Source organism: Mercurialis annua, linkage group LG1-X, assembly GCF_937616625.2.
Source record: "Mercurialis annua linkage group LG1-X, ddMerAnnu1.2, whole genome shotgun sequence".
In the NCBI taxonomy this organism is placed as follows: domain Eukaryota; kingdom Viridiplantae; phylum Streptophyta; class Magnoliopsida; order Malpighiales; family Euphorbiaceae; genus Mercurialis; species Mercurialis annua.
In genome coordinates this window covers 71,145,549-71,217,075 of record NC_065570.1, presented here as the reverse complement: position 1 = coordinate 71,217,075, position 71,527 = coordinate 71,145,549, and the positions used below count along the sequence as shown (strand labels likewise).

Genomic DNA, 71,527 nt, shown 5'->3' with positions numbered 1-71,527 from the left:
TAATCAGATTCAGATGATTTGATGAATTTAATCAATTCAATAAAAGTGTTTACAATTGAAATAAAATTAATAAATTTTAGTAATGATTTTTGAAAAACACCAAATATTTTGGTTTTCTTAGTTAATAAGCTTTATTTTTACTATAATTTTTTTTAAAATGTATTTTAATTGTATTCTACTTTCTATGTCATAACAAAAAGATACGATACATATGATGAATACTGTTTGTTTCCTCTCCGAAATATAAATGATAGAACTATTATATTTTTAATACACGGCGTACATCTAAATATACAACTATTTATAACTATTTATAAATTGAACACACGACGTACATCTAGCGACTGATTGGACTTTCAAGGTAATCTCTTATAAGATTTGAAGGGCTATCAATCTATCTTCTTAGAATTTCATTGACAGAGATAATCGGAAAAACAAACTTTCAAAGAATTAAGGGGGTCGGGTGTGGCCGGTTTATCGGAGTAAAGGGCAATATTTAAGTCCCGCTTCAACGAAAGTCTAACTTCTCGTTCGGTCAAATTATATTCGGAATCTATGACTAGATTTGCCGCTGTTCGATTTACTTATCTTGTATTATAGGTCTGTTAGTATTTTTTAGATCTACAAATTAAAAGATTATATTTTAACCTTGTGATATGATTTTTCTTATGTAAGTTAATCACGTAATTAAAAACCCTTTTGAAAAAAAAAAGTACTTCACTTAATTACTAAATATATTATTTTAGATAATTTTAAACCTCTTTCCATAAAAGATGTACCTCCAAAATTCTACTCCAAAGATCAATTAACAAATGAATGTACTTCAATTATATGTATAAAGAAAAGAAATTATCAAAAAGAAAAGGCTAAACCCCTCTAGAGGTCTTTATACTATATCATTTTTGTTCAAAAAGCCCCTGTATTATTTTTTCGTTCTTCAAGTACCCATACTTACATAATTTTTGATTTTTAGGTCCTTTTTTAGTTTTTTCCAGTCCCATTATTTACAATTTTTTTGTTCCTCCAGTCCTTCAAAAGGACCTAAAAATCGGAATTTTGTCAAGTACAAGGACCTGAAGAACAAAAAAATAGTATAAGGGCTTTTTGAACAAAAATGATATAGTACAAAGACCTCTAGATGGGGTTTAGCAAAAAAAAAAAAAAAAAGGAACAAATGAATGTACTTCTGTCTTTTTTTTTTTTTTTTTTTGCGGTGTTAGATTACAGAACCAAAGCTACGTAATCATTACATTTAGACCGTTAAGTTGCCTGAAATTCGCCTTCTCTCTTTGGACTAATTTGTGAGCTTCAAAGTTCCTGTCTCGCTTAATCCATCGGACGCAAAAGTGGTCGAAGGAGTTTAAAGTCAGCCATATGTCTTGACAGAGTCCCCAACCAGCCGCCAACTGGCAAACACCCGAGTTGATGGAGTTTGAGACCTGAATGGCATCCCCTTCGAACACCACCTTGCGCCACTGCTGTTGTTTTGCCCACATAGTTGCTTCACGCAGAGCAAGGAATTCAACTGTTCCTGGATCCCAAATACCCCTAAAAGAGCGAGCAAAAGATCCCAACACGTCTCCCTTCTCATTCTTTGCTAATCCGGCAACTGACCCCGCCTTCAATAAGGAGTTGACACCTCCATCATAGGAGACGATGATATGGTTTGCTAGAGAGGTTCGCTGGGCATTATTTGCCTTTACCGATGTGTTTTGACCCTCTTTCCTCAGGCCTGAATCAGACTTCCCCGCCTCCTGGGCATTAACAAATTCCTGCAAGGAGGAGCTGGCATGCTGACTTGTTTCTTCGATGGACCAAGGTATCGCATTGTAGATTTTTGAGTTTCTCGCTTTCCAAATCGACCAAATAACAAAAGAAAACAGAGTCAGAAACCTCATTATTCCCTCCTGCTCCAAACCGCTGTTAAGCATGTTTTTCCAGATTTCATCCATTGGCTCGTCCGGGAAAGCAGAGGAGTTGAGATGAAGGTCAGACACAAACCACACTCTCTGAGCAAAATCACATTTAAAAAACAAGTGGTGTATCGTTTCTTTCTCCTGGCAGTGTGGGCAGGAGAGCTCTGCATATGTTTACGTTATCTTTTATTGGGAGAATGAGTATCATATTCCTATGTTGGCACAGTCAGTGGTGGTAGTGCTACTTCTATATTCCTACTTCAATTCAATCTCCTAACTTAATTCTTAAATTGATCAATAAGAGAGCCCCACCAAAGTGGAATACTTAAATAGTTATGATTTAACATCTCCATTCATTTCAAACAAATATGATAAAATCAACCCATTTTTCTCTAACAATTAAAATATTCATCCTGTTTGGGAGTAGTTGGATTAATGAAAAAACAATAGAATTATCATAATTGTGAAAACAACAGTCATAACTCAATAGTGTAATAATTACAAGAAAAATTAAAGATGTAATTACTCAAAAATGTTCAATATTTTTTATTTATATGGTCTAATCATTCAACAATATTAATTTTTGTTCAATTTTAATTAGTACATTTCAACTATAGTTAATCATTCAACGTTTTTCCAGAAAAGGCCTAATCTTTTCTTCTTTATTTTTCATTTATGACCAAACTATTTAATTGTAATTGCAGTTTAATTTTGATAAATACCATTTGATCGGTTACAAATAAAGAAATTCAATTTTTTTACTTTTGGCTACAATTAAAATGTGCTAATTGAAATTAAATTATGTCGTTTTAAAAAGTTGACCATAAATAAAAAAATATTGAATGATTCTAATGACTTTAACAATTAAAAATGATACTAAGGAGATATAGTTCAAACAAACGATATGTATACTAAATAGAATTTTGCCAATTAGGGTCGTGGAATCAAAACCTACCACAGATGAACGAAAAATTCTTCACCAGATTACAGTAGATAAATATGATGACTTGAAAAAGATGCAATTTATGGCAAATGACAAAAAGGATTTGGTAAAGGAAAAGAATTAATCATAGAAAAGGAGCAAAAATAAACACAGATGGATTATAATCAACTGAAAAAACAAAATGTATTTTATGCATAATTACTATTAGTATTAATTATGATTATGATTAGCAGGCAGAACATATATGTAAATAGGAGCTGAGTCGCACCCAGTTGCAGACAAGATCATGAACGAAACGAATGATTGTTTTTGAAGTTTGTCTCAATCAGTCAAAGAGGATAATGCATCTCTCTCCAAACTAACTAAAACAAACAAATATTGACATCTCATCAGCTTCAGACATATTTGGCAAATGTTTTGTATTATTATTTCAATATTTAGTATAGAAGGAGATGAACAGATTGATTTGTATTATAGCAATTGGGGCGAAGCTTAGTCATCTCATCATGCACATACCTTTTGATGCATTTCCCTTTGGCATAATGTGTATTTGAATCCCTATACTTGTCGTGTTTTTGACGTTGATCCATGCAATTTTATTTGTCAAAATTGAGTTTGTATATTTTTAATTTTGTAAACATTAGTCTCTCTGTCATATAAAGTGTTACTGTGTCAATTCTACCGAAAAAATTCAATTTAAAAATTTAATGTCAACAAATTTAAATAAAATGCAGCGAGTACTCTGCAATAAATTAAAGTATGAAAAAAAAAATAAACAGTCGCACTAACAGCCCGTGAAGTACGCACATTTTATTTTCGCAATGGAATGACCTAATATAAATAAAATAAAAAATATAATACCGAAAAATAGACAAATGCATGGATCTGTATATCGGTATATGTATTTTGCTTTTCTTTTTGTATCTAAAGAAAAAAAAATGTTTTGTTTAAACTAAAAAAAAGGTAGTACTAAAATCTCAAATAGATTCAATCCATTGTTTAAACTTAAAAAAAAAATCTCAAATAGATATATTTTTCTCTATGTCTTGAATAATTTAATTCCATATAGCATCACAATGTAGTACTAGAATATGATGCTAACGTCATAAGTAATGCTTTAAAAATCAAACTGGTAGTCGAACCGGTGGTTTAAACAGTTGAGTAAAATAATAAAAAAAGTAGAGAATCAACGATGAATTTTGGTATTTACTGACGAATTTGCGTGTCCCTAGTCCCCTATGTTCGGTTTAACTGGTTAAACCACTACTTTGATCCTATTTTTCTAATTTACTCTGTCTCAATCCAGATGAAGCGATTTTTTTTTATAAGTGGAAAAGGGTTCAAATTTACTTTTTATATTGCTTCATATTGTTACAATTTGCTTTTTCTCCGTAAGAGTTACATACATGAAAGGCATGTTTGAACTTCTTTCACTCCAATTTAGACAAACGGTTACAATTGAAATTGAAAATTAAAAAATGAGCTATAATTGATGATTTTAAAAGTTCGAACCACAAATAAAAAAATAAAAATAGAGCATTTTTAAATAATTTGACCAACAAAATATAGTCTACTCTAATAAAGGAAAAAACTTAAAGCGTATTTTAAGATACTTTGATTTTAAATTTTCATTTTTGTTACTCTTTTATTCTATTGTGTGTATTCTCAAACTTTATAAAAATACAATGTTTAACTTTGTGCGTAGAAAGTTTCTAGAACTATTTAAAACTTTTTCTAATTTTGTTTTTAATAATTGTTTTTAGCAACGGTTGGAAACTGTATTTGAGAAACTATTTGAATTTTGCAAAAAAATTATTTTTTAGAAACAGTTGAAAAATGTAATTTAAAAAAAAAAATTAGTTGTAACCGCTCAAAAATAAAATTAAAAATAAACTGTAATGAAATTTGGAGCAAGAAATCGAATCACAAGAGTAAATAATAAATTCTGACCCTTGATGAAATTGTATTTTCAAATTATAGTTTTGGAGATAGTGCTGCAAAACTTTTAATTTTCTAAGTATTTTTATAAACATCTCTTAATTAAAAATTTATATTGACAATTAATGTAATTTTCTCATTTTCTATTCTATTTGGGTATTTTTACATAAGGGCTTATTAGGTGTTTACCTAAAATAAGAAAATAATAGGAAATATTACTTCAGTGTGGAAAAGATATTAAAAATACCTCATGATTTTTGTCTAATTATTTTTATACTCTCCGTGTCAAAATATTCAGAATTTTACTCTCATATAACTGACAGCCTTTCTCCTCTCTCCTCTCTCCCTTCTCTTTCTCTCTCTGGTTCTTTTTTCTCCATTTTTGTTCTCTCCTTCTTCATTATTTCTCCGCCATCACCTCCGTCATCGCTCCGACATCGCTCCGACATCGCTCCGACATCGCCTCCATCATCGCTCCGCCATCGCCTCCGCCGTCGTTCCGCCATCGCCTCCGCCGCCGTTCCACTATTATTTGAGATTTAAATTATCGATTCTGTAATTTTTATGGTTTATTTTAACTTACAGACCTAAAAATATCGATCTTGCAATTTTTCAGTTTTCAGATCTAAAAATCTGTAGAAAAAAACGATTTTCATTTGAAAAAAATAATTTTCTGCAAAAAAAACGATTTTCTGTGAAAAAACAGTGTCTGATTATCATATCATTATCACTACATTATCATGTTGTTATCATAATACTGCAGAAAATTAAAAAAATTCCATGAAAATAATGTTTGATTATCATATTGCTATCATAACATTATCATGACATACTTTGTCATAACAGTATATTATCATAACATTATCATGACATTTTATCATAACAATATATTATCATAACATTATCATGACCTACTTTATCATAATAATATATTATTATAACATTATCATAACATTATCATAACGTATTTTATCATAACATTTTATTATACCTTATCATATTATTACCAAACGGTATCATATTATTATTATCAAATTTATCATACTATTATCATAACATTATTTATCTTTTATCATAACTATATCATACTATTATCATAATATTATCATGACGTACTTTTATCATAACTGTATCATAATTTTTTATCATAAACTTATCATAACATTATCACAATATACTTTATCATAACAGTATCAAAAAATATTATCATAACATTATCATGACGTATTTTATCATAACTATATCATAACTTTATCATACTATTATCATAATCTTATCATATTATTATCATAATCGTATAATATTATGATATTGATATGATAACGTTAATGGTATAGATATGCTAACGTTAGTGATACCGAAATGATAATCAAGCACTTTTCTTAATAAAAAATCGTTTTCGCTGCAGTGTTATGATAATGATATGATAACGTCATAGTGATAACGATATGATAATCAGACGCTGTTTTCTGCAAAAAAATCGTTATTTCTGCAAAATATTATTTTTTTCATCATAAAATTGTTATTTATGCAGATTTTTTAGATCTAAAACGGAAAAAATTGAAGAGCAATTTTTTCAGATCTGAGCGTTAAAATAACTCGTAATAATCACCACGAGTTAAGAAAAAAATTGCTAAAATTTGATATAGAAGAGCGGCGGATTTGCGGCGAAACGACTGCAGATCGGTGAAGGATTGACGAGCGACGAAAAATAAAGATAGAGAAGAAAAAGAAAAAAAAAAGAAGAAGAAGAAGAAGAAGAAGAAGAAGAAGAAGAAGAAGAAGAAGAAGAAGAAGAGGAGCAGTAACTGCTCTGAGAGTATAAAAATAAATTATAAAAGAGAGGGAGTAAAAACTTAAATTAGTTATATTAAAAAAAGCCACGTCAGAGTAAAAACAGAAATAAAAAAAACGGAAAGTATTTTCTATATTTTTTTTTTGGTGAGGTAATCTTTACAATTATTTTAAAAAATGGAGTGTTTTTCCTAATTTTCTCTTTACATAAACATCTCTAAATTAAAAGGCCCAATTGTGAAATCAAATGGTTGATAGCCCAATTTTGAAGAACCGTATTGCTGTAACCCCTCTCTCTCTCTGTGTTTCTTATCCAAAAATATACTCCATTCATCGTTGAAATGATAGAACACGAAATAGGCAAATCTCAAATGCCGAGCAAAATCTCATCGCACCAATGCCTCCACTTCTCACCAACCCTTCTCCTCCTCTCCTAAAACCCCAACTTCTCCTCCACAACCCTACGCTGCACTTTACCCAATATCAATCCAACAAACTAACCCTCACTTCCAAACCTAATCGATGTCCACTCATCACCGCCAGCCACGCCGCGTCTTCTGCGGCGACGTCCGAAATCGACATGGCGAAAAACAGACAAGGAGTCTACACTTCCAAGAAGAGCAAAGTCGTAGTTTTATGGGACCTCGACAACAAGCCGCCACGTGGACCTCCTTATCCAGCAGCCATTGCTCTCAAAGAGTTGGCTCAGAAGTTCGGCGAGATTATTGAAATGTCTGCTTATGCAAATCGCCACGCTTTTATTCACCTCCCCAACTGGGTTATGGAAGAACGGCGGGAGAGAAAGCAGTTAGATATTCTTGAAAGAAAAGGACTCGTGAACCAACCAGAAGCATACGTTTGCGGAGTATGCGGGCGTAAGTGCAAGACTAATTTGGATCTAAAGAAACATTTTAAGCAGTTACATGAGCGTGAGAGGCAAAAGAAACTGAATAGAATGAGATCGTTAAAGGGGAAGAAACGACAGCGTTTTAAAGAGAGGTTTGTTTCCGGGAACCATAAGTATAACGAAGAAGCGAGAAAATTGTTGACACCTAAAGTTGGGTATGGATTGGCGCAAGAATTGAGGCGAGCTGGGGTTTATGTTAAGACTGTGGAAGATAAGCCGCAAGCTGCTGATTGGGCTCTGAAGCGGCAAATTGAGCATTCAATGAGTAGAGGAATTGATTGGCTGTTTTTGATATCTGATGATTCTGATTTTGCTGAGACTCTGAGGAGGGCTAGAGAGGCTGATTTGCGGACTGTGGTTGTTGGGGATAGAGATAGGGCATTGGGGAGACATGCTGATTTGTGGGTGCCTTGGATTGGTGTTGAGAATGGGGAGGTTACTGAGAATGATTTGGTTCCCAAGAGTAGGGTTGAGAGTGATGATTTTGAGGATAACAATGGTTTCTTTTCGGTTTCGCATTTTGATGAGGAGATTTGTGGTCGAATGGAAGAGAGTGATGTGGATGGTGTTATTGATGAACTTGCTGGAGTGAATTTTGGGTGGAACAATTTGAGGATCTCAGTTTTTTCTGAAGGGGAAGACGAAGATGAAGAAGGGGACTATTTGTTATCTGATAGTGAGGATGAGGGATTTGAAGATGAAGATGGAGGCTTTTTCTTCTATTAAATTTAAAATACGGTTTGTGGGATTGGTTCGATTTGGTGTAAAACAATTGCATTTGAGAATGATGAGGGAATAAATTGACCTTGTATAGTATCAGTAGAAGTAGTATGGCTGTTCAAGGAAGTCATCAAATGGGTGATTAACATTTTAAGCTTGGCTTCATCATTTTTTCATTGAAGGTGGCGACTATTGCTTCCAATTTTGCATAATGGTACGTTTCTCTTCCAAATTGCTTCTGACTTGTGAGTGTATGGATTTTATGCACTTTATATATAAATTATGAGATTGATACACATGATGAATGAATCCTCTATTAATAGTTATAACATTAACATAGATAATGCATCCCTAGTTTGTAGTTTATTGAGCAACATGTTAATCTCTGCAACTTCTCTGATAGATTCTATCTTTAACATTAGTTTCTGGTTTACATGTTAGCATATATAACTACTTCTTCATAACTGCTCAAAGACTAAATCTGAGATTTTCACAAATGGCTTTGTGGTTAAAAGTGTGATGGAAACATATAAACGACTATAATATTCTTACACTAATGTCGAGCTGGTTTTTCCTGAAGCCTGAAAGAAATGAAAGATGTTAGACTCGTTTTCCTTTATTTCGCATTGGATGGGTAGAGAATGGACAGGTTAAATGGCACAATGGTTTTTGGATGAAGTTTTCTACTTTATATATATAAATCATATCTTTAGAACATGGCCGCCTGCAGAATAGAAAACGAAAGATCTTATCTACTAGAGTGTCCTGCAGCCATAGTAGGTATAGTGAGAACCAATGATTTTGTCTGAAAAATTGAACTGGCTAAACTCGGAGCTGAAGTTTGAGCATAACAAAAAGATTGTGGAATTTGATTCGGACCGAGCACATGTATGACCTAATATCGCTTGCCAACAAATTGAATTTATGATTGAATGCTTACCTTGCTCTCGTTTGAAGATTATCTTGAACTTTTTTCATTTATGGATGAAAATTTACCAGTCTGTGTTGGTGTTATATGCAAGCATGATTAACTTGTTACTTGTTTTCAATTACACCAGATAAGAGTACTCTAACTATAAATTACTGAGTTTATGTGTTGAGCTGATCATATTTGTTCCCTCTTATGCTACCAAATTTATGCAAAACTTTTCAACGGAGATAAAATTGCAAATGCAGCTGATAACTCATCCTTGGTTATATCAAATTCAGGCCCTGGAAAAAGAATAGTGCCGGTGTCATGAAAACACAGGTCCTCATAACTTCTCGCTGTGTTATGTTTAACTTTCATGCTATTTTCCATCTTGATATTGTGAAACTGCCTGTGATCTTTTTGTATGCAGTTCGTATTAATCTCAGTGGCATCTCCAACCTAGGGCGTGACCCTGCATCAACTTATACGAGTTTTACCATTCACTAGAAATTCGTTTATAATTTTCAACTTAAAGAATTACTTGTTGGATTAACCCATTTTAAGGTCCTTAACTTCACGTTTTTTTATTTATTTGATCAATGAACTTTCATTTGGTTCTTTAACTTTATGTTTTTTTTATCTGGTCCTTAACTTTATATTTTTTTGTTTATCTGGTCCCTTAACTTTATATTTTTTGTTTATCTAATCTCTTAACTTTACGTTTTTTATTTATCTGGTTCGTGAACTTTTATTTGGTTTTATCTAGTCTTTGAACTTTGATTTTTTGCTTCCTTATGTCCTCAAAATAATAAAAAAAATCAAAATTTAAGGACCGAATAAGATCGAAAATCAAAGTTTCGGAACCAGATTAGACCGAATAGAAGTTTAGGGACTAGATAAACAAAAATTGTAAAGTTAAGAGATCATATAAGACCAAATGAAAGGTAAGCATCTTCAATGCAATGCTAAAATGGAGTGCTAATGCCATAATTTAGCATTAAATCTTAAAATGCAACTCCAATGCAATACTATAATTTGTGCTAAATTTAGCATATGCTATATCATGTGCTAAATTACAATAACAATTCACTATTAATTACAATTTTACCACGGTTATATTTTGCATTTATTATTTCAATATTTTTTTTATTTTTTTATTTTCTTCATTTTAAATTTTGTGCTTCTTTCTAATTTTATAATTTCGATTTGATTTTTGATAATAGACCATACATCAATATAATATAAAATTAAATAATTTATTTTTATATAGTTCATTGATTCTCTTAATTTGTTTTTGAAAAGCTCATTATTATATCAAAAAACTATTAAATTAATCTTTATTTAGACTATCTAATTAAATAAATTATTAAATAATTAAAAATTAAAAAATTAAGAGATAATTATATTAATAAATAATTATAACACTTATTTTTAACTTTGTGCATTGGAGAAAAAATTAGAATGCTATGCTATTTATAAGCACAAAAAATAGCACTCCATTGGAGATGCTCTAAAAGACCAAATAAATAAAAAATAAAAAATTTAGGAATATTAAAATAGGTTAAATCCCTACTTGTTTACCCCTTAATGTTATTAAAAATGCATTTATTACTATTTGTTTTTTCAGTGACAATGGACATATAATTTGTTTGAGATGAGTAAATAAAGGATAAAAAGAGAAAACTAATATACACACACATAAAGGTAAATCTTCAAAAAAAAATTGGAAATTGAATGTAAATTAAAGTACATTAGCTTAGGGGTGAGCATGGTTCGGTTCGGTTCGGTTTGGTTTAGTAAACTCCAAAACCAAACCATATTTTAAGGAAAAATATAAAAACCAAACCACGCCAAATATTTACGTAAAATTTCGGTTCGGTTAACCAAATTTTAGCATCGGTTTCGGTTCGGTTTGGTTCGGTTTGGTTAATATGTATTTAGATAAATATTATATATAATTATACATAAAAATTAAAATTATACGTAATAATTTTTACTTATATGTGTGTATTAGTTTATATATTTTATTTTCATATATGTATCTATACACACATATTATATTTATATATAAATATTTCAATAAATAAATTTTATATTTATTTATACATATATAAATATTAATAAAAATAATATTATTGTAAACTTCGGTTTTTCGGTCGGTTCGGTTAACCACTAGTTGAAACCAAACCAAAACCAAAAATCATACTTTTTTATAATTTGAAACCAAACCAATCCATTTTAACCATTTTAACCAAACCAAAATTAATTTCGGGTTGGTTTGGATCGGATTAATGGTTTGGTTCGGTTTTTGCTCACCCCTACATTAGCTTATGAAAAGTTAGATTGGAAATTTGAATCGTACTGTTAGTATATAGATCTTTATCATAAATAACCATGTAGACCTTTCTAGTTGCATATTTAATTGCATTTGATTTCCATTGAGATTAATTTCTTGATAACAAAAGCGATTGACAATCAATAGGTTTTGACAGGGGTGAACTGCAGTCGGTTCTATTAAAATCGAACTGAAATCTCTGAAACTAATTAATTGATCGACCAATGTTTAAAATTTAACCAACCGAATATAAAATTCTAACCAAAATTAAACCGACCTACAATAAAAAAAATAAAAGGAAAAAGTCTAAAAACTGAATGGAGTGAATTTATACTTTTCACAGATCTGAATTCGGTTCGACTTGATAATTGTCGCACCCTTAGTTTTGATGGTTCAACTCAAAAGTGGATTCAAGAAGTAGAGTTTTATAAATGTTAAGACAGCAGCAACTTTGGAAAAGGGATGTTTATGACTTATAGTTACGTGGCTGACTTGTAGGTTGATGTAGAAGAGATTGGTGATGTTAAGAAGCATCTCCGACTACAATTAAGGTTGATTCTGTAGCTGCCGACTCAAGTTGGCCCAATTTGGCAACCTCCCACTTCTCACTTATCCTAATTCTATCATTTCCAATCTCTCTCTTGTTTTCTTTTACTTTTAGCCTGACAAGCCTCACATTTTCGCTTCCCACATTTGGCGGTTGTTTGTTGAACTGACAAAAAATCATATGACGGTATTAAAACAAGACAAAACACAAAATTCCCTCGTGAAGTTCAACATGAACCCTTTGTTTGGCTACGAAGTGACGCTAATTAAATTGGAAAACAATTTATGTTATTGTAGAAAATAAGCCTTAAATCAGGTCGTAAATTGTGCCCATCCTATACAAAAGTTTAGAAGAAGTTCAAATGGCATAAAAGAGGTGAGGGTGTTCCACATATGATGCTACTAGTATTTTTTATGCTAAAAAAACAGTAAAATGTTATAGCGTTCTATTTTTATGTTCAATATAAAATATTAAAAACAAACGTTATAGATATTTACTATGATAGCTTTTTATTAATTTTTTTAAAATCTTTTTATTTGACATAATAATAAGCCCTTCAAAAAAATATTGTCAATAGAATTAGTGGACTATATAACTATAAATTCTTTTGTATATTATTGTGTTGATGTGTGGCCGACTATTAAATATATAAAGGAGTATAAAAGTTAAAATGAAGAAAAATAATAAAAATTATGTTAAATAAATTCAAAAAAATCAATAGTGAGAAAATTATAATTAATAATGAATTGTTATTGAATATTAAAATTTAGTACTCCCTCCGTCCTATTAAGATAAGTCACCTTTCTATTTTGGGCGTCCAATTTATAGATCACCTTCTATTTTTGGTTAATAATTTTAAAACTAAAAGTCTTATTTATCCTAATAAATATGCATTGTTATCTTTAATTTAATTAATTGCCTTATGTTCCAATATGTAATAAATGTCAATTTTTAATACCAATGCAAAATACACTAATACAAAGATTAGTCATCAATATTTTGTTTATTTATTTAAAAAATTAATAAAGGCTAAAAATAAAAAAATATATAAATAAATAAATTTTAACTAATCTAACTATTTTTTTCTTAATTCCCGTGTTTGACCAAACGGTATATCTTTGTGTGACGGACGAAGTATATGTTATAGTTAGTATAAAATTTAACTCATTATATACCGTATGTGAAATTTAGTATAGATTATAACAGTGAATTGGATTTTGAAATTCAATGCTAAATTATAGTATTAGCATATCTTTGTAACGTTGTTTTCGGGCTGGTATTGGTGTATGAGATAAAATTTTATAATATCTGCTTTATAATGCTTTGTTTTTTTAAGGGTTAATGTCATAAAAATTCACTAACTTTACACGTTTTTTCATTTTAATCACGCAGTTTAAATTTTCTCATTTTCATGCATGAACTACCACTTTTTCCCAAATTCATGCACGGTGTCGAGGTGTTACGGGTCCATTGGTGTAATTCGCTGAGGTTGAGGTCAATTTACACCAATGAATGAGTGCCACCTCAGCACCGTGCACGAATTTGAGAAAAAGTGGTAGTTCGTGCATAAAAATGAGAAAATTTAAAGTGCGTAATTAAAATAAAAAAACGTATAAATTTTGTGGTTTTTTTGACATTAACCCTTTTTTTAATGGTGTTAAAATGTTATTTTTTTTAATTTAGAAATTATTTATGTTTGATAAAATATTATAATTTTATTATTTAATTTAATCTTCTATCTCATTACAATATTTATTTATCTTTTTTATTCATTTTCATCACTAAAATTTAAAAATAAATGAAGGTTTTGTAAAGGTGCACTGGTTGTTATAAAGAAAAGGTTTATATTTTGCAGTATGTTTTTAATTTTTTTGATTAGAAGTAGTATAAAGAATTTACTAGAAATAAGAATAATTAAATTAATTGAAATTTTTTAAGTAAACTTGCAACAAAACTATTAAATTGTAATAGATTGTATGCATCGTAAGAGGTTGAAATAAATTTATTAAAAAAATCACCCTATTAAGCCAAAAAATTGCGTGAGGAAAAAAAAAATTTAAAATTTGTAGGGCTGATATCAGTCTCGGTATTTTGTCAACTGAGACGGTGAGTTTTAAAGCTGGTTCTTATTTAGTATTCATATTTTAATACAACTGCTATCTTCACTTATTATAATCAAAGTAATTTGATGTTTAATTGTTTTATCGCCTAACCATTATTATCCACCACACATATTATTAAAACAAAAAAAGATTAAATGTCACTAGCTGGTATTATTTTTTAAAGGGTAAAAAAATGAAAAAATATCTACAGTATTCAAATATTGTAGGAAAAACAAAACGAAAGATATCGTCGTTATCAACTGAATAAAAAACATAATTTCTCCTGTTAAGGGAAGGAAATCAAACACCCAATGCAAGCATGCCACGTCGTTCTTTCTTTCCGCTTGCGTGCCAGAGGCGTAACCATCCACGTCGGCACTTCCTTTGCCCACAATCCGCTACGTGGCCTTTTCTTGCTTTTCTGTATTTGTTTCCCCATTCCACTAGTTTTTCATCATATAATTAGAATTTAGAATGATGGTTTATTGACCCAATTTAGATAAAATTCAGAAGTGTGTCAGCTTATGGTCAGTATTATGCTCACACTGTTTTTAGATAGGTGTAATCTATTGGAAAATTAAGCTGAAATTAAAAATAATGAATTTTTATGTGAACCCGTTAATTTATAATTAAAATTTCAAGATAATTTGTAATAATAAATAATCAGTTTTTCTGTTAATTAATTTTAAAAAACTAAATGGATCTGTTATTAAACCGATGGCGTAAATATATGATACAGATGAATTATTTAACATATTAACTTTTTAGATATTTCAATTAAAACTATTTTAGAAAAATATTATCGTAAAATGAGTAATATGGAAAAAAGAAAAAACAGAATAAGGCTATTACTTTAGATGAAAAAAAACCTTTATTCGTTCAAAAAGGAAAACGTGCTGTACTTTAAACAAAATTAAATTGAATGGCTATATAAAATTATTTAAGGTATTAGCGTGAGATTGAGATCTGAACTGAAGTTTAAGGTGATTAGCATCTGATTTTGTTTGGAAAAAATAAAGCGGATATGATTGAGAAAACTAAGAAGATAAAGACGAAAATAGTTTAATAAATTAATTGCCACATAGATGAAGGTGATGGAGTATGTCGGCCAAAATTGGAATTATCTTAAAGGAAGATCAATGTGGCGGCCTTACCCAGACGACAGGTTAGCAGCCAACTAGGAAATAAACTCCTCTTTTCATTTCTTATTATATAAACTAATCCATTCCTTTTTAACCCAACCGATTCATATTTTCCAAGATTGAAGCAACACCCAACTTAATCTTGATGAACTCATCAAGCTGTAGTATTCTCCAAGAAATCATGGAGCAATCATCGTCTTCACTTGAGTGTTGCTCAAGTAATTCAACTTCAACTTCAACTTCAACTTCTCCGACCACTCCTGAAAAACGAAAGCACCGGCAAGAGAAGCCGTATCGAGGGATAAGGATGAGAAAATGGGGGAAATGGGTGGCGGAAATTAGAGAACCGAACAAACGTTCCAGAATATGGCTCGGTTCTTACTCTACGCCGGTGGCTGCTGCTCGTGCTTATGATACCGCCGTGTTTTACCTCCGAGGACCGTCTGCTAGGCTTAATTTTCCTGATTTGATCTACCGAGACGATCAGCTCCATGATATGTCTGCTGCTTCTATACGGAAGAAAGCTACTGAAGTTGGTGCTCAGGTTGATGCTCTTCAACAGACTTCGTCTGCTATTCATCACCGCTCATCAGAAAAGAAGTTAGTTTGTGATGAGAAACCTGACCTGAATCAGTATCCAATTCCTGAGAATTCCGATGATGAGTAGTGAAAGATTGTCTCTCCTGATTAATTAATTAGTTATAACTCTTTGTAATCATTAATTTCTTTCTTTCTTTTTTTGGTTTCTTTTTAATCTCCTATAATTAAGGTTTGAGCTATATATATATAGAGAGCGAGACATCCCTGTGTTTGTGACTCTGATAAAAGCTAATCAGACACAGAACAAAAGAGGATGGTATAAGAAATAGATTAATGAGAAGCATTATGTATAATTAAAAGTAGCTAATCAAGTAGTTCGGTTTTTGAATTTAGTAACATATGGTGTTCTGTTCTTGATTTTCTTCAAGTAGTATTTACTGTATGAAGAAGATTAAAATGAGTATTGGTTCCTCGGCGCACGATTCCATGAATAGTTTTATTCGACATCGTGATGGAGCACTGTGCAAGTCCAAAAGAGCGGACCTGCGTCCACGAAAAGTAAATTCAGAATCCACTCCGATACTTGAAGTATGTACGTACCATTTTAGGAATTAATTAGAAAGCCAAGTGAAAATGAATTAGTAGATGCAATAAAATAAAAGAGGGTAGATAAGAAGATAAGGAAGAGATCAGCTGGGGCTGAGTGGCGACTACCAAAGGAAAGAAATGGGAAGCAGCGTGACGTACGAGCGCTGTGGACACCACAAACAGACGAACGCAGATGCTGCGAGAGATGGCATAAAGTGGTCCTCATAACTCAGGGATCATGACATACGATGTGCCGTTTGGTGGAATTTGATGGGGTGTATATGAAAGGTGGGCGGTGACTAGGTTTTGTTTTGTCAGCTCAAATTGTAACCCAAAAATTGATTTTGATCAGGATTATATTTATATCCCAATAACATGAATTTAATGTATACAATCCAGACACAAATAATTCTTATTGTCTAATTTTAATTGAAGTAGGTTCAATTAAATTCAATTTAGATTCGAACTGTTGTAAAAGTATTTAAATGCCTATATACCTTCGCCATTAAAATGATGAAGGCTAAATTCATGAGGTACCTGTAGTTGCAACTTTTTATTTTTGTTTTTTCTTTTAAATTTGTCTTTATCTAATCCCGTTATCAATTTATGTTTTGAGACGGAAAAGAAAAGTATGCATTATATCTAGTGTGAAATGCGCGCGAGTGCAATTCTTTTAATAAAAATTAACTTAAAAGTACAGACTTTTTGTTATTTTAACGTGAAAATTTTAAATTGAGTAAAATATGCGTGATAAATAATTTTACTATTCAACAGCGGCTGAACAACATGCTTATATTTTTTTGTTTATTAAAACATTCGTTAATTAAGTAGAAGATGATTTAATAAAGTATTTATAAAATTTATGCGTTAAGCCAATACTGGACGACGGACCATTTAATGCAACTTCTAATCTAGAGAGTTCTTTCAATTAGTGGTTTATATTTGGACGGTTTGCTTGTAAGTTTGTGACTTCGTATTGTAAAAGAAAAATCTTTGGCCACTCACTGAACTATCCTCCCAATAATATTGATTTTTCTATCAAAAAAAATTGATTTTCTTTGCAGAAACTTAGGGCTGGTTCAGTAATGATCTCATACATGTATCATGTTATTAGTTAGCAGTATAACTTTAATAGAATAATGAAAACTAATGTTTTTTTTTTCATTATTTATTATCATTGTTAGTCCATTCATTTTGAAAAAAACATTACCCATCTCCAGCACACTTTTGAAAATAGTTAACTTTTCTCATATTATATACAAGAAAAGGCATAGATTAAATTAATGGTAAATAATAAATAAATAATAATAATAATAATAATAACAATTACGATTCTAAAAATTTAAATATAATTATATATTTATACATAGATCTTTTAAATTTTTTATGAAATTTAATTGGAAAAATACACAATTAACCTTATCTGATCATGGGAAGTATTGTTTAAGCAAATTAAGCCCATAATTAATCATACAAAGTAATTTGTGGTAAGATGATCCAAACATTTCTAGTTCAACATATGTAGCCACTTACTTGTCTAAGGTGAATTGCAATGCCATGTGTAGGCCACTACTCACATATAAAATTATTATCATCTATTTTCAATACCTCTATTATCTAATTTGTTACGTATAAATCACATAAAATTGAGATTAAGACTTTTTTTTTTTTTTGAGGAATTGAGATTAAGACTTTCAACTTCAATAACAATCATCTATAAATTAATATCAGCTGTTTCTTAGGTCACACACTGACACTACTACTTATCATGAGATAGCACCGCCATTTATTTCTTTTTCTTAACGAACAAATAAATTATTCTACGAGAATAAATACAATAGATTAATACTTCCAAGTAAGAATCAACCAAAACTAAGGCTTTCCTCTTCTCTCTCTCTAAAAAATGCTTTTTTTTTCTATCTTTATCTTTTTGAGGGTGGAAAAGGATGATTTTGTTATTATAATCGGAAAATTCTTTTCTCTCCGCCCGTGTTATTACGATTAGAATCCTCAATTTGATTTCAATAGAGCTCTTTTATAATATAATGTTTATTTTAAGTTGGTCTGTTTTTTTAAATCTAATAAATTTTATAAGATTTTGCTCCTTTTTTATTTAGATTTTTAAATCTACTAAGAATTCTTAGTATTTGTTCGTTCTTCATATTCAAATTATTTTAAATCTAAAAATTGAAAGGTTTGTGGACTCTAACTTTATAGATCTGGATGAAGATGTTGATTGAAAATAATAGGATTCAACGGATCAAGCGGTTCTTCCGCCTTATTAGGAAAAGGAAATTGAAGTTCCCGCTCAACGGATTTTTTATCGTTGTGTAAAGTTTACGGGATTCATGACTAGATTTTTTTTTATCTTTATTTGTATCGTGGGTTGTTTGCCTATATTTAGTTTATTCAAATTTTAAAAGATCATATAGAAATTTTTTGTGATATGACTTTCATTCTTAGTATAGTAGGTGTAATTTACTCCCTTTGTTTTTTTTTAAATGTCAACTTTTAACAAAATATATATATATTAAAAAAATTATAATTTTTTTATATAAATAACAAAATAATTTTAAATATATTAAAAATTCACATATAAATAAATGGCATCTCTATTTCACTAACTAAAATAAAAGACAATAATGAAAATAATTTTAAATTTGTTATTGAAATTTATAATGAATAAATATTTTAAAATAATTTTTATGAAAGAAAGAACAATTATAAGCAAACAGAAGAAATATCTTTTATATATATGGAAAGGTAAATTTTAAAAATTAATAAAATCCGATTATAATATAATTTGATTTTTTTATATTAATGGAAAAAGGTATAAAAAAACCCTCGAGGTTTATCTAAAAATATAGTTCAACCCCTTTTGATTTCTCGGACACAATTAAGCTTTTGCGGTTTTTTTCTCAAACAAAAAATCCTTTAAATTTTTTTATTGAACAAATAAACTCTTCCGTCAAAAATGGCAGTTAACAGTGTCATATGTCTTTAAGGAAAAGATTCAAAAATATCTTTAATATTTACAATATATTTCTATTTAATCCTTCAAAGGATTTTTATTGTTAAGAAAATTAAATTAAAGCCCTGAATGATATTTTTTTCTTATAATTTTAAAACTGAAAAAAAAAACATGCGGCCACCAGAGGTCGTGGCCTGTTCTCAGGTCTGAGAACAGACCATGTATGTTCTCAGATTCGAGAATAGACGATGGTTTGTTCTCAAACCCCTGAGAACATACGAGGCTTTTTTCACCTGAGAACAGACCTGTGCCGGCGGTAGTTTTCGGAGACGCCGGTGATGATTTTGAGGCCGGCGGTGGATTTGGAACTAACTGTGATTTTTGAAAAAAGGCCGACGGTGTTATGGAATAAGTTTTAATTAAATTTGATTTATTTGAGTTTTTATTAATTTAAAGGAATTTAATTAATTGGTTTAATCGTATTTGATTAGTTTAATTGTGTTTTTATTAATTGAATTTTTTGATTTAATTTGATTTGATTGTATTTTATTTGGTTTAATTGGGTTTAGATTTATTTGCTTATGTTTTAATTGATTTTAATAAGCATTTTAATTAATTAGAGTTAATTAGGAAGAAGGGGTGGAAATATGTTAATTTTTTTTATAAAATAAAGTTAGTAAATATTTTAAACATTAACCATCTTTTTGAATCTTTTTCCTAAGGCCACGTCATCAGTTAACAACAATATAGACGGAAGGGTTTTTTTACTCGATTAAAAACCTGTGGGGCTGAATTGTGCCTGAAAAATCAAAAAGGGTTGAACTGTAATTTTAGGAAAACCTCAAGGTTTTTTGCGTATCTTATCCATATATTAATTTTAAAAAGTTGAAAGGGCAAAAGCCATATCCCCCCCCCCCCTCTGTTGTTGAATAAGTACCCTTCTGGTTGGTTATTTTTAAACTGTTATTTCATTAAATATATTAAAATTATAAATAATAACAATAATATGCCATATGATATTTAAAGATATTTTATCAAATATAATGTTAAAGAAATGTGTTAGAATTTTAATTTTTAAATCATAATATTTATGTTTTTAATAAATATAAGTATAGAGTTTTTAATATATATATATATTGGATTAGTTTATGTTGGTTTATAATTTTAAAAACCGCAAACCAAACTAATAATTTTTATTCTTTTTATTTTTCAAACTAAAACTAAATCAGTAATTTTTCGAATCATAATATTTGATTTGGTTTGGCTGAATTAGTTGGACTTGATTGATTTGAATTATTTTTATATAGCCTAATGGCCTTTAATCCAATAAAGAGTTTCCTTAAAGTAAAGAGCTTGTACTAAAAGAGGGTCACCCAGAACCACTCGGTCTATGCAATCTAACAATGTAGCCAACTGAATCACGTACGATACATCCCATATCCACCTTATTTGCATAAATAGTTGCATCCAAATCACATTAATTTAAAAAAACGACAGAGGAGAATTCCGGTATAAATAGGAAAAGTAAAGGAACAAAACTAAATCATTTTTAGAAAATTATAGAATAATGTCATTTATATGCTTTCTTTTTTCAAATCTTACTCGTCAAAATCTTTACAAATTGCCTTTTAAGGAAGTTGGCATTTTATGAAAAGATTTGAAGAAAATTAGCATTTTAGTAGTTAGAAATTTAGCATTTAGTGTTTAGAATTTAGCATTTAGAATTTAGAATTTAGCATTTAGATTTAGGGCGGTGAGGGAGCGGCGAAGGCCGACAATCGGCAGCGGTTTCCACCGAGAACCGACAGTGGGGTGGTGGTCGGAGGGGAGGTGGTCGGTGGCCGAGGGTGGTAGTATCCGCTAGGAGTGTCAAAATGGATTGACTGGTCGTATTCGTGTTGTGCCAATCCAGTTTGTTGACACGATTAGGGTCAACACGAACTCGACCAACTTCACTAATCGTGTCAAAATCCTCAACCCTAACACTACACGAATTTTAACGTGTAACACGACACAATTAACATGTTAAGATAAACAAGTAACACACTTAATTAACACGGCTCACTTAACATATAACAATATTTAAACACATAAAAATATAATTTTAACTTCAAATTTATCATTTAACACTCAAACTATAAAATTTTAATATAATTAATCTTATTTAAATATTAAATCTAACTAATTTTATATTATAAAATCATAGCTATTTTATTTCTATATTATTATAAATAATTTAATTTTTAAATGGTTTAGGCGGGTTAAGTAGTTCGTGAGTTAAATCGTGACACGGTCCATTATTCGTATCATAATACGATTGACACGTTTTCTATACGAACCTGCTAAACCTCAATCTGAATTTTGTTAAATTTACGTGTTAGGCGAATCGTGTTGTCATGGCCTATTTTAGTATATCCGACAGACACCGCCAGCGGAGGCGGTAACCTGTTGTTTCCACCGGTGGCTGTGTGGTAGCCGGAGGGTGGCCAGAGGCGGCGGCTGATCGGAAGTGGTGGTGGCAGAAGTGATCGGTTTGGAGTAGTTTAGAATTGGTCTAGGATGAATTGGTATTTGTAATAAATTTTTTAAATTTAGATACTGGTAAATGGACCTAGCTAGTTGGCATTTGGATAAACTTCATTAATTTTTTTTTTCGGGGAACGATTAGAATTCATAAATGTTACAAAAGTAAGAAGCTGATAACCATGAAAACATAAAAAAGAGCTTTTCATGTCACCTGGTGATGGAAGAAGACTTGCTGAAATCAAGCAACTATTTTATCTTGCATCTTAATGTTCATAATACTTATGTAACATAACTGCTACCCCATGCCAGGAGACCACTACAATACATAATAAATTTTACAAACTGTCTCTCATATATTGTTTTTAGCAATAATAATAATAATAATAATAATTAATAATAGAGAGTCGGTTTGTAGTTGATGCATTGGCAATTGGCATTTAGCTAGCTAGTAAGACAATGTGTAGCTATCAAGAAGTAAAAAACAGACCCCAAAACGATCGAGTTCAATTCAAAAATTGTACAACGACCTTCATTCCAGTTTTTGTTAGTTTGATGAATTATAAATAAATTTATTATGGCCTTGGGTTTTCGTCGACCCGTTTTGTACCGGATTTAAACAGTTAATTTTTAATCTCAAGTCCGATTGGATCACGTAATACATGCGATTGTGGATTTGGACTTTCATAATTGTTTTCATAAAAAAATATAATTAAGTTTGAATAGTAAATAAGAAATTTAAATCGAGTTCAGACTTGACTTGATCTTGCGAGAAGAAGAAATAAATCCGGTTACAATTTGGTCTGAGCCCTCTCAAGTCCGGCCATGCATGAACATATCTAAATATTATTGAAATGTTTATAAAAATATTTGAAAAATGAAAAAAATCAATTTCAAAAGTATAACTTGAAAATTCTACTCCAGCTTTTGTGATAATATATCTCTTGCGCTTTGTTTTCTTGCTCAAATCTCCCTTTAATAAATTTTTCTAAAAAACAGTTTCAATCGATTCTAAAAATACAGTTGCAACCGTTTCTAAAAACCGCTTGCTTAAACAGTTTCTAAAAGGATTTTAAAAAGTTTCAAACGATTTTTGAAAATACGGTTTGCGACCGTTTATAAAAAAACTGTTTTTAAAAAGGATTCTTAACGGTTTTAAATAGTTTTTTTAAAAAATAAGTTAAACAATATATTTTTATATATTGGAAGAGTAAGAATAAAATTAAAAAGATATAAAAGTAAAAAAGTGAAACTTTTTTTTTTTTTTGATAAACAAAACTTTAGAATCAGGATACTTTTTGCAAATAAAATAAAAAATGAAATTTGTTTTTACAAATTCCCAATTCGCTATGTTTTTTTTTTTTTAAATCAGGATTGCAGCTCTGCAGGCACAGAGTGGGAATGATACGCGGAAAGAAACAGCCCAATCCATTAAAGAAGGCTCATTTGACTGCAAGCCCATACTACTCGCCAAACCCTAGCCCAAATTCATTGAGCATCTCTACTCTGGCTTTTGATTCCAATTATTAGAGTACAACAAAATTGTTAGAAACTGATTAATACAAATAAATTAGAGACTTCCCAAACTATAGAAAAAGAAAACTTATTTTACAAAAATACTGACAAGGAAGCATAATTTTTTGAAGTATTAGAAAAAAAAAGTTATAAGGATATCAAATCAAAAAACACATAAAATAAACTAAAATTGAACTGATTTACTTCTGATTTATTTTTTGACATCTGTAATGTCGAAATACACCAAAAACATGAAAAAACACATGAAAACACATAATAAAAACACGTAAGAGACGCCTAATAAACACATTAAACAATAATATGTAACAATCAACAAAATCAAAGTAAACACACTAAAAATGCACCGAAAGACACTTAAAATACAGCTAAAACACACTTATAAAGCACTCACACAATCCGGCAACAAAATTAATAATTCACTGGTCAATAATGGGCACATATATCACGTGTTGACCATATGTTGACCGATTGTTGACCTCTAGTGACCGCCAATGAATGTAAATTTTTCTAGCCGAATTTCGGCGAGTGGTCACTTGACTAGGGCGGTGTATTTTTGTTTTTTATAGTGTTTTTGGTATTGTTTTATGCAATATTTTTATAAATAAAAATTAAAAGAAAATAAAAGATGTGTAAGTGGTTATGTTTGTAACGTAGATTTTAAAATTTTATTATATTCTCTTAAATATGTTTTAAAAAATGGCGAATGATGTATAATATTTTTTCTTTTAAAAAAAATTACAAAATCATAACACAACTCAAATAAAAAAGTTCAAAAAGAATTATAATCATTTATTAAATTGGCTTTAGAATCTGTTGTATAATGAAAGTTTAATATATCGTATAAATAAACTCACAACTAAATAGATGTGCTCTTAGGACATCTTTATAAATCTTTAAAAAAAAAATTACTTTCTAATTGTCCAATTCATTTTAAATTTTGAAAATAAATGGTATAGTTTATTTATTTTTTTCAAAGTGATAATCATGATATAGTAGGATGATTAATGAACATATCATATTAGCTTTCTTTCACAAATAAAAAAATCCAAACTGTAAATTGAATCACAATTTTGAACTTATATGATTTGGGGATGCTACTTTTTATTTGTTATCATCATTAGCTGTTGAATAAATTTTGGACATATATGGAAAAGAAATTGCAATAATAGTGATATTAATGGCCTCTACCACATAATTCAGTTTGTTTTCTCAATGAAAAGAAGAGAACCCATTTATGTGTTGGTGGATTGTGATTTATGAGTAACAATTTTTGGACACACATCACAAATTTAGAAAATTATTAAAAAAAAGACTTAATTATTTAAAAACCACTCACCTTAAACTTTTTTTTCGTTTATACCCTTATTTAGGAAAAAATTCATCTATACCATAATGTATATATTTATGTTTCACCTCTACCCCGAGGCACTAAATTAACCTCTTTTCATCAAGAAAAAAGTTTAAAATAATTCTTCATTTTTAACCTAAACTAATTAGAGTTTAATTATAAATGAATTTTTCTCTAAATGAAGGACTATTTTAAACTTTTTTTTAAATGAAAAGAGGTTAATTTAGTGTCTCGGGTAGAGATGAAACATAAACACATAAATCAGAGTATAAATGAATTTTTTTCTTAAGTCAGGGTATAAACGAAAAAAAATTAAGCTGGATGGTTTTTAAGTAATTAAGCCAAAGAAAAAGATGTGCCACCTCATTCTTCTTTGGTTCTATATTTTTTTTTTGAGGGAAAACTTTAAAATGTAGCAGTAACAATAATAATATCTAAAACAGATTCATTTGAGATCTTATTATTAAACAGCATGAATTAAAGGGGGACATGAAGCACTTTGGTTGTATGTGATTGGAGAATTGTCTTCACATTCTTCATTTAAAGGAAGAAAGGAGATGAGAAAAAAGGGACTACTAGCTACAAGAGTAGACTTTTTTTATTTATTTTATATACTTCCTCCTTATATAGAAGGTCCTTTGTTACTTTCACACATATTTAATAGATATAAAATATAAAATCACATGATGTTTTTAAATGTTAACATGGATATTACAACAGTAAATTATTAAGATATATTTGAGATAATTACTAAAATTTTCTGATATTAGGTCAATCAAACGACAAAGAAATAACAATTGGCTTTTAAAAAGTTTCGGTAGAAAAACAGTAATTATCTTTTTATATTTTAACACTTGCATTATAAAAATATAGTAGTTAATAATGTTGTAAATTGCTATAATTGAAATATTGTACTATTAAAATATAAAATACACTAAAATATATAATTTATTTTGTTCTAAACCTAAAGAGAAAAGAAAGAAAAAAAGAAAGAAAGAATTTTTTTTTATAAATAAAAAAGACTATTTTCAAAAATAAAAAATAAAAAGGAATACGGAAAAAGGTTTGATATAGTGAGGAAGTTTGAGTGGTATCAATTCAATTAACTGTGCTTGGACCGTAATCCATTTATTCTAAAAATCAAACTCCTTTTCCCTGCAAAATTTGCGCCCACTTTTCCTTACACGACTTTGATAATTTTCTTAGCAAATGTTTTTTTTAAGGTTAATTCCATAAAAAAATCATGAATTTTATGCGAAATTTTATTTTAATCATAATTTTTAAAAATTGTCGTATAAAACTATAACCTTTTATTTTTTTTTCAAATCTATCACCGATTATTTTTCGGTGTATTTTTACCTTTCATTTTTTTCTTCAAATTAGCCGGATTCCGGTTGCCACGTCAGCAAAAATACATTGAAAATTAATTTGATGATAAATTTAAAAAAAAAAAAAGTTCATAGTTTTATAGGACAACTCTTAAAAGTCGTAATTAAAATAAAATTTCGTGTAAAGACCATAAATTTTTATGGAATTAACCTCTTTTTTTATCTGCAATATATTCAGCGGTGAATCAAATTCAAAATCTCAAAGATATATATACAGTAGAGTTTAGCCAATTGGGCTATAGCTCACTGACTGATCATTTTTTTTGGATGATGAGAACTCATTCTCCTAGACGAAAATCCAAAATCATTATCAAACTTCGAAATGTGGACCGTTCATAAGTTCAAATACCTAGTAATCCGAAGTCTAAATGTTGTAAAAAGGCCAAACCTTTTATAAAAGTTTCACAAAAATTCTGACCTTTTAATTTTATCGATTTTGGCCAAAAACTGATTATTTGGTTTCACAAAAATCCCGACCTTTCAATTTTGTCAATTTTGACAAAAAATGAATTATTTGGTTTCACAAAAGTCCTGACCTTTCAATATTTGACATGCCACATAGGCGCTACATAGGCGTCACATAGGCAAATTGAAATCAAATTGAGAGTTGGCAACAATTGAAACCAAATAATTTATTTTTGGCCAAAATCGACAAAATTGAAAAGTCAGGACTTTTATGAAATTTTTATGAAAGGTTTGGCTTTTTTTACGACATTTGGCCTAATCCGAACTATAATGGCTCACCAGCCCAACTCCTACTGTATTTGTTTTTAAATGTCATAATCAGGGCATACAACTATGACGTTTAGATGGCTGAATCTTAAACCATTAGATTAAAATTCATGCGGACACTGGTAATCTTCTTAATCCTTCTTTCTTTTTAGGAAGAAAATAAACTTTAGTAGGGTTTTCTCTTTCTCGAGAAAAGGATAATGAAAAAGCAGAGAGAATTATACCGTAGAACTAAAAAGTGATGAATTGTTATATATATAAGGCTTATCCTCTTAAAAACCCCTCACCTTTTACCCCCAATTCGTTTGCACCCTCACATTGCAAAACCACCAAATATACCCAAATTACGACCTTTCACTTTCAATTGCACCCTCAACCATTAAATTGATCGCTTTTCACTTGAAAAAATAGGTTTATTTTTGTTTTAAATAAAATATTAAGTCATATTTTAAAATATATACTAAAATTTAAAGTATTGATTTGAACATTTTTTAAGTGAAAAGAGGTCAATTTAATGTTTGAGGGTGCAATTGAAAGTGAAAGGTCGTAATTTGGGTATATCTGGTGGTTTTACAACGTGAGGGTGCAAACGAATTGGGAGCAAAAGGTGGGGGGATTTTAAGGGGATAAGCCTATATATAAAATGTAAATGTAGTTGATAATATATTTCAATCCAAACAATGATGGCTTTTAATTTTGGCATGGTGCATTAAAACCAAGCAAAATACCAATCCCTTTCTATCAATTTCCAAGCTGAAAAAGGCTTCTATGCAAAACGAAAAATTGACTATAGAAATTTAAAGTCGTTACTAACAAAATAAAGTTTCTCATTTTTTCATGCTCGATTCTGCGATGGGAATTGATGCCACTTGTCATTCTCTTTTCTCCTACCGACATCTGTACCCTTCAACTAACTATTTATAACTTAATAAGAAATATTTACCACACACTCCATCGTCTCACTTATAAAATTTTTATTTTTAATTTTTACACATATTTAAAAAACATAAAAAATAATTATAAGAAAAAACATAAAAACATATTTTCTCTCGTTTTCTTCTTATTAATTGAGCTTTATAATTATATGTATCATTAATTGCTTTGTGAACGCACTTTATCAATAAGAAAATAAAAAATAAAAACGAAAACTTAAGCTAGAAATTTCAATCGAACATCATAGATATTGAACATAAAAAATATTGACAAATGAAAGTTTAAAATAGGACGAAAAAAATATATGCATATATTATCATATTAAATAAATAATTGTATTCCATACATTTTGAATTATAATATGCAATTTACTAATCTTAACTCATGTAGACGACATCTCTATCAGAAATTATTTGGTGTATTTCCTTCAAATAAATTTCATAATTTTCATAGAATTCATCAACCAAATTTTTATAATATGTCTTTAGTTTGCTAATGGAATTCATTTAGAATTCTAAAAATATATGAGACATTGTTCATTAGAATAACGATTGTAAAAGTATATTAAATTTAATGTATCTTTAATTTTGTTTCACGTCATGAATTTCTAGGTTTTAAAAAATACATTTTTTTAAATCGCAAAATTTAAAGATAAAATATATAAATTTGAGAGAGCAAAATTCAGACATAAAAATTAAAAGTGAGAAAAATATTGGACCGACCGAACCAATGGCTTTATGTCGTTTCAGTGATAAATTTGGATTCACTCGGTTCGATTTTAAAAAGTTAAAAAATTGAATTTTCGGTTATTGATTTTTTTTAGATTTAAATTATTCAAACTAGGAGAGATCATAATTTTGCGCCGACCGATTTAACTGACTGAACCGATAACTTTCAGTCGGTTCAGTCAAATAGAGATCGGTTCCTTTTTTAAATTCTATTTTGTTCGCTTTTTGGTTTTCAAACTTACTGAATAAACGAATAAGATTATGTTTGATTTTTTTAACCGAACCGACTGAAATTCAGGAAAAAAATTGAATTCAGTTCTCAAATTTTTTATTGTCGGTTTAGTTTTGGTTCAACCTTTATTTTTATTTTTTCGGTTTTGAATTTCAAAAACCAAAATTAACTGAACCAACTGATTTTGCTTATACATATATATATATATTAATTTCTTTTTATTTTATTATTTTTAACCGAACAGACAAAAATTTCAAAAAAAAAAATCAATATTCAATTCGGTTTTGATTTTTCTTACAATCTGTTTGACTTTGATTTTAAATTTTTATTTTCGGTATTAAATCTTGAAAGCCAAAATTAACCGGAATTAACCAAACTTGTGGAATTGCTAATATATCTATCATTTATAAAAAAATGAATTTCAAAAACAAACAATTTTTTTTGGATAAAAAACCAAACAATACTCTAGTTTTTATATATAATGATATACCATTAATGAATTTAATGTTGTATATTCCTGTCATCGTACACATATATGCACCTGCCGTAAGGGATTGTGAGCTCACAAACCTGGACCTGCCCCAAACTGAAACAAACATTTCCAAATCATTGCACATTTAAATTGGCCAGATGCATAACTAAGTAGACATTAAAGTTTCTACAGAAGTTGGATTGATGTGTAAGGTTTTATCCCGATATAGTAACCAAACAAAACATGGAAATTAGAGTAGAAATTGTCGCATAAAAGCAGCTGTTAATGGATCATCAAGCAATGGTTTAAGTTTTTAGTGAGAGGTTATTAGAGAGTTGAATGTTAATGAAATGTGGCCCATAAACACGTGCAAATGATGGCAATGTGTTCATTAATGATGGATTTCCACCGTTTGTTCCACTGTGTGGGATCCCACACTCATAACCTAATTCTTCTCTCATTTCTCAATTTTGACCAATTCACATAAATCACACATCTAACTAAATCATTTCTCTATTTCGTACATTCATATCTACATGCAGACACTTGTTTATGTCGTCCAATATGTTTCCTATGCCTTTTTTTTATCACTACTATCGCACAGCATCCTTGATAATTATATTAAACTCATCATAAGCTCTTTATATTTATTTGGCTTTTTATAAATATTTTATATTTAAATAGTCTTTAACTATTTACTTTATATATCTTTCTGTCGAATTATAAAAAACACCCTCGTTTTAATTAGCATGAAGCAACAACGTTTTATCCCAAAAGACTATAATTATAAAAAAATTATTTAAAAATAAAATATTTTTAAAAAACTAAATATACAAACACTGTAGAATGAATGAGTTATGAAGCCTAATAATTGTCTTGGACAAAGTTCATACGTGTTATTTGATTTTTCTTTCTCTCTTTTCACATAATATTTCCATTTCAATTCATAATTAAAATTACAGTTCTATAAAAATTAAATATATTTCTTTACATCTTTATTCTCATCAAATAGATTAAGAATGTGTTATACATTTTTTAAGAACTGCTTAAAATTTTACACAACCGTGTTTGGTTTGTTAATAAATTTACGTAAAATTTTACATTTTAACGTTATATTTATTTTAAATTTTGCAAAATCAATGGAATTTAGATTTACAAACGAATATCAAGACGTGAAATATATCTTTATAAGAAAAAAAATATCTTAAATAAATTTGAAAAAACATATTACATTTAAGTACAGTTTAGATTTGCCTCATACACTTTTTCACAAAATTCATAAAATTTAGAAATATAAAATTTTGAAAAGAGGTAATTTATAAAATTTAAAGAAAAAAATTTAAAGAGAAATTTTTACAAAAAGAAGAACTTCCGAGAAAAGAATTTATAAGTTTTAAAGAGAAAAAATTCATAAATATTAGAGAGCAAAAAATTATATATATTAGAGCGAGAATATTTATAAATTTTAGAAAAATATATAACATTTTAGACTGAGAAAATTAATAAATTTTAGAATCCATAAAATTTTAAGTAGTGTTTTAGAAGTCGATCGATCTAACAAGTTACAAGAGATAAAATTCATATGTTACAGCGATTAATACTCTTAGAGTGTGAAAATATATACATTTCGAGATTTGAAATTTTTCATAGAGAAAAGTTTAGAGATAATTTTACAAAAAAAAATATCGATATAAAATTTTATGAGTAATAGAAAATTTTGATGAAAACATTATTTTAGTTATGTACAAATTTAATTAAACTTAAAATTATATCAAATTTAATATTTATTTGATATCATTTAAAATAAATTTTATATTTAATTTTTGTGATATAGAATACAAAAATTTATTAGAAAATACATTTTAAATAAAATTTATTAAAACGAAATGAACTACGCTTCAAAATGGAACCAAACATTGCCCTAACATTATAATTATGCGAATATCTATTCGATAGAAAAAGAAATTAATTTACTCAATATACAAAACATAGATGTTTGATATATAATTTGACCTCTAAACTTGTTTTCTTTTACCCATCTAACCGCTAAATTTAATATTTCACCTATCGAACATCTGAACTTGTTAAATAATCATATTTGACCCCTGAAATTGATAAATAAATAAACGTTGAACTCCTCTATGTTAAACACTTGAAACATTCTAAAAGACTGTGTATGGAGGGGTTCATTATTTATTTATTTATTAAATTTAGAGATCAAATATGATTATTTAATAAATTTAGAGGTTTGATAGCTGAAACATTAAATTTAGGAAATTAGATGGGTAAAAGAATGCACATTAGAGTTTAAACTATCCTAAAGCACAAGGAGATTTTATTCGTTGGTGTCAATTAGGCGGTTTGTGGACTTTTGTTGCTCTCCACGGTGCTTTCGGGCTAATAGGTTTTATGCTACGTCAAACGGATAAAAGTTATCTGTCGTCAAACGGATAAAAGTTACTCTACAGATAACAGGCTGATCTTCTCCAAGAGTTCACATCGACGGAAAAATTTGGCACCTCTATCAAGTCATATATAGATGTCTAATGTTACGCCACGTAAGACTTTATTTGGCATGGACATGACCACCATGTGGTACTCCATCATTTAAACAACACAAAAATTATTTATGAAAAATTATTAAATAGACGTCCATGTAATGACAACATCAATTTTATTTAACGAAAATGAAAATTTATTAATAGAAAATACTTTAGTATTATAAAATTTTAATATTTATATATTAAGTATGAATTCGAATTTAAATACGGCAAAGTTAAAACACCAAAATTGCCGCTACATCTTGCTAACTGAAATTGTGTCAAAGACCTTAAAAACAAATATGTCAATGGAGGTGGTGCAAATGCAATCCAATGTACAATTAATTAGTACATGCTAAGCAATATGATAGAGCTGCTTTTGTTGAATTATATGGCAATGCCTACAAAGTAATACTAATTAAGTACGTGTTCAGTACTAACTACTAAGGGATGAATGAAGAAAACTAATTAAGTGATTTTTTATTCAAGTGAGGTTAGCTATCTAATCACTCACTTTAGTTATAAAAACAGATTATTAAGAATAGTCTGACAAGCTTAATGATTTCTTATAGATCTATGCATATCAATTATACATTTTTTTCTTTAACTTTTGAAGAAAGTGTGCATTCTAATAGATTGCCAGAAGTTATTTTTTTTGTCTCAACAACTCCTTCCTTTCCAGAAAGCATATTCATTATTATTTTTAAAGCTTTTAAAGGTTAATAATTATTCTATGCTCGTGGATGGCTATGTACTAATCCTATAACTAACAACAGATAATTAATTAATTGGATAGATAGAACTAATGGATTAGGATTTCCTCAAATTTATTTCAATTAAGAGGTTAAGTTTACGATCTATACCATTCGTGACTAAATGAATGGTGTAAATTAATTTAGTTGTTTTTTTGATCTACACCATTCATTTGGTAATGAATAGAGTAGATTTAGTCAACTTAACGTTTTAAATTTAACGAATGGAAATATGAACTTTTTTTTAGAGACAAAGTATATATTAAAAAGCTGAAATGTCATCCAACACAAAAGGATATGTGTCCGAAGGGACACAACCGACAAAACTACTTCTAGTTTCCGAAAGAGCTTTTCTACCCGAAAGATTGGCTCCCTTATTAAGAGAGACCTAAGCGGGCAACATTCATTGAAAATGTGTCTACAACAACTTCTAAATGTGAAAGAATTGAAAAGGGATTCTTCTATCGCTAATGTAACTTCGTCTATGACCGATGTAGTTCCTCCTGTGCTAACCTGTGTCATCCAATCATATCACTAAAATCCTACAGTTCTAACCTCGCCTTGCGAGTTCCCAAATTTTTATTCTTTCATATTGAACCCTGCTTCAACCTGCATATCATGCGTGATACATGTTCTGCTTAGGTGGTATCCATTTTAAGTCCGAACCTTCATAACTACCCCTTATGTTATAATGATCAGTACCCCACCTATTTTTCTGAATATTATACTCTTCTAAATAGCTTACTGTCCGCTTCATCATCTGATCACGAGGTTTAGCAGATTTTCCAAATAAATTACAATTTCTATCATTTCATATCAACAAAAGGATAACCCTTATTAGCTTTGTTTAAAACATCATAAAATCCTTAATATCCAAACATTTATTCGGATCCAACAACACATATCTACCTCAACAAGACCTAATACTTCTAGCAACTCTGTAAAACCAAAGAGCATGAATAAACGTTCCTGATTTTGAGCAATATCTAACACATATATGGTCAATAGACATACCTTTTTTAATTAAGCTAGTTTTGACAGGGAGCTAGTCGTGGAATCCTTTCCAAAAGTATTTTAATCTTCACTGGAACGTCTGCCTTCCACACTGCTATCCACCATCTCAGAGTCGTTTCACTCCTCAATGTAGAGGGATTATCAATGAGCTTTACTGCCACTCTACATCCATTATCAACTATTTGCCTCCTATGCATAAAAGCACTTTGTGCACAATCAATTACCACTCCTAAAATCTTTTTTAAATCTATTAGCAAGGTCTTAGACACCAATTTATAAACCATATTACATAAGTTAGATGTCTACAAGCAGCAACTTACACATTTATTTTTAACTTTTGGGATAAATGCAGTAACATTTCCATTCATACACTTGAGATCATCATGATCATTTAAAGATCTTAAACATATCTTAGGGATGTCCTTTCCACATTTTCCCAGTACTTCTGGTAAAAGAGTGTCGGAAAGCCATCCTTAGTTGGTGCCATCTTCGGTGCTTAGACAATATCACTCTCAGTAAAAATAGCACACAACATTCTATTCATGTTTTATGAAACAGAAGGTCTCACAGGTTGAATAATAACAAGAGTATCCTCATTACTAGGATAAGCAGATCTGAAGAGATCATCGTGGAATTTATACATTGTCTTCTCAATGTCATCGAGTTCCTCCTTTCAATTACCCAACTCATTTTCCAGACCATCAATTTTATTTACAGTCCTCCTATGTCAGACTTTCTTATGAAAATATTAAGTGTTTTTATCCCTATAGCCAGCCAATTCAGCTTTTGATCTTTGCTTCCACCTAATTTTCTCTAAAAACTAAAAACTCTTTAAGACTCTTTTTCAAAATTTTTTTTTGGTAAGCCCTTCGGTTTCCAGGGTTTCGCCCTGACTAATCCGTATCCGACCCGCATCGCACACCTGGTATGGTGGGTAAGTCTGCCAGGGGGATTTTCTGCATTCACAAGATTCGAATTCGAGACCTCGCTTAAGCGATACCAAGCTGCTTACCACTTGAACCAATCCCTATTGGTCTCTTTTTCAGAACTTTAATTTATAACTTAATATGTCCGACTTAAACATAAAAAAAAATTATCATTGGTAATTTTCTTTAGGATCCAATTTACAGATGCGATTTAGCTTTTTCTTTTTTTGAAAAAAAAAAAAAATTAATTTTCTTTAGGCTAACTTATTTTCTCTTTATTTTACTTGGATGTGATTTGAAGTAGGTTAATCAGCACCGAAAAATTCGGAAATGAGAAGAAAAAATGACGATGAAAGAATTGGTAACCAGAAATAGAATTGATGATCATGATTTAGAATGGAAAAAATGTGGCATTCCATTCATGTCTCACACTCAGTTCAGTAAGTTGATGTAAGTAAGTATCTCCAATCACACGTGCATGTGAAAGACTCGCTCAACATTTCCGTGATTGAAGTTATCAGATCAAGCCCAGTCCAGATCCCTTCTCTGCTCACCAAACTCATCATTTTATAAGCAAACACAATTATTATTTACGTCTCAGTAATAATACGTATTAGTTATTAACTAATCACCACCGCATCTGCAAACAATTGGTTGGTGGTGGTACCACCAATTTTTCTTTTTTCTTTTTTTCTTATTAAATTGATATCTTATTTTTAGTTTATGTTTATTATTACCATTTTATTTTATTTTAATATCAAACAAAATACTTTATAAAGCTTAAAATTCATACAATTCTTTTACGAGGTTTTCAGAAATATTTTTTTGTAGAAATGTAAATGTATATCTCAATTGACACATCTTATTCGTAAAAAGTATGAACAATATGTATCAATCTAATGTATTTAATTATCAAAATAGAATAAAGAATAAAATAAATAAAGTAAAAATATATTAAAACCTTTACATGAGATTTTTTAAATAAAATATTAAATAAAATGATAATAAGACTTTCTAATTAAAACATAGAGAATAATATTAGGGTGGGGTTTGTTGTGTTTTTATAGTTTAAACTCTGTGGAAATTGGGAGCTACAGTTCCAAAAGAAGAGGAATAATATTGGATATGGCATGCACCAACAAAAATAAAATCCAATAAATTTGTCCAAAATCTAGCTACACTACACCCATTTAAAAGAAACGACCGAATTTTTTATATATGCATGTATCAAAATTGTTGATCTTCTCATGTCAGCTACCACTCCCAATATGATCCGTATCTTGAAATTCCATTTTCAAGTTTCACAATTGGTGGAATCATTTTTTTCTTTTTAAAAATAAATTCTCTATCTCTACTTTATAAGAACTGAAATTATTAAAGCTTGAGAGAGCACCGAAAAGCAAGAACAACTTATCATGAAAGCAAGAAAAAACGACCCCGTTCGATTAGACTGCCCAACCCACACGCATATGCACTCGCTGCCTCGCACACATTCTTACTAATTTGCTCCTACAGTCTACAGTATCTGCTATGTCTTTTTTCTTACTTTATTAAAAATGGAAATCCCAAGTCAACCTCGCCTCATCATTTGGTCTTTGGTTTGTTCTAATTAATTGAGCACCACCTCATTTTCCACTCTCTCTATATAATTGCCTCCTTCACTTTCATTTTATTCCTCCACCATGGGAAGCATGAAGGTGCATCAGTTGGCACGTGGATTCAGCTGGGAGCACGAACAGACCTCTCTTTCGCTTGGCTGCAAGCGTCTTCGTCCTCTTGCTCCTAAGTTACCTAATTCTCCTACTTCTACTACCACTGATACCACTAGCACTACCACTACTGTCACTTCTTTCGATCTTAAGAGCTTCATTAGACCTGAAAGCGGTCCTCGAAAACACGGCTCCGATGATGATATCAAGAAGCAATCACCACCTCAGGTTCGTTCTCATGCTTGTATTTGAAGTTATATATTTAAGAGATTGTTTCTTGAAATGCTTTATACTTCAAGAAATGGTTTCTTGAAGTTGCATGTGTACGTCAAGAAACTATTTCTTGAATGTCAAGAGTACCGCAATATTGTAGTAATTAATATGAATTTTGCTTGGAAGACTTCAAAGCAGCTCATGTTGAGCTTAATTTGATGCAGGTCGAGACGCACCCGGGAGGGACGCGGTGGAACCCGACGCAAGAACAGATAGGAATACTAGAGATGCTGTATAAGGGAGGAATGAGAACTCCAAATGCTCAACAAATAGAACAAATCACTGCACAGCTAAGCAGATTTGGCAAGATTGAAGGGAAGAATGTGTTTTACTGGTTTCAAAACCACAAAGCCCGCGAACGCCAAAAGCAGAAGCGTAACAACCTTGGTTTAGCCCATAGTCCGAGAACTCCGGGCCCTAATAATACAGCTATATCATTGGAAACTAAGGTATGTCCTTTACTCAGACCGTCCTGTTTTTGACTATATTTGTATAGTTTATTGAGTGAAAATGTATATACAGCAGGGAGAAGTAGCTGAGAGAGAGGAAGATAGTCCGTACAAGAAAAAGTGCAGAAACTGGGGCGTTGAGTGTGTAGAAATAGTACAAGAAAACAGGTCTTCATGTAGAGAGGAAGGAAATGTAACTCTGGAGCTTTTCCCGTTGCACCCGGAAGGCAGATGAAGGAGTTTCGAACAAATAAAAAAATGGAAATGAATTGTTCTGATAAATGAATCAACTTTTTATTTCTCTTTGTGATCATGATCATGATGATATGCAATGCAGCTTGCATGATTTGCTTTTCTTTATTTATTTTCCACCTTTACTTCAAGAAAGAAAGAACAAATTGTCTCTTCTTAGCCATAATTCTAATATTGTTAATTTAATGATCTTTGTTATATATAGAGAGTGAGTGATTCCTTTTGACTTAACAAAGAAGAAAGAAAACTGGTGGAGAGACAACTTAAGCTTTTAGGTTAAAAAGGAGGGCGATGGCTATGGACACTGAAGTCCACGCACCTTCCGAAGCCTATTTTTGAGTTTGAAAATGGGAAAAGGGAGGGTGGTGTCTTCTTCCACCGTTACCAAGGAATTTAAAGAAAAGGGAACAAATTGATGGGAATTGTTCTGATCCTCGAAGACTTTTCTTCTATAAAGTAACAAATCAAATTCAACAAGCATGAACGTTCTTTTGTTTTGTTTTGTTTTTGAAGAGTCATTTGAAATGCATTTTCCGAAGAAAAGAAAATACTTACACTCAGTAGTGCTCTGGTGGGGCTACTGCCTCACCAGCCGTGCCAATTGCCATGACCATGGTTTTGTATTGGAGGGAAAACATTGATTCATCACCCAAATTTAAATCCATTCAGGAGGGATCCTGCTTCTTTTTTTATCTTCAATCAACTTAAAATCTACCAAATATATTTTGTGGTGGCCTAGATGGTTTTGTGGCATACCTCTTTTTTAGTTGTAATCTAGAGCAAAACAAAACCAAAAGCATAATGGATGATGTTATATAATTTTACGTGGTGAACTAGATTCACACAAATATTTCTCTATATATATTTACCTTGTGTACATTCATAATTTGCACAACGAAATCCCATTTGAAATATGTGAGTATTCATTCCAGCTTAAAATAAATTTGTTATTTATAATTTTATAAACTAGACAAAAAATGAATTTGTTATTTATAATTTTAATATTTTTATTAAATATACCATAACTTTTATATTTTATCAGTTTAATCTATCATCTTTTAAATTTTAGTCAAATACACTTATAATTCATTTGGAGCAGACATTGACTTAAGATTGAATACATCACGAAAGGTAAATTTGGTACTCATACATAGACAAAAACATTACGCCACATCAATTCAAAACAAATTATGAGTATAGATTTTTTAAAAAAATTAAAACTGATAAGATTTAAAAATTGAATCTTGAAACAAACAGCTCTTAGGTAGAATGATTTTTATTACACACCTAATTCGTGTTGTCCAATTCAAATTATAACATACGACAACATTGTGAATAATTTCAATTTTACACACCCTCCTATAAAATTACCCGTATTTTAAAAATCGGACCGAACCGGCCGATTCGACCGGTTAAACCGCAAACCGGTCAGTGGTCAGGTGTAAAACTATAAAAAAACGGATTTTTTAGTTGAAGGGGGTTGGACCGGATTGAATCAGTAAAAACCGGATGTTGAACCGGGTTGGACCAGATTGAACTGGTAAAAATAATCAGATTTTTTTTTAATTTTTTTTGAATTTATTAAACCGATTGAACCGGTTACTGAACCGGAAACCGGTGGTCTCACCAGTTCGGCCACCGATTCGGTTTTTAAAACACTAAAAATTACTACTATACTTCAATTATAAAATTCTCATTTAAAAGTTGTACAACATAAATTGAAGAGAAAAGGTGTAAAATGGCCCTAATATTTTGCCCATATCTTACCTGTGCTACTAATGTTTTTTTCGTCCCAAAAATAACTTATAAGAGGATGTGTAAAAGAAGATGAAGTGGATTTAATTTTTTTTATCACCAATTGTTTATTATTGACTATATGACATTTATATGTATTAAAAATTAATCTTTTTATTTGTTTGGTTGCCACATTAGATTGAGTTAACACTATTATAAGCTCAGGTTGACGGAAGGGTTTAAATGCTCACTTTTGAAAACGTTAAAGTCATTTTTGAGGCGAAAAAAACATTCAGGGCATAGATGAGACGCAGACAAAATATCAGGATCATTTTCACACCTTTCTCCTAAATTTAATGTAAACATATGCCCTAATATATTATTGTAAGTGATTTCTCACAAAAAAAAATAATATTGTAAGTGCAAAGCAAATATACAGGTCAATTTGGTGGGTTAATGGAAATGAAATTATTGAGGATATTAAACATTGCAGGTTGTTTCAAAATGTGAATATTGAATATCATTTTATTTAATTATTTTTAGTTACTAATGTTGGTTACCCGTTAGTAAATAAATTTACGGCTATTTTTTAAAAATTATTGACAGATTTTTCTGTCGCTATTTCTTGTTTTCTAGTAGTGAGTTTATCACTAACGATCATCAAATCTGCATTTATAATAAATATTGCATATGCGAGATAATTTTTATTTATTTTCTTAATTTCCATAAATATATTCTCTCGTCAAACTCACATTTTCTCTCGCTAGCCTTCAAAACTCATTCGTAATCAACCTAAACAATACTTTCAAACATTAAATCAAAAAGTTTAAATCACTTGCATGGATTGAAGATTGTAGTGGTTTTGAACAATAATCAAAGTGGATATATTCGTAATTTGGCGTTTTAAGCAAATTTATTATGTAGAATAACTTAAAATTAAAAAGATCATCATAAAAGTATTTAGAACATTTTTTTTTTGATTTTATATTTAGGCATCGTTTGGATTGATGGATTCTAAACGATGGATTTTAAACAATTAATGGATTTGGACAAAATCCATCGTTTGCCTCAAAAAAAAATTAATAGAATCCATGGATTTATAAATTCCCTCATTTTCTACAATCCATCATTTTTGAGGGTTTTGATTTCCCACCTACTAGGTGGGAAAGTCCAAATCCACCATTTTTTATGAATGATGGATTGTTATACTATTTATTTTTTTCCATAAATAATATTAAAAACCATTGATTTTATTTTCAATCCAAACGATGGAATTTTAAAATCAATGGATTTAAATTCCATTGATTTAGAATTCATCGATTTTGTTAAAATCTATGGATTTTAATAACCCTCAATCCAAACGGTGTCTTAGAGTTTTCATCTTTTTTTGAAGAAAAAGTAATTATGTTCGTATCCTTTTAATCTTCACTCGAGGTTGGCGATCACGAATGTAAAATATAAAACACGCCACACTAAAAAGTGCTAAAAATGACAAGAAAAATTATAAAAAAAATATAGTCAAGATATACGTACGAGTATTTGCAATGTGTATAATTTATAATAAAAAATACTTTTTGTAACTAAAGAATATTTTAAATACATTTTTTTTTTAATTTACTACAATTGACTCTCTGATTTATGAATCTTTGATTTTTATTTTCTCTATAAATATTTAAAAAACAATAATATATTTACTAATTTTATTTTTAATTTATGTTTTCATGTTAAAAAAATTATACTATAAGACCAATTTATTTTGGGTGGCGATATTTTCAGAGCAAGTTTTGATAGGATCAGAGCAGTTTTTAAAATTTGGACATAATTATCCTTTTACAATTTGTCAATTATCTCCTTTTTTGTCTAATATTCTTATTTCTAAATTAGCTTGGTTTTTGTTTTTGGGAAGTAATTAATACAATAAATTAACATGTTATTTTTCTTAATTAGCATATAAAATACAAAAGCAATAAGTGACATTGTCATAGTATAAAATTACATAAACTAAAAAACATTGTTTCTATATGCATAAGAAAAACATATATTTTTGGTTTTCAATATTTTTATTAATATTTTGAAATTTAATATTATAAACCTATTTGAAAAATAAAAAATAAATATCATAGTTGAATGTTTAGTTTAGACAATATAATTTAAGTAATTAACATAGGAGGATGTGAGCAATATGCCAATGAAAAAAAAAAGAGTATCTAAAACTTAATTTAAATAATGAAGTTTGGCTCTTCACATATACAGAATTAAACATATTCTGAATTTTGAATATAGTATCTAAAACTTTTAACTATTGTCAATATTTTTAAAATAAAATAAAAGGACTTCAATGGAAAATAAGTTAGATATCAGGGCTTCTTCTAGGTGAAAATGATCTGCATATTTACTTTTACAGTAACTCCACCACGTGTAATCCAGTGTGTCATAAGTGTAATGTACTACTTCACTTTCTTACTGGTCATCACAACTTCCAAATCCTGACCGTCAAACTTAAACTGCAAGTTATGAAAAATACAACATCCAACGGTTAAAACTCAGTCCTTAAACACTATGGTAGGGTTTATTTCTCCAAATAACCCCTACTATATATACTCCACAGTGTCTATCTTGCCGGTTGCGGAGCAGTTTTTTTCTGCCCTCCCAAAAAAAAATTTAAAAAATTATTTTTTCTCTCTCCGTCGTAACCCGTCGTTAGTATCCGGTTACCGGAATTTCTATCCCTATTTTACCCTCCCTCACATCTTTCTATCAGCAAATTTTCCTTTAAGAATACCTCTAATTTAACGTTTTTATAGGTTTTAGGGTTCCAGTTTTAAAATTTAATTTTGGTTTTAGAAGGGTTTATATTATAATGGCGCAAATTCAGATTCAGCATCAGACGGCTGCGGCGCCGATGCCGGGAGCCAATGGAGTGGCGGCGAATGCGGGCGGTGTCCCTTTCATGCCTACGTCTCTGTATGTTGGAGATCTTGATTATAATGTGACAGATTCGCAGCTTTATGATTTTTTTAATCAGGTCGGGCAGGTTGTTTCGGTTCGGGTCTGTAGGGACTTAACGACCCGGCGATCATTGGGTTATGGTTATGTGAATTTCAGCAGTTCTCAGGATGGTTAGTGTACTGTGACCGAAATTATTTTTAAAATTTTGAACTGAATTTATTTGTCCTACTTTAGTTAGAATATCAGCTAAAATTGTAACATGCATTGTAGAATTAGAGAAAATGTGCTACGAATTAGTCATTGGTATATGTTTTACTGTCCCTGTCTTCTAAAATTAATGTGAACTGTTAGCCAGAAATTCTAAAATTGTAATTGTATCCTTTAGAATTTGGTGTCAAATTTAGTTTGATTTATTTATGTATACTGGCTGCAATGTTTAAGTAGATATACCGTTTCTGTATCTGTATTAATGTTAATCACATGCGATACACCATCCTTTTTCTACAGCTGCTAGGGCATTGGATGTACTCAACTTTACTCCACTTAATAACAGACCTATTAGGATCATGTTTTCCCATCGCGACCCAAGTATTCGTAAGAGTGGAACAGGAAATATTTTTATCAAGGTGTGTGCATATTTACTTTCATATTGTTTTCCCCCCTTCCTCCTATTTAAAATGTTACTTCTTCATTCAAAACATTACCCTTTTTAAAGTCCTTTTGATTTTATTAACACAGTAGAGTAAATCAAATCGGTTCTCATGCTTATCTTACAGTTATGTTGTTTTGGGGATTGCAGAACCTGGATAAGGCTATTGATCACAAAGCCTTACACGACACTTTTTCGTCATTTGGGAACATTCTTTCTTGCAAGGTGGCTACAGATTCTTCAGGCCAGTCAAGAGGCTATGGTTTTGTACAATTTGAAAGTGAGGAAACTGCACATAATGCTATAGGCAAATTGAACGGTATGCTCATTAATGATAAACAAGTTTATGTTGGACACTTTCTTCGTAAGCAGGAAAGAGATACCGTCTCAAATAAGACAATATTTAATAATATTTATGTCAAAAATTTATCTGAATTAACAACGGATGAGGATTTGAAGAAAATATTTGGGGAATATGGAGAAATTACCAGTGCTGTAGTGATGCGGGATGCAGATGGAAAATCAAAGTGTTTTGGTTTTGTGAACTTTGAAAATGCTGATGATGCTGCTAAAGCTGTCGAGTCCCTAGATGGAAAGAAGATTGATGATAAGGAGTGGTATGTTGGAAAAGCACAGAAAAAATCTGAAAGAGAGGTTGAACTGAAAAGCCGGTTTGAGCAGAGTATAAAGGAAACTGTGGACAAGTACCAAGGTGTAAATTTATACATCAAGAATTTGGATGACAGCATAAGTGATGAAAAGCTTAAGGAGCTTTTCTCTGACCTTGGTACTATTACATCATGCAAGGTATGTAGATATGATAATTATAAATTAGCCCTGCTGATCTTTTTTCAACTATCTTTGAAATTGTGTCAACCATTATTGTTCATCTTTCTAAATATGCAGGTTATGCGTGACCCAAGTGGAATTAGCAGAGGTGCTGGTTTCGTGGCCTTTTCAACTTCTGAAGAAGCGTCTCGAGCAGTAAGTTTATACAGTTATTTTTACTTTTTTCATTATGATCGTAGTATGTGATCAGAAGTTGCTGGCTGCTTATTTCTACAGCTTGCAGAGATGAACGGTAAAATGATTATTAGCAAGCCTCTATATGTTGCACTTGCACAAAGGAAGGAAGAGAGAAGGGCAAGGCTTCAGGTAGGTATTCTATTGGAGCTAGCATATTTTAATTATGGCTTATAAGTATCCTATTTTCAAACATGCCATCTTTTGGATAAACTAGTATTTTTGTTGCTCTGCTTGCATAGATGTTGTACTTTAGAATTTATCAGTGCGATCTACCATGCCTTTTTGATCCTTTTGGAAGCCATTCTGACTGTTTCCTAGATTTTCAGAGTGTATTCCTTCCGAGATGTGTAACACCTCAAAAACAATTTGTTTTTCTAATAGATGTCTTGTCCTAAGATAGACCCTCTTTTTGCTGGATTTGATCAGATGATGCAGTATGATTTCTTTCTCACATAAGCTGTGTTTTATGCAGGCCCAGTTTTCACAGATGAGGCCAGTTACAATGGCACCTTCAGTTGGCCCTCGCATGCCTATGTATTCTCCAGGTGCTCCAGGTATGGGACAACAATTTTTATATGGTCAAGGACCATCAGCGATTATGCCTACTCACGTAAGTTCTCTTTGTTTTGATTTGCTTTACTTACATAATAGGTGCTTGTGTGGTTAACTAAATGGTTGTTCGGCCAATGGTTTCCAATGGCTACAAATGTTATGTCCATCTTAATGTCTTATTTTCTTTATTGGAAATGTATGATTCTCGTTGATACACACGCCTTCATATTTATATCAATTATGATAACATATTTGGTACATTACATGCATCATTTGATTATAGTTATACCCATGTGTATTTTTGAATATAGTTTCTCACGAGATGAGATTATCTATGTTCACAAGAATTTGATTGTGGATGACAATTGTGAATTTCTTTTTTAGGCTGGATTTGGCTACCAGCAGCAACTTGTTCCTGGAATGAGACCAGGCGGTTCTCCCATGCCAAATCTCTTTATGCCAATGGTTCAGCAGGGTCAACAAGGCCAGCGGCCCGGGGGACGACGTGGTGCAGGTCCAGTGCAACAGACTCAGCAGCCAGTTCCTATGTTGCCGCAGCAGGTAATTAGAGATATCTTTTTTGTCAAAACAAAAGGACCTTGTTCTTTGGTCAAAACTCATTCTTGTATAAAATTTGGTGTGATAGATGTTTCCCAGGGGACGTGTGTATCGTTATCCCCCTGGTCGCAACATGTCAGATGTTCAAATGCCTGGTGTGGCTGGAGGCATGCTTTCTGTTCCTTATAACATGGGTGGCATGCCAATTAGAGATGCTGCTGCTGCTGGACAGTCTGTTCCCATTACTGCTTTGGCTACAGCGCTTGCTAATGCAACCCCTGAACATCAAAGGACGGTAGGATTATGTCTTGTCTGTTAACGGCAAACCTCATATTTGTTTTAGTTTATTGGACCTGAAAATTATTCTGGTTATTGGCTATGTACAGCTGCTGGGTGAAAGTCTTTATCCTTTAGTGGACCAGCTGGAGCATGAATCAGCAGCCAAGGTCACAGGCATGCTTTTGGAGATGGATCAGACTGAGGTTTTGCACCTGCTCGAATCACCTGAGTCGCTGAAGGCAAAAGTAACGGAGGCCATGGAAGTCCTTAGGACCGTTGCTTCGCAGCAGCAGGCAAACAACCCTGCAGATCAGCTTGCCTCACTCTCCCTGAATGATGGCCTTGTCTCTTAAAACTTTGCTTTCTGAGAAGCAAATAGTTGCAAGTGGTTTTGAACTTTAGAGTTTTGTTATCGTCAAAGCAGATTTTTATTTCAATTTAATAGTTGGTAAATTACTGGAAGTCGATACTTGGCAGAGTGCTTGTTATCCAGGATTTTATATATTTTGTTGAACCACATATATTTGTCTCAGAAGTTTTCGACTGTGTTGACATTTTCAGAATTGATAATAACGTTACATGTGGGTTTGTTCCAAATGTTTTCCCGTTTTGCTGTTGTTGGTCAGCTAAATATTGGGTCGATTGAGTAGAGTTTACACCATTGTTTTTCTTCTCATATTGTATGCATTTAGGAAGTACCAGTTCCTTTACCTATTGTTGTTGCATGCTAAAAACAGGTCAAATTATCAGTGTATAAATCTAGATGTAATTGTTTTACATGGTAAAATATAACTTGACGAAGAAGATAACGTTAATTTTCTATTCACTTGTTCAAAGATATTAAGTGGCATTGATATTGGCTTTTTTTTTTCTCTCTTTGCTGCTGGTGACGGCTTGGTCAGCGGAAGAAAGCAATTGCATGAGAGCATATATAGAATGCAAACCATGAAAGGCATTTTGTCAAATTTTCACTTTCTTTTGTTCGACTATTGAATATTTTAAAAGCAATTATTCGCTGTACTCCTCGGTTTCAACATATATGATTGTCTATTTTTTATTTATTTTTATGCTAATAATTCTTTTATTTTACTCTTTCCGTCCCGTAAAGATAAAAAATAGTGTTACTTAACTATAAAATTATTAAAATATCCTTATATCAATATTGATTGATTTATAATTTCAATTTATACTCTTTATACATCTAAAATTCTATTGGCTAGTATTTATATAATGGCTTTGTGTTGTGTGAATCACTAATTTATTATAATTTACTTCAAAAAATTAAAAGGACAATTTAGGAAAATTATCCCAAATTTCCTATAATTAACTACTTTTTTTATAATAATAATTAACTACTTTCTTAATTCTTGTGAAATAACTACTTTTTCTATCTTTATGAACGGTCCGTAATATTTGGCACGTTGAGAATTTTTTGGAACCATAATACTTGTCAAATTAAAATATCAGAAAATGCATTAATTGCTATTTTTTAAACCTTTTCCTATTAATATATTTAAAGAACCAATACAATAACATAATAAAAAAATAAATCAATCATAAATGTTAACTAGATAGACTAAATTTAGTAAAAGTGTATAAGTTGAAACATATTAATCGTTTTTTAGTTTTTGTGTTAAAGTCAGATACGACATGTATTGTAGATGGGAGAGGAATAAGTTTTAAATATAATCTTGGAGATGTTTAATAAGATAATGTGATTGAATGATTTTACATAATTTGATTAACTATTTTTCTATTTTTGACCAAATTAAAATGTTGACTATAACATGTTTTTTTTTTTTTTTGAAATGTTGACTATAAACATGTTAGTAAATGTTAATTAATCTTTAGTTGCAGCATCCAAGAAATTCCCCAAACACTATTTTTCTATTCATTGACGAAGGAACGCCGATAGAGTTGGTGAGCTTACCAGTAAACTTTCTGACAAGATGTTCTTGGTAGGTAAGAATGTGAATCTCCCATATTAAATAAACAGCCGAAGCTGCAGTTTTCAGAGCTGAATTAAGGTGCAAGACACGATGAATCCACAATCTGTTCAACACATTTCAGAATGCTTCGTAAAACCTCAACCAATGCCTCACGAAGCAAATCAGCCTTTCTATTTGACACAATGGGATCTTGCTATGCTCTCTGTTCATTACATCCAAAAGGGTCTTCTCTTTTCAAAACCATCTCCAAATGCCTTCAATATCACAAATTTCTTGGACAAACTTAAACACTCCCTTGCTCAAACACTAATCTATTTCTACCCGCTCGCCGGCCGCCTTGTGACGACCAAAGGTGATGATCCTGCTTCGTATGCTGTCTATGTGGACTGTACTAACAGCCCCGGAGCAAGATTTGTTCATGCTTCCGTAGAAATGACATTGTCAGATGTTCTTTCACCTACGTACGTTCCATCAATTGTCCAATCTTTCTTTGACCATGATCGAGCTCTTAATCATGATGGTCATTTCAAATCTTTGTTAACAATTCAAGTAACTGACCTAATTGACGGCGTCTTTATCGGGTGTTCCTTAAATCATGCTATTGGCGATGGATCTTCTTTCTGGCAATTCTTGAATTCATTTTCCGAAATATTTCGGGCAGCTGAAGGAGACGACGTGAAAATCTCACGTCCCCCGGTTCTGAAGCGGTGGTTTCCTGACGGATATGGTCCAGTCATTAATCTTCCGTTTACCAATCCCGAACAGTTCTTACTCCATTACGAATCACCTCTGCTAAAAGAGAGAATGTTTCATTTTTCATCAGCGTCTATTGCTAAACTCAAAGCAAAAGCTAATTCAGAGCACAACACCAATAAGATCTCCTCTTTTCAATCTTTATCTGCACTTATGTGGAGGTGTATAACTCGTACTCGTAATCTACCACACGATCAAATAACAAGCTGCAGAGTAGCTTGTAATAACCGGTCAAGATTAAACCCGCCATTACCGGAAAACTACTTTGGGAACTGCATATATCCACTTAGAGCTTTCACGATAGCTGGTGAGCTATTAGAGAACAATCTTGGATGGGCGGCGTGGAAAGTGCATGAAGCGGTGGTAAATCACACCGATGAGGCGACCCGCAAGAATGTTGAATCTTGGATGAAATCTCCGACTATATACAAGATTCCGCAGTTGTTTGACTCATTTAGTGTGATGATGGGAAGCTCACCGAGGTTCAATAAGTATGGTAGTGAGTTTGGATTGGGGAAAGCTTTGGCACTTCGCAGTGGCTATGCACATAAGTTTAGTGGGAAAGTTTCGGCTTATCCAGGGCGTGAAGGTGGGGGGAGTATGGATTTGGAGATTTGCATGCCTCCTGATTTAATGGATGCTCTTGAATCTGATCCAGAATTCATGGATGCTCTTTGATCACAGTTTTGGAGTTTTCTATAAATTATTATCGGCTTTAAGACTTGTTTAAGCAGTTTTTAATTGATCAATAAATTTAAGAGTTCTTCTGACTCTAACTGTACTTTTAGTTTCGGGATTATTTGAATCAATGAAGTTTAAATGTTTATTTTTAGAGCAATCTTATCCAATAGTTATACAATACTGTAAGTAATTGTGCCATAATTTGAAAAATGTTTTCACTTTTCACCCATTTTATAGATGGGCCGTAAGACAGAAAGAGCCGCGTCAAACTGACGAGGAGAATGGGTAAGCTTTCTTGATCAATGAACGGTGTAACTATCCCAACAGATTCGAACTATCCAAAACACTAATGTGAGTGTGTTATACAAATTCAAAAGTCAAAATGTCATTCAAATTAATTGGGCTTTTCAATAATTAACAAAAATATTATTAAATTCAGAAGTATTAAAAAATCAATATAGTAATTTTTTTTTTACTTTATTTATAAAAGAGGTTTGTTTTTCAAGCTGTATTCAAGATAAAACTCGAGTACAGTGGACCCTCTAATAGTTAATATTTTATAAATTAATAATTCTAATAATTAATAGAAAATTGAGAGAACCAACTTCGTTCCACGTCGGATAATTAATAATTATATTATTTAATAATTAATAAAATTTAAAATATATTCAACATGAATATTAATTATTAGAGAGATTTTTTTAAAGAAATATATAACAATTGATGATTTATTTGAGGCAATACTAACCTTAATTCATAAAGCGAAAGTTAAAATACCATCAAATTATGACTTTCTTATTCTTTTAAGAAATTTTAAAAGAAGTTATTAGATAAATAAATTAAAGTAAGTAAAGTATCTCTAATATAAAAAATATTAAAAATTATTTTACTTTATGAATATAACTTCTTAATAATTATTTTTTAGTTTGATATCAATTGATATTTTTTTAATTGAATTTAAAATTATTTCTTTTAAATTGAGTAATTGTAAAGTGTATTTAGTTAGTTGTTTTATAATATAATATTAATATTATGTCTATTAATGTAGATGTTTTAAAATATTTTTTATAATTTTTTTATACAAATTCAATAAATTAATAATTCTAATAATTAATAAATTTTTGATCCACCATGTGTATTAATTATCAGAGGATCGACTGTAACTATCAAAATCAAATTGAATATAAAAAGTTCGTCCTTTCAAGATTAACTCAAAATAAAACTCAAGTAGCTAAAGTTCGAGATCGACTCTTGAGTCGATCTCAAGTTACTCTAGTAGTTCAACGCCTTTAAACACCCACATCAACAGGGGCGGAACAAGTGGCGACTGCTCTGTAAATTTTTCAAAATAAATAAATCGTACTTCTTCTTTTAAAAAAAAATATAGTTATCAAATTTATATTTTTATATAATTATCCTCTCTAATTTCTTGTTAACATCTTATAAAATATATAATTTTTATAAATTCTTGGCAAACATGTTAATTATTTAGTTGAGTATATATATGTATTATAGTTTGATATGTTATTTTTTATATATATTTGTATTATGATGTAGTCATATTTTCTATGATAAATTGTTTTTTGCTCCCCATTTTAAATTTTTTAGTTTTGCCCGTGTGCATTAAGAGTATGTTGTTAAATATGGAACTAGTTTTTTTTTTGTAGTCCATTCGGTTTTCAGAGTTTCGCCCTGACTAATTCGAATTGGACCTGTGTTGCGCACCTGACATGGTAGGTGAGTCTGCCAGAGGGAATTTCCTGCATTCACTAGACTCGAATCCGAGACCTTACTTAAGCGATAACAAACTGCTTACCACTTGAACCAATTCCCATGGTTTGGAACTGGTTATTATCTCCTTTATTTTTTGAATTCTTTTTTTAATAAAACAATTGAATATTCTATACAAGCATTTTATATGAATAATGAAACAGCAAACTTTGTTTTTATTGCTAGCTAGCAAATTAGCAATCGACTACCCAAAAAAAGATAAGATTTGAACTTACATAGAAAGTTGTGATATCAGAGCTAATTAGCAACTCATCGTCTAGCTCTCTTCTAATAACAACTCATCGACTAGCTTTTGTCAATTACCCCTTCAAGAAATGAATCCAGCAACCGTTGATTTCATATCAGAATGCTTCGTGAAGCCACCGCACCTGCCGGAAGAAGCTAATGAACCTTATTATTTAGCGGCATGGGATCTTGCTATGCTTTCTACTAACTGCATCCAAAAGGGCCTTCTCTTTGCCAAACCATCGGAACAACATTTCAAGATTACCGATTTCTTAGACAAGCTCAAACACTCCCTTTCTCTCACACTTTTCCATTTCTACCCTTTGATCGGCCGTCTTACTACTTCAAAGACTGAAGACCCGGCCGAATATATTGTCTACGTGGAATGTAATAACAGCCCGGGAGCAAGATTTGTTCATGCTTCTATTAACATGACAATATCAGATGTTCTTACACCGAATTATGTACCATTGGTGGTTCAATCTTTCTTTGATCATGATCGAGCTCTTAACCATGACGGTCATTTCAGATCGTTGCTAACAATTCAAGTGACGGATCTAGTTGATGGTGTTTTTATCGGGTGTTCTATGAATCATGTTATGGGCGACGGGTCTTCTTTCTGGCAATTCTTGAATTCATTTTCTGAAGTTTTTCAAGCTGAAGGAAAAAACATTACAATCTCACGCCCCCCGGTACTCAAGCGGTGGTTTCCTGACGGCTATGGTCCAATTGTTAATCTTCCATTTACGGATCACCAACAGTTCCTGAGCCATTATGAACCACCTCTGCTTAAGGAAAGAATGTTCCATTTCTCTTCTGAATCGATTGCCAAACTCAAAGCAAAAGCAAATACGAATATCACTAGCAAGATTTCCTCCTTCCAGGCTCTGTCTGCGTTTATATGGAGGTGCATTACCCGCGCCCGTGATCTTCCCCGTGATCAAATCACCAATTGCAGACTGGCTTGCAATGACAGGTCAAGACTAAATCCGCCTTTACCAGAAAATTACTTCGGGAACTGCATATATGCTCTCGCAGCTTCAGCAACAGCCGGTGAATTGCTGGATAACGATCTCGGATGGGCAGCAGGGAAGGTGAACCAGGCAGTGGCTGGTCACACCAATGAAAAACTCCGCGAGCTACTTGAATGTTGGCTGAAATATCCAAAAATATACCGGATTAGGGAAGTTAATGATCCTTACAGTGTGATGATGGGGAGCTCGCCGAGATTTAATAAGTATGGAAATGAGTTCGGATTGGGAAAAGCTTTGGCACTTCGTAGCGGGTATGCGCATAAGTTTAGTGGGAAAGTATCGGGTTATCCAGGGCGTGAAGGTGGTGGAAATGTGGACTTAGAGGTGTGTCTTCCTCCCGAAATAATGAGTGCACTTGAATCTGATCAAGAATTTTGGGTTGCTGTTTCTTAATTTGTTTCCTCAGCAGCATTACTTCCACTTCTGCTCTAGGCAGTCATTATATTCTTAACATGATTATGAGAGTAGCAAAATAATGCCATGTTTGTTGGGTTAATGACCATTAAATTACTAATTTGTTAATTATTTCTGAAATTAGGCCCATAAAAATATAAATTCCCATTTTATGCATTATGGACCGCGGAACAGTTCTGCGGTTTGTGCAAACCGCGGAACAGTTCCGCGGTCTGGTCTACGTGGCTCCTCGCTGGCCAGTCAGGGAGGAGCCACATAGACAAAAGCAAACCGCGTAACACTTAAAAAATATAATTTTAACTACATTTTAATATTTTCACTAATTTCTACATTAAATATAAATTCAAATTTTTTACATTAAATGTAAATTCCAAATCTATTTATATAATATAAATCATAAATTTTAATATTTTCACTAATTTCAACCTAATTTAAAAATATTTTAAAAATTTCATATATTCGATTTTCTAATTTTAATATACTCTATTCATTTTTATAAATTTTATACACATTATTCTAATTTCATTTACACATTAATCTAATTTATTTTATAATACATATTTTTTAAAATTTTGAACTAAATCACCAACGCAAAGCGGCCTTTCATTCCCTTGTTTCGTCGTAACTATAATATTAACTAACTACATTTCAAACATTATTTTAATCTAATTACATTTACACATTAATCTAATTACATTTACACATTAATCTAATTTATTTTATAATACATATTTTTTAGAATTTTTAACTAAATATAACTATAATATTAACTAACTACATTTGAAATATTATTTTAATCTAAATAAACATCATTTTAATCTAACTATATTCAATAATTAAAAATTAATATATCTATAAATTTTAAAGACTCACCCGATAATTCCGCGCCAAAAAATAATATTCCGCGCCAAAAAATAATATCCGCCACGAAAAATAATATCCCTTTCCGAAAATAGACTCCGTAAAATTTTTTTCACAATAAATTAATATCTCGAAAAAAACTTCAAAATTTATCTCTCTAAAACTCCCTAACTCCCTAACTCTCTCTAACCTCTCTCTAAATTTTCTTCACATTTTTTTTTTATGTTGTTGTGTGAATAAGGGGGAATGATTTCCCCCTTATATAGTGGTGTAGACCGTGGAAATTTTTCGCGGTCTACAACCACTCGGTCAGAGGGAATTTATTCCCTCTGACAGGGAATAAATTCCCTCTGTAAATCGCGGAAGAGTTCCGCGGTTTACAGTGACGTGTCACTGTAAACCGCGTAACTCTTCCGCGGTTTACAGTGACGTGGCTCCACCTGCGTCCAGGTGGAGCCACGTGTGCAGACCGCGGAACACTTCCGCGGTTTACACCAAACCGCTTAAGTGTTCCGCGGTCTGTATGGTATAAATGGGGAAAAATAATTAATCTGGAGCTAATTTAATTTTTTTTTAATTTTATAAATAAAAACGTCATTAACCCATGTTTGTTAAAAGGCCAACCCATCTCAATGTTTTTGTACTTTTAAAATTTAATTTATCCCGACTCTTTTTTAAAGAATTATCTTTATTTTATTTATATGTTTAAAAGAAATTGCTAAGATTGTGCATTATTTTTTAGACTTGAGAAGATTGTGCATTATTTGTGCTAAAATTTACTCTCTCCATTTTTTTTAATTGTCATTTTTGTATAAATTGCTAAGATTAAGAAAGTGGCTCTTTTGTTTTAAATTACAAGCATACAAACTACTACTAGTTTAACTTTATTTATGAACTCCACTACTAAAAAATTTAATATTAAAAATAAATTTTTTAATTATACTATTGGATGATTTTATTTTGAAAATTAAATTAACATTTAATGAAGTTATCTAATAAGAAGATTAAACTTGAATAATTATTATAAAAGTCACAAACAAATCCTAAAGTGACAACTATTAATGGATAAATTTATTAGTCTAAAGTGACAACTAAAAAAATGGAGGGAATATATAAAACGCGCATAAAAATCGAAATTTATTGAATAAAAACCTTTTAAAATGTTATATAAATAAGTGAGCCTTTTTTGTCATTCAAACAAATTATTGACCTTTTATAATATACTCCCTCCGTCCCACTTAAGAAGGAACGTATCACTTTTACATATAAATTAAGAAAATATTAATTACTCTTGTTTTTTTTATTTTACCCCTATTAATTATTGTCTTATAGTTTGTGTGTAGAGTATTAGCTTTAATTATAGAAAGAGAAAATAAGAGTATAAGAGAGAATTTTTTGTAAAATGACACAAAAACCATGATTTAGCCTTCTTATGTGAGACAAAAAAATTTGATATATGTCCCTTTTTAAACGAGACGGAGGGAGCATATATAAGGTGACATAAAATTATACTCCATCAGTCACAAAATAATAGTTCTATTCTAAAAATACACATATTAAGAAATGTAGTTAATATAATTAAATATTATAATTTTCTAATTATATCCCTCATTAATTATTAATACATGAGATTTTATAAAACCACTAAAAGTATTAAATGATGATAGATAAATACAAAAATATATTAATAATTATCAAAATCAATAAATTGTAGCTATTTCTAATGTTTAAAAAAATCAACAAATGCATTTTCTAAGTACTTCATTTAATGAAAATGAGTTTTCAACAATATTTAAATTAAAACAGTGTAATAAATAAGGATAATGTGGGAATAATAGTAAATGAAAAGGTAAAGTGGATTATTATTTTAAAACGGATGAATATGTCAAATGAGACTATTATTTTGAGACAGAAAAAGTATTCTCTAACGGCGACTAAATAATATACTCACGACATTCATTCATCAAATGATCTTTAAATAGAAAATAAATAATATATAAACTTATTAAATACTTCATCTGTCACAAAATAATTATTCACTTTCTCTATTTTTATCTCAAATACTTGTCAATTTGTAATAAATCATAATCTTTTAAAATTAGGTTTCTATATTGCCCTTATTTAAATTCACTATTTATCGCTATTATCTAAAATATCAAATTACTCATCGTATTAATAGGAATACAATAAAAAATAAAAATAAATTATAAAATTTAATTTTTTTAAAATGTATGAAAATAACAAAGTGAATAATTATTTTAGAATGGGGGCTGTAACAAAAAAAAAACATAAACATATAAATTAAAAGCATAAAAATATTTTTATAAATTAAGAGCATCTCCAATACCATGCTATTTTTATAATAAATTATGCATGAAAATAATAATAAAATACTATATCTAGCATGGTAGTTTAATTTTATCTAATGCAAAATGTTATAATGAAATGTAATAGTAATTGTTTACTAATTATCTATTAATTTTTTATTTAATAAATTTTTTCAATGATATGTTTTGGAAATATTTTAATATAATTTTTTATTTAATATAATGATGAGCTCTTTTAATAAAATATTGTTGCATAATTGATATATTATATAAAATGAATGTATTTATAAATTGTGTTATCATGTTGGCGTATGGTCTGTTCTCCAAAAAATAATCGATCGAGATCGTAAAAATAAAAAGAAAAAATAAAAAATATATTAAAATAATAAATGCAAAAAAAATATATGAATAGTAATAAAATTATAATTGATTGTAATATGTTATTGGATGTCAAAATTTAATATATGTTGTAGTTACTAATTAATTTAGTAGTACTATGTTAGATGTAAATATAGTTTGAGTAGATGTAATTTAAAATTTATTTAAAACTGCATTGAAATAAAATATGTATTTTATTATCAGAAATTATTTTTGCAAAAAAATAAATTTTGTAGTTATATTTAAAATTACCTCATATTTTTATAAAATGATATGTGTGTCATGTAATATTTCCTAGTTTGGAGGCCCATTTGTTTCGACGTAAAATTGGGCCTGGGTATACTGTTCTTCAAAGAATATTAAGAAATTACACTATCTATAAGAAAAGTACACAATATTTACAAATTTATTATGTTTAAGTTTTAATTTATAAAAGTACAAAATATATGTTATATTTACAAATATACGACTATTTTAGTTTTACTTTTCTCTCTTTATTTATTTCATCATTTCCTAATCCCATCAAATCCTAATTTATTTTTCTTTTTCTGTTTTTATTTACCCACCACCACCATCAATTATTTTTTTTTCTTCCACACAAACCCTCCATCCCGCCACCTCTTGTAGCCATCAATCCTTGCTTTGCCGCCGCTGTTTCCCTCCTCCTTCACAACCGCCCTGCTCACCAATCTTCCATGCCATGCCACCATCTTCCATACGCCGCCGCTCCCCTTCTTCCCGCTCGCACACCATGCCGCTCCCACTTTCCTGTTCACACACCTCCTCCACAAACCCGCCGCCTCTCGTGCATCTTTCACACCACCGTTGCTCGCCGGTTTCCTCATTGCCACCGTTTGTGAAATGTCATATCTAAATTTTCAGATTTAAAAATTCAGATTTTATTTATTTGAATATATATGTATTATATATTATATGTAAATAGTATATTTACAAAATATAATTGGTAGATTTTTTTTTGTTAAATGTATATACGATTTATATATTACTTATATTTTGGTATTTACATATTTGATTTGTAAATTTATCATTCCATTTTACAGTGTTAAATTTTGTTGAATAAATATGTATATTAATAGTATATTAATAGTTTATTAACTGTATATACATGGTATGTTATATGTAATTCTGCACTTTATATATAATTTTTTGTCTGAATGGTAAAAACATGAGGTGGTGTAAGTTTTTAGAAAAAGAAAATTAGATATGTAATTTAAAACAAATTATTTCAAGAGAAAAAGAGTTATATATATATATATTATATATTTAAATAATTTTAATATACTTTTATAAATAAGTTTATATAGGGAGTATGTTTGTAAAAAGTGAACTTTCATATCGTTATTTTTTAAATATTTTATGTGTTCTTGGTTATTTATGTAAAAATGTCATTATATATTTCTCCATATTGGACATTTCATACTCTTGTTCCCAATTTGGGAAACATCAATTTTTAATCCACTTGTCGTCTTAAGATTCCTCAATGATCAAAATTGTTTAAAAGATTTCACAAATTGCCATATTTCAGCCGCCAGCTAAATATGTGTCTAATATTCTATTCAGGAGGAGAAATAATGATAAATTCCTTATAAACAAAACCAACTTTTCATACTACCTCGCGGTAGACAATCCACATGGCTCACTTGTAAGTCAACAGCTGGAGCAGTCTTACTTTCATTCAAGCCACTGACGGTTACTTTAGCAGTTTCTTACTCTCTAATCAACTCAATCACGACCTAGCCTGCGCCAACATTTTAGAACATCATCAAGCCAATAGATTATTGCCATGTCAGCATTGCACTAAAATTGTCCACATGGACGACATATAAATTGTTAGAAAAACAGAAAACGTACACACTAGTAACACGGTAGTAACTTGGAAGCTTCAGAAGCACGCATCTTTTTGCCTATATACAAACCCCTACTTAAACCCTTTTCACATTTGGCTGCTCTGTTTTTCTATACTCACTCAACTGAGTGAGAGTGATCGACGAAAACGATGTCGTTTCTGCCGCCAGGTTGCCGATTCTACCCTTCCGATGAACAAATCTTGTGCTACTATCTCAGAACCAAGAACCGCACAAACACCGGTGATGAGAGGAGTAACGGCTATGATTTAATCAAGGAGCTCGATTTGTACGACTACGAGCCGTTTGATTTGCCAGGAGATGCTTGCTATGCGTATGGATATAAAGGGAGGAAAAGACACTGGTTTTGTTATACAAAAATTAGGGTTTTGAAGGAGAGAGGGAGAATTAGGAAGGGTAAAGGAGGATATTGGAGGATTAGCGGTAAGGTTAGAGATACAGTGGACCCAGTTGGAAAGGCTGTCATTGGTACTAGGTCTAAATTCGTATTTTATTTGGGTGATTCTGTTAAAAATTCAACTAAAACTGATTGGGTTTTATATGAATATGCCCTAATGCATCATGCTAAGGTATTTACTATTTTCCCCAATTTTGCGCTTCTGTTTTTTTAATTTACATTTTATTTTCAATTAGGGTTTTGATTTTTTTTTCCTGATGTTAGGCCTCTTATGTCCTTTGTCGGATATTTGTCAAATCTCGTGGTGGAAATAATGTTTCAGAGAATGTATTAAGTTGTTCTGCTGAAGAAAGTGGTTCTGCTGTGCGTCATATCGGAATTCAGCACAATGAACTTCTTACACCTGATATTGTTGAAGCTAAAGTGCATCATCATCTTGTAAATTTGGTTGATAGTACTAATGATTTGTCTAGATGTCCTGTCAAATTCAGTACTAAATTGGATGATCATGTCACTAGAGGATCCAATTGTCAGTCTCCTTACGACATCCAACTCAAATTTGATTCGAATAAGCTGGTACGTTTTTTTGAAATTTCCCCTGTTATTAAGTATGTACTGCATTAATAAATTTTGTGCTTCTTTACCGTATTTGTGTTGCGTACCCTTTTCTTGCTGTTAAAGAGCTTTTCTTTGTTCATGTGCTGCATTTGTCATGTACACATTATCAGTGAAGATATCTTAATTGTTCGTGTTTGTATATAAGCATGTTCTGTTCACAGACTTTTCCTGATGTATTTTACAAATGAATGCATCTCAATTTTGTCTTTTTTATCCTTTTGCATATCTAACTGTGTTAAATTTCCCGACTTTTTGATTTTATATCTTTAGTTCCCAGTTCTACCTTGTGTCATCCATTTTATAGTGAATGGCATTCTCATATAATCCATGACTTCCATCTAATCAATGCTGCATATATTTAGTGGCTTAGCACATATTGGATTATTTATCTTCTATGTTCATACCATAAAATAAAAGTATTGACATGTTTGGTATCACTCAATGCTTCTTTTTGTGGCTGCTTGGTATGCAGGTTAGGACATCTGGACTTCCTGTTAGCGACACACTTAAAGACGCTGAAACTTCTCAACAATTGGCATCCATTCTAGAGGGAGATTTCATAGAGCTGGATGATCTTCTGGATTGATTCTTCAAAGAGATTACTTTAGGGAAACATGTGCAGATTAAGCCTAATGGATTAAAATATTGTTGATTAAGACTAATGGATTAAAGTATTGCTGATTGAGCCTAATGGATTAAAGTATTGCTTGAAACAATTGATTTATGAAGATTAGGAAGTTATTTGAGTTAAATACTCGTCTACAAGGAGTTAAAAAATCATAAAAGGAATTTGATATTCTGGCTAGAAGAAGAGATTTTTGTTTGAGGAATCTGATATATAACACTTAGGAAATTAGCTGAAGATATTAAAGTCTTGTGGGACGAAGAAAATTGGAATGAAGAACTTATTATGTTAGTTGTTGACATTGAAGGATATGTCGTACCAGAAGTGTTTCTTCAGTTGAGGTAATTAATGGCAAATGTTTATTGTAGTTTTATGTTTAAATTTATGCTATGAAACATCTAGCAATATGTCTTGTAATTTTTGTGCAGATTCCCATTTGCCCATTAATAGGCATTTTTCCTTCCCGTGGAATCTGAACAAGATTGATATGTCGGATGATGGTAAATTCAAATTTGAAAACAATTGTGTCTGAGTAGCAGCCAGCTACTTCACCTGGTTTCATTATCTTGCCGTTCCGCCAATAATGGTGGCGTCTTTTTATATATATAATGGACAGAAACATTGTTTCTCTGAGCTCTCTGGAACTCTCTTGACTTAGAGAAGTTATTATTATTGAGCCTGGCATTTAATTAGCTTATGAGTTATCTTGTTGCAGCCTTAGATAACAGTATCATGAAGAGTGTGCGCACCAAATAATTTCTTATGCAATTGCCATGCTGAATTACTCGGTTTTTGTTCTCGACTTCCTCAACCCTTCTGCTTTTAAATATCAGATGACATGATGGTAAACTTTTGCATGTAAATGAGTTAGGTGCATACCAAATTTCAATCACTGTGATGATAATTTTGCTTTTCCATGTGTTAGACTATGCTAGTACCTATATTATGTAGTATGATTTTGTTGTGAGAGTTAATTTTGCATTTTAATTCATTTCTGTTTGGAAATTTTTTCTACCACTCTGAATGTAATTAATTAGTTGCTCTGCTTTCACTGGATTTCAAAAGATGCTCTTAAAAATTTAAATCACTGTTACTTTCTTTAATGTTTAACTTTTTACATAGGAAATGATACGAAAGGAAGAGAATTTTGAGTATTTCTACATATTTTTATAGTGCTTTTTTTTTATATTTCAGATCTTGAGTTTGATTAAAATTTTCACCTAACCTTGTGTAGACTGTAGGGTACTTTATATTTCTTCACTTTGATAATAGAGCATTATTCGTATTCATTCTATATTAACCATCTCTTTCTTAATGTTCATGGGCTCTGTAGGACAGGCAATTTTTGCTTATCATTCAGTTGTCTTTTCCTTTTCCAAGTGCTAATGTTTGTGCCACTGTCATTATAAGATAAAATCCAATATAACTATTAGGTTAATTGGTCAGTGCCTTCGGGGTAAGATAGAATGATAGAGTATGCATTACTTTGTTATGGATTTCCCTTTTCATGCACGAAATGTGTGACACGCGAATTAAGTATGGTGGATAATTGAGTTTGAAACTCAGGTATGGTGATGATTCGTGAACTAAAGTGGATTTTAGGAAATAAATATTATGTTTTTTTGGTGCTTTCTGCCCAAATTTAAGATGGTTTAAACTCGGTGTATTTGTTTTATGGGCAAGCCTCATGCGCAGATTTTATGCTATTTTTTTCCACAGCACAGCTGATAAAATGTATAAATGATACGTGATTGGCATCTTTTCTTTTTTTCTTATAATTGTTGCGTTTGCGTCCAATGATCCGCATCAATATGCGGTGTGAACTAACTGCATCAACACCTCTATTCATGATGCTGCTGAAAGTGGGTCGTATCAATCTTTATGTGTTGCGCAAAATCTATGTTTCAGGGCATGAATTTTACCTCAAATAATTTTGACAAAATGCATGTTTAGGTTTATGTATTTCTTCACTTTTTGATATTGAATTTCTACACTTTTATTTGTAAATTTTTATAGTTTTAATTATATTGACATTAGGTTCTTTCATCATGGAAATAAAATGTGAGATTCACACGGCGGAATTAAATTTTTTATTTTATTTTTATTTTAGAATTTTGTCCGTGTGTTTTTACTTTTGTTGCTACTAAGCTCATAGTTTTTTTTGGTCTGAATTTGACACCATTAATATTTTTTGTGATAGATTGATAGTATAAAATTAAAGTGCAAGGATTTAATGTTGATAAATAAAAGTGGAGTTTTCCAATGCCAAAAATAGAACAAATACATATTCAAAAGTGCGTTATGCCAATAAATTTGCTTCAACTCATACCCACCTTTCTTTAAAGCTATAATGAAACACACTAACATAAGAGTTATTTGCCCAGTTGCCACCAATTTGGCCCCTCACTTGCTGCCTATACTTTTCCATATAAAATTAACATCTATCCGTTGGCCTTGATAATTGTAAGCATATTCTTTGAACCGAAAGTCAAATTAGTGACACATTTTATTTTCTATCATTAGAGTCCTGTCTCGACCGTGTTCATGGGTTGGATGACTACATGTGATTGAACCCGCATATAAACAGCCATATGGGCATACAATATTTGACATTTCTTTCTATTGGTTATGTTAGTTTTATCCCTTGCCAAAGCATGAGATAAAAGTTCACTTGAGTGGGAGAATAATAAATCTAAAGTCTTATCTTTGGTTTGATTAGTATTCAAAACATTTTGAATTGTGGGATTACGTAATTATTTATTTATATAAGCAAAATACATGTGGATGGATGGATTAGAGTCTAACCTACAAACTCAAAAATTAAAAGCAAACAAAAGATATGGCAAAATAGATCAAATTAGGGGATAGTTAAATTTATATTCATAAATCATCTTGACCGAGGAACTTGGGGCTGTCAAAATAGATCATGACATGCTAACTCAATTTACCAAACATGTAAAATTAGTGAATTTATGTTGAGATTTAACGTATTCATGTAAAAAACATGTTAATATGTTCATGATACAAAATAGATAGACCTTTTCATGGATTGACTCGCAAACTCACCTAATCCGTTTATAGAATTTACTACTTGTAATAATAAAAAAATAAAAAATTTCTAATTTTGTAAAAGATAAAAATAAAACTATCAAATTAATTTAATCTAATATTAATATTTATCATTTGAGGTTAAAAAGTTATATTTTATATATTTTGTACAAGCTAAATAGACCGTATTAGTAGTGTTGTGTTTGTAGCGTTACATGTTTGTCTTTACATGATAACTGTGTCATGTCATATTCTCCGTTTTAAATTCGCACTATAATAGGATTGAAACTTTTGTTATAAATAATTACATGAGTTATGTTCATGTTAATTCTAATTATGTTAACAAAACGAGTCAATACTTCAAGAACATGATCCACAGTTGGCATCATATTATAAGTGATCTCGAGTTCAATTTATATATGATCATATTTATTTATTTAGATATAATATATTTTTAGAGATTTAATTTATTGTTTTTATATGAATATAAAAATAAATTTTCTTTTAATTACATAGCTCATAAAAATTAATTAGAATTTAAATGGGCACTTAAGAAAAAGTAAATAGTTGCTCTTAGACCAATATAAGAAGGATTTAAGAAGGTGGAACTTGGAAGCATACTTGGAAGGGATTTTTGCGTCTTTGAATTCACACCTCTTTTAAACCAAAAGTCAAAAATGCCATTTAGTAATTGTAAGGTAAGCTATGTATACCTAAAAAAGCATAAAAAAATAAAACAAACAAAGAGCACAATACAAGGACTCACACCACTAGCAACAATGTTTCATCCATTTCACCTCAATATACGCCGACACTCTATTCATACAATTTTTACCCTTCTTTTTTAGCTCAATCATTCATATTCACCACCATACTCTCATTTTTCTTTTTCAATTTTTCTGTAATGCAGCCATTAATAGATAGTCAATAAAAAAATAAGGAAAATGTGCGGCCCATGTCTCATATTGGCACTTCATGTATTTCGAATTTTAAAAATAATTCTAACATTTTGAAAAAGTATAAAAAATGACCCTTTCATTAATATTTCCGTCTAACGCCGTATCCATTTCTGTTTAACGGCATCCATTTTTTGTGCTTTTTTTATACTTTTTCACAACGTTAAGGTTATATTTTGAGATTCAAAATATATGAAGTGTCAACAAAAGACACGGAATATTAATGAGGGTCATTTTGCACCTTTTCCCTAAAAAAATTAGGTAGAAAAAAGCAGAGAAATCTAAGTCATCTAAATTGTGTGGGTCCAAGTCATTAGAAGAATGCCACGTGTGTAAAATACTAAAATAGTTGGAGAAAATAATTTTGTTGTCAGTCAGAAACACAAACATATGAAGAAGCCATGTGAATGAAGATGTGCTTTGCGTGAAGAAGATAGCCGGTGGGGCTGCCTCTGCCTGCCTACTTAACTCCGCCGCACCTTAATGCTATTTTCTTTCTCGAGATTTGTCTTTTTTTTAATATCCAACATAAAAATATCTATATTAACTCAAAATTACAAAATGTTAGAACAAAATGATCATCTGATAAAAGTAAAAGTCTATACTATAATCATAATTTAATTGTAAATTGAATTTTCAATTTCAAAAAGTAAATTAAATCATTACTTTGTGGTACAAAATTTAAATTTACAGCTGAAAAACTTAAATCATCATAATTTTTTAAAACTTAACAAAAATCAACTGTCGATATATTTAAACCATCACAAAAATATAGAATGAATCGATAAAATATTATAAAATTGGATTCATTAAAAATTAAAAGGTGATCTCTTAAAACGCTAAGCCTTTGATCGAACATGTAAAACATCACCACGGTAAATTATACTCACACTACCAATAAGTTGTCCTCACACGTAGGGGTGTGCAAAAACCGAATTGAACCGAAAAACCGAACAGAACCGAACCAAAGTTTTAAGATTGGTTCGGTTTTTTGGTTAAAACGGTTTAATTTGGTTTTTGTCAACCTAAAAATTTGATATTCGGTTTTCAATTTGGTTTTAGGTTTTTACAAACCGAACCGACCAAAAAACCGAATAACAAATTATTTTTATTTTTATTTTGAAAAATTTAAAATTTATATGTTTATTTATACTTTTTTAGTATTTATTCTTTAATAATATGTAATATATAAGTTAATAAATTTATTATTAATAGATAAAATATACAAACAACATATATAAAATTATTATTAATCAATGTTTTTTTAATTTTTTATATTAAAAAACTGAAAAAAAAAATTAATTAAAAAATCGGTTTTTAACCGGACCGAACAATTTCGATTTTTGGTCTATTTCGGAACCGATTCGGTTTTTGATTTTAGCCTATTTTCGGTTTCGATTTTTTCGGTTCGGTTCACCGAACCGACCGATGCACAGGCCTACTCACACGAACATCAAGTGCACAATAAACTTAGGTTGTTGATTCAAACCTATACTTTTTTTCTTAATTATTAAAAAGAAATTATACTCACATAAGCATTAGAACATTATCAAACACATCTAACATACATGAAAAATTCATAATAAGAATATTTTATTGAAAGAAATATATAAATTAATGTACAAATGGGTGAAAATAAGTTTCCGGCTAATTTAGAGCTAGAATTTAAGCAAGTGAACGTTGGCCCAGTTGGCAACGTTCACATTGCATTTCTCTGAGGGCGTGGGTTCGACCCACCCCTCAGACAGCCAGTGGGCTGATTAAAAAAATGAATACTAACATCTAACATCTAACGTAGTGTAATTCTATCTCCGACAAAAAAAAAAAAGAGCTAGAATTTAAGCGGTGAAGGTTTTTGTATTTATTATATTAAATTATTCTCAACCTTTGTCATAACAGTATTTAATTACTAAATTTTGTTTTGTTTTGAGTATTAAGTTTGAGAAAGATTAAAAAAAAAAGTAAAAAATCACAAGACTGAAGAGAGTGGTGGCATATGGTATTGGTAAGCGGCCCAATAGGGTACACATTACACAGCACATCACCTTTTTAAAAAAAAAAATTGGAAGATGAGTTGTTTGTTGTTTGATGCTGATGATTTAGATGTTCTTGCTACTTTCCTTCCTCTTGTCTCTCTTTTTTATTCAAATTTTATCATTAAATTTCCATTTCTTTGTTTAGAAACCGATGCCCATATTTTCATTAATTTATTTTAAGTTTTAACTCTCCTCTTGGGTTATTTCGTAAATTAACTCCTCTTTTTTAATCTCACATTGTATTCTCCCATCTCATATCTTCATTCATCTTCCCTTCAAAGCCTACCTCCTTCTCTCTCTACTTTCTCTCTCTACCCCTTTCTGCCTCTCTCTTTCATTTTCTTTCTCCTCTTCTTTCTTTTCTCGAGAAAGAGGTCGACAAAATCACCTTCAAAAGGTTTCGTCTTTGTATTGTTTTGATAACCTTTGGTTTTTCAGCTGCAGATTGTTAGATCGGTCTTTGTTTTCTGTTTTTGATCCTCTGGTAAGTTATTTTTATACGATTCTTCAGTTCTTAGCTTGATCGGTTGATGGGTGTGGGTGGTTTTATTGTTTTTTCTCTTTAGAATTTATTGTTCATGTTTTGATTATTTGGTTTCATCTAAAAAGTTTTAAAATTTTATTTATTAGAAAAGAGATGTTTTTGGTTTTGCTTGAATTTTTTTAAAAAAATTCAAAATTTCTTAAGTTTAAGCTGGTTTTTGCTATTCTGATTTTGGAAAAAGTTTCTATTTTTTTGATACCAGTCGATTTTAAATTAGATTTTACTCGTGGGTTTGACGTTTGACCATGAGTTTTAGAAAGATTGAAACTTTCATCTTTCAATCTGATTGTATAATAATGGTAAGAAACAAAGATGATATCTTTAGTCTTTCGTTGGTGGTTCTGGAGTGCTGAAACTATGCTATACAGGATTTGACTTTTTCATTGATGTATGGTGATTTTTGCTAATTAGTTGTCTCCAGTTGCATATTGCTGTTCTACCATGATGTTTGAGATTGTTTTTATGAACTTATTAGCATATATCAGCTGTGTGCTTGCGCTAAAACAGCTTCTGTAGAAGCATTGCTGAATAACGATGCACCATTAACTCTGTTTCTAATGTTCATTGTGTTCCATGAGATGATACTTTGTAGGTTTTTCTATGTTTAACATTAATGCAGAGAATATTGATACTTCTAAAATCCACAAAAGATATTCTATCCCAATTTGTTTTAGAGTGAAGAATCTAGCACATATGAAGTGGTGAGGTAGCTGATAAATTATAATGTAGGTGGCTTTAGGTTCCGTCTCGCCATAAAAAATATTGTGTAGTGCTCATACTCATATCTTGTGCTTACTGAGAATCATGCGTGTGCTCATGTTTCCCTTAAGGTTTATGATATATATTATATGGATTGTGGAGTTTGTCAACAATAACTTCACTATTCAAATTTTATTTCTTGTGCCAGATATTGCAGAATAGGGTTCTTGCTGTTTGCTCTAGAAGCTTCTGCAGTTCTTGCAAATAACTTATAAGGCACACTGATCGCTAGCCCTGATGCAAGGGCGGAGGAGTCTCATCGATTCTTTACCAGAAATCTTGGACTTCGACCATGGATCTTCATCGGGCAATGCCATTATAGATCAGCAAATTTGCTGGAATAACATGCAAAATCCTGCAGAAAATCAATTACCAGAATTTATGCTATCACCTAGTCGCGTTAATAATGCATACATTAGTCCTGTTGATCAAGAGCGACATAATTTGAGCGGCTGGAGTTTGGGTGAACCAAGTTCAAGTGGAGCTCAGAATGACGCAAGTCGTGAAGTGCAGAAATGTGAACACGGGCGGTCTTCTTCTGCGAGTACTAGTGCTATAGCTGGCTCAAGGTTAGAAGGAAGGCGATACGAACCAACCAATATTCTCTCATTGGACAGTATTAATATGGACCCTCAATTTATGCAGAGTTCCAATGCAGTTCCACATAATCTCAACTTGAATGCAGGTTTTGTGGCTCGTGGCAGTGATAATGGTCCAGTCATGGAAAGCTCAAACATGTACAAGTCTGGCAGAACACAAAATGAATGGAATTCTTCTGCTAGTGGTTCGGCTACTTTCTTGCATCCTTCTGGTAGTGGTGGATACATTGCAGAAGAGAATGATAGCAGGCCGGGTACTTCACTGGATGGTCGCCGCCAATCTTGCAAGAGAAAGGCGATTGAGGGACATATTGGACAATCCTCAGCCAGTGAAAATTCAAGTTTCTTTCAGGGCTCAGAGAGTAATGCGTGGGGAGGTGCTCCATCCCGTTATGATGCAGGTAGAAGTTTAAGTATCTCTGCTCCATCTGAGCAGGTGAACCCCAGGCTTGGACTAGGTCTGAGAGGATTAGCTTCTGATAGCATTCCTGACCCAACAGCAGCAGGACGGCCAGAAACATCGCAAAGAAATTTCCGTTTGAGAATAAATCCTTCAAATCAAGAATCTGCTCCCTCTGGTTTATTTTCCACAGGGAGTGCTGTAAGGCGTTCTAGTGTACCATCTTCTCACCGCTCGTCAAGACTTCTTCCTATTGACCATTCTCTAGATTTTAGGTTACCGGGTGTAGATAGTGCAACTTCTCATAGTCAGCCTGTTGTTGTTCCTGTTCCAGCTTTGCCTCAAAATTTGCCATCATTTAGATGGAACGAAGGCTCTAGCTCTAGAACTGCCAGTGCTTCAAGTTCTATGAATTTTCCTGACAGAGAGGAAGCCAGATCAAGAAACATAACAGGAAACATATGGGAACATCCTATGTTTATACCAGCCACTGACTTGAGAAGTTCAGTTAGAAACCCGGCAGGTAGAGGTGTTACTGGTGGAACTCCAAGTATTCCTGGAAATAATATTGCTTCTGCATCTCGGACTGGCTCAGGTTCGGGTGCCCATCCTGCTTCTGCTCCAACTTGGGTTTCTCAAACAACTCCTTCTTCAAGAAATTCTAGGAGATTAGCCGAATTGGTTCGTCGATCACTTTTTCCTGCAAGCGCAGATTCTGGAGGCCAAAGCAGTACACATTCTCTACTGCCTTCAGGCCCTCCTGGTTCCTCTGAAGAAGCAATGCATTCTTCTGGAATTAGTAGTCAAGGGCATCATCGATCATATCCAAGATCAGCATCGTGGGTCGAGCGACATGGTGATAATGTGCTTGGCGTTCCCTATCCATTGCGAACTTTGGCCGCAAACGGTGAAGGAAGAGGCAGGCTTCTTGTATCTGAGGTACGTTCTACAAATCTATTTTTGAGCTATGAATTTTTCTCGTTCAAATCAGAGGAGATTATTATAGTGGCAAATCACATACAGATTCTTTTGGTTTTTGCAAATTAAGCAAGATTTTTGTTAAGCACAATGTAATTTTTTTTACTCTGTTAAATGCAAAGTCACCATAATACTCCCTCTGCCATTTTTTTTTATTGTTTTAGATCTAATCTTATTAGGTTTACTAGAATTATTTAGCACAAAAATACAACAAACTGGATTTGTCATCTTAATAGACAAATTGTAATTATTATAATTAGATGCTTGAGGCTATATAATAAAAAGAATGGTAGTCCACGAGATAAAATAATAGCAATAAATATGTGTAGCAAGAGAATTCTTAAAATTTTCATTTTTACTGACGTTCTGTACGTGTACATCAATTTTATGTAAGTTTGCAAAGTAGAATACATAGCAAAAAAGTATTCCCGTTGAATTCACAATGCTTTTTATTTGTATGTAGCAGATTCGCAATGTCTTGGATCTCATGCGGAGGGGCGAGAGCTTGCGTTTTGAGGTTAGTATTTCTATGTTTTTCATAAATCAGAAGCACATCAAGGTGATACTTGTTAAGGGATGGATGGTTACACACAATCCATCTCCTTGATGCATTATAAGATCTAATACTTGCTCTTTACTTCTAATTTTGAATCAGGATGTCATGATTCTTGACCAATCTGTATTTTTTGGAGTTGCTGATGTGCATGATAGGCATAGGGATATGCGGCTAGATGTTGATAACATGTCATACGAGGTAAAGTAGGAGTTTTCGAGGGCATTCAAATTTCCTTGCTAAATTTTAGGAAATCATTGTGATAACTTGATCTTTTCATTTTGCAGGAGTTGTTAGCATTGGAGGAGCGTATTGGAAATGTTAGTACCGGATTGAGTGAAGAAACTGTATTGAATCGACTAAAACAGCGGAAGTATTCTGTTGCAGTAGGAACTGAAGTGGAAGCGGAACCTTGCTGCGTTTGTCAGGTAATTGTTCTTAACTTATGTGTAAGGTTTTCTTCCCTAAAGATGTGTATTGTTTTGCTTACACGATTGTCGGGTTTGCAGGAGGAATATAAAAACGGAGAAGATGTCGGTACGCTGAATTGCGGGCATGATTTTCATACCGGCTGTATCAAACAGTGGTTGATGCTTAAGAATTGGTGCCCCATTTGTAAAACATCGGGGCTTGCTTCCTAATAAATTTAGGTAACAGGATTATGTTGGGAATTCTAAGAAAAGAAAGGACCGCACTGCACATTTGTTGTTAATTTTGATTGTTGGTGAATCTGATAAGTTTGTCCGTTAGGTACTAACTTATGGCATGACTCACCGGAGGTAGACGACTCATTTTCGGAAGAAGAAACGGCTTCCATTGTGATGCTGCAACAGCTAAAACAACAATTGGAGTCGAGAACTGGTTCTGAACACTTTAGTTTGTTATTGAACAATTTACTTTAATGTCATTATTGGATATTAATTAATTTTGCTTTCTTATAATATTTTTTAATTCACTTTTAAATTTGGAGCTATGCCATTTTGGGGAGCCTAACGGCAGGTCGAGATGGTATTATTCGTTTGACTTTCTTTTCCCCTATAGCTGTAAGCAATTTGAAAGGTTTTAAAATGGGAAAAAGAGAAAATCTGCATTTCAAGGTTAGTATGTTTGTTTTATAGATTCTACAGTGGAAATAAAATTCTAAGACAATTGACAGTTTTACCATTTGTATGCAGTTTAAAAGTATATAATTAAGATTTTAAATGTACAATTCTTTTTTATTTTATCTCTACTTAATGCTATGGATAATTCCTTTTATAGAAGTGATAGTAAATAGTGAATTTTTAATAAGAGAAGATTTTGTTTTTGAAAGCAAAATGATTTCATTCAATTAATTCAGAAGCAGTTACAGTTTTTAAGTGAGAATAAACCCTGATGACTTGAAATGGAACGAGCTTTTTATGTCGACATATGTGTAGCCTGATTTGCAGTCGTTCCGCGATAACAAATTCAATATTACTGAACTATTTTGTTAATTTGAGCTAAAAGATTAGGATTCATAGTCTCCACAATTTCTTCCATCAAAAATTGGACTCAATTATCGACTCTGATTCCCCCTTTAGTTAGCTTAGTGCTTCACGGATTTCGAATTTGACTAGCTCATGTCACTGCCGGTCGTCATTTCTCCACTTCTCCACGCCGTCATTCATTAGCCCGTCACGCTGCCGCTTGTCAAACCCTTCATACTTCCATTTGTCCTAAACTTGCTACTTTTCGGATTTCTCACCATAAAATCAGATTCGAAATAATAATGAAATCGGATTTGAAACTATCAATTATGATGTTTTCCTTTTCATAATTCAAAAATTTGTGAGGTTAATTTGTTGTTGTATGTACAGATCTAGGGTTTATATAACTTGTAATTTAAATTTTGAATCCTAACTCTTGATTATTAATTGTTCTTTATTTGCTGTTTTTTTTGCTGTAATGAAGATGTAGAGAAGGTGATAGTTACAATAGTTTCAAATATTCTTTAAATAATATTCCTATAAAATACGAATTATATACAAAACTAAAGAATTACATACGTATATGATTCGGACTATGTACAAGATTTATACTAACTATATACAAAATCGTACTTTTATATCAAAATTTTATATTTTTGTAAATATTTTTTACAAAATCATATTTTTATAATTTAAAAAAATCTATATTTTTATAAATAATAAATAAATAGTACTTTTGTAGATATTTTTTATTTTCCTAGTATTTATGTAAACACTTCAATTATTGGTGATGTGATTAGTTGTGTCTAAAGGGAGGGTGATGCATATTATATCAACAGTTACAGAAACTTCAAAAACAGAAAGAAATTATATAAATACGTACTTTTAAAAAATATTATATTTAACATTCATTTTTTTTAAAGTACGTAATAGATTTTCACATTTTACAAATCGTATCAGAGATATATTGATAATGTGTTAATATGTACCAAATATGGATCACAAATATATTTTTTTATAGTAAAAGAATACGTAAAATGTGTTTAGTGTTTTTCATTTAGGTAAAATTATATTTTTTTGATTTATTTTTAAATATTAAGTTATCTTTTGGAGTAGTTTTGGTAGTTATTCCTCATTGGATTGACATAATTATGGACCATCCGTCTTTGCCAAGCCTAGATCAGGACAAGGTCGATTGATATGATTATGGGCCATGTGTGTCTTTTCTAGGCCCATCTGAGGGCAAGGTGCCACTGCCACACCGGTTTACTTGAGCAGGTAGAGTAGAAATATTTTCCTAGTCTGCGGTGGCTATTAACTTTGGTTGCCAAATTTGGGAAACATATTGGAATTTGTCGCC

The 71,527-nt window shown here is 31.0% G+C and overlaps 8 protein-coding genes across 13 annotated transcripts; all 8 read left to right on the top strand.

Annotated features, from left to right (window-relative positions):
- Window positions 1-6,866: 6,866 nt before the first annotated feature.
- LOC126658529 (uncharacterized) lies at window positions 6,867-9,751 on the top strand. 4 transcript variants are annotated; one of them, XM_050352672.2, is made up of 3 exons: window positions 6,867-8,432; window positions 9,428-9,467; window positions 9,559-9,751. In XM_050352672.2, exon 1 carries the CDS (start codon window positions 6,989-6,991, stop codon window positions 8,222-8,224), a length of 1,236 nt encoding a protein of 411 aa, XP_050208629.1. In that variant the 5' UTR covers window positions 6,867-6,988; the 3' UTR covers window positions 8,225-8,432; window positions 9,428-9,467; window positions 9,559-9,751. The 4 variants fall into 4 exon arrangements, with proteins under 4 accessions (XP_050208629.1, XP_050208628.1, XP_050208626.1 ...); XM_050352671.2 differs by having other exon boundaries at window positions 9,395-9,467; XM_050352669.2 differs by having other exon boundaries at window positions 9,395-9,751.
- A 5,475-nt stretch (window positions 9,752-15,226) lies between these two features.
- LOC126670016 (ethylene-responsive transcription factor ERF011-like) lies at window positions 15,227-16,190 on the top strand. Its single transcript, XM_050363671.2, has one exon. It carries the CDS (start codon window positions 15,400-15,402, stop codon window positions 15,919-15,921), a length of 522 nt encoding a protein of 173 aa, XP_050219628.1. The 5' UTR covers window positions 15,227-15,399; the 3' UTR covers window positions 15,922-16,190.
- A 19,875-nt stretch (window positions 16,191-36,065) lies between these two features.
- Window positions 36,066-37,360, top strand: LOC126677248 (WUSCHEL-related homeobox 4). 2 transcript variants are annotated; one of them, XM_050371797.2, is made up of 3 exons: window positions 36,066-36,414; window positions 36,624-36,908; window positions 36,985-37,360. In XM_050371797.2, exons 1-3 carry the CDS (start codon window positions 36,160-36,162, stop codon window positions 37,141-37,143), a joined length of 699 nt encoding a protein of 232 aa, XP_050227754.1. In that variant the 5' UTR covers window positions 36,066-36,159; the 3' UTR covers window positions 37,144-37,360. The 2 variants fall into 2 exon arrangements, with proteins under 2 accessions (XP_050227754.1, XP_050227745.1); XM_050371788.2 differs by having other exon boundaries at window positions 36,073-36,414; window positions 36,982-37,360.
- A 4,148-nt stretch (window positions 37,361-41,508) lies between these two features.
- On the top strand, window positions 41,509-45,504 carry LOC126682870 (polyadenylate-binding protein 2-like). The gene is made up of 9 exons (XM_050378638.2): window positions 41,509-42,013; window positions 42,351-42,469; window positions 42,643-43,299; window positions 43,399-43,476; window positions 43,558-43,647; window positions 43,991-44,128; window positions 44,455-44,631; window positions 44,717-44,923; window positions 45,015-45,504. Exons 1-9 carry the CDS (start codon window positions 41,755-41,757, stop codon window positions 45,258-45,260), a joined length of 1,971 nt encoding a protein of 656 aa, XP_050234595.1. The 5' UTR covers window positions 41,509-41,754; the 3' UTR covers window positions 45,261-45,504.
- Window positions 45,505-46,790: 1,286 nt separating this feature from the next.
- Window positions 46,791-48,441, top strand: LOC126682879 (uncharacterized acetyltransferase At3g50280-like). The gene has a single exon (XM_050378649.2). The coding sequence runs from the start codon at window positions 46,947-46,949 to the stop codon at window positions 48,285-48,287; it is 1,341 nt and encodes a 446-aa protein (XP_050234606.1). The 5' UTR covers window positions 46,791-46,946; the 3' UTR covers window positions 48,288-48,441.
- Window positions 48,442-50,261: 1,820 nt separating this feature from the next.
- LOC126682888 (uncharacterized acetyltransferase At3g50280-like) lies at window positions 50,262-51,823 on the top strand. Its single transcript, XM_050378657.2, has one exon. It carries the CDS (start codon window positions 50,396-50,398, stop codon window positions 51,731-51,733), a length of 1,338 nt encoding a protein of 445 aa, XP_050234614.1. The 5' UTR covers window positions 50,262-50,395; the 3' UTR covers window positions 51,734-51,823.
- Window positions 51,824-56,915: 5,092 nt separating this feature from the next.
- Window positions 56,916-59,645, top strand: LOC126673476 (NAC domain-containing protein 83-like). Its single transcript, XM_050367670.2, has 4 exons — window positions 56,916-57,775; window positions 57,868-58,179; window positions 58,694-59,187; window positions 59,275-59,645. Exons 1-3 carry the CDS (start codon window positions 57,338-57,340, stop codon window positions 58,805-58,807), a joined length of 864 nt encoding a protein of 287 aa, XP_050223627.1. The 5' UTR covers window positions 56,916-57,337; the 3' UTR covers window positions 58,808-59,187; window positions 59,275-59,645.
- Window positions 59,646-65,017: 5,372 nt separating this feature from the next.
- On the top strand, window positions 65,018-69,682 carry LOC126654050 (probable E3 ubiquitin-protein ligase RHG1A). Of its 2 annotated transcripts, none has more exons than XM_050348108.2 (7): window positions 65,018-65,370; window positions 66,338-68,127; window positions 68,633-68,683; window positions 68,822-68,920; window positions 69,007-69,147; window positions 69,229-69,369; window positions 69,470-69,682. In XM_050348108.2, exons 2-6 carry the CDS (start codon window positions 66,427-66,429, stop codon window positions 69,358-69,360), a joined length of 2,124 nt encoding a protein of 707 aa, XP_050204065.1. In that variant the 5' UTR covers window positions 65,018-65,370; window positions 66,338-66,426; the 3' UTR covers window positions 69,361-69,369; window positions 69,470-69,682. The 2 variants fall into 2 exon arrangements, with proteins under 2 accessions (XP_050204065.1, XP_050204052.1); XM_050348095.2 differs by having other exon boundaries at window positions 68,630-68,683.
- The last annotated feature ends 1,845 nt before the right edge of the window (window positions 69,683-71,527 follow it).

Excerpts from the sequence above, each read along its gene's own strand:
- LOC126654050 (XM_050348095.2), top strand. The coding sequence starts at position 66,427 with ATGCAAGGGCGGAGGAGTCTCATCGATTCTTTACCAGAAATCTTGGAC. Across the intron at positions 68,128-68,629 it reads GCAGGCTTCTTGTATCTGAG|CAGATTCGCAATGTCTTGGA; the intron begins GTACGTTCTACA and ends ATTTGTATGTAG. Across the intron at positions 69,148-69,228 it reads AACCTTGCTGCGTTTGTCAG|GAGGAATATAAAAACGGAGA; the intron begins GTAATTGTTCTT and ends TCGGGTTTGCAG.
- LOC126682870 (XM_050378638.2), top strand. The coding sequence starts at position 41,755 with ATGGCGCAAATTCAGATTCAGCATCAGACGGCTGCGGCGCCGATGCCG. Across the intron at positions 42,014-42,350 it reads TTTCAGCAGTTCTCAGGATG|CTGCTAGGGCATTGGATGTA; the intron begins GTTAGTGTACTG and ends CTTTTTCTACAG. Across the intron at positions 43,300-43,398 it reads GTACTATTACATCATGCAAG|GTTATGCGTGACCCAAGTGG; the intron begins GTATGTAGATAT and ends CTAAATATGCAG.
- LOC126682888 (XM_050378657.2), top strand. The coding sequence starts at position 50,396 with ATGAATCCAGCAACCGTTGATTTCATATCAGAATGCTTCGTGAAGCCA.
- LOC126673476 (XM_050367670.2), top strand. The coding sequence starts at position 57,338 with ATGTCGTTTCTGCCGCCAGGTTGCCGATTCTACCCTTCCGATGAACAA. Across the intron at positions 57,776-57,867 it reads CCCTAATGCATCATGCTAAG|GCCTCTTATGTCCTTTGTCG; the intron begins GTATTTACTATT and ends TCCTGATGTTAG. Across the intron at positions 58,180-58,693 it reads AATTTGATTCGAATAAGCTG|GTTAGGACATCTGGACTTCC; the intron begins GTACGTTTTTTT and ends CTTGGTATGCAG.
- LOC126670016 (XM_050363671.2), top strand. The coding sequence starts at position 15,400 with ATGAACTCATCAAGCTGTAGTATTCTCCAAGAAATCATGGAGCAATCA.
- LOC126677248 (XM_050371788.2), top strand. The coding sequence starts at position 36,160 with ATGGGAAGCATGAAGGTGCATCAGTTGGCACGTGGATTCAGCTGGGAG. Across the intron at positions 36,415-36,623 it reads AGAAGCAATCACCACCTCAG|GTCGAGACGCACCCGGGAGG; the intron begins GTTCGTTCTCAT and ends AATTTGATGCAG. Across the intron at positions 36,909-36,981 it reads CTATATCATTGGAAACTAAG|CAGGGAGAAGTAGCTGAGAG; the intron begins GTATGTCCTTTA and ends ATGTATATACAG.
- LOC126658529 (XM_050352672.2), top strand. The coding sequence starts at position 6,989 with ATGCCTCCACTTCTCACCAACCCTTCTCCTCCTCTCCTAAAACCCCAA.
- LOC126682879 (XM_050378649.2), top strand. The coding sequence starts at position 46,947 with ATGAATCCACAATCTGTTCAACACATTTCAGAATGCTTCGTAAAACCT.